The following is a 72,089-nucleotide window of genomic DNA, read 5'->3' on the forward strand; positions in this document are numbered from 1 at the left end:
ACCTATGTGGGATCCCAGCATTTGTAAGGAGCGTATACCCAATTCAGGTATTGTAACAGACCCATGAATCTGCCATTTAAATAAAAATAATTTTATAAAAAAGTAAAAAAAAAAAAAAGGAAACTGATTGGATTAGGACTAATGATAATACAAAAGCTTGTTTAATGATACATCATTGTAAAACGATAATTCTTATATAACTGTGATTAGACACTGTTACAAATTCTTTGAAAAATATTTTGAATTAATATGTATAAACATCTGCATGCTCTAGTTGCAACATTTATATTCCCAAGTGCATAATCTAATTTCCTATAAGTTCATGCCAAGTGGTCTGCATCAGATGATCTATTGCAACTTTTTTTATAGCGCCCCAAATTGAATATAATGTTTATATGCATATATATGAATATGATCTATGTACACATATACATGTATACATACACATACATGTGCATATATGATACGCTTATCAAGATTATAAAGTATAATTCATATATACATATAGATGTACATATATGCATATAAACATTTATATGTATAGAAAAAATATGTTTGAATTCTTATAAACATGACCCTGAATAAAAGGTAACAGAGACTGAAACACAAGATGAAAGACGTTCAGTACTAGTGTAACCAAGCTAGGCAGTATATGAGGGCTTACAAGAAAAAATAAACCGATGATGTTACAGTAGAAAGGTTACACAAGGGTGGAGCAGAGAGAAGCAGGGGAAGCTGGGATTTCTGTGATTTTGTCATAATTTGATTTTAAAATTGAATGTTGGCTACTTGGGTAGGATTATTGCTATGCTTTACTTAAAAAGTATATTTTACTTTTCTGTATGATTGATATATTATAGTACGAAAATGGAAAGACACATAAAATGTCAAGTAAATCCTCTTATTTTTGTATCATAGTGTCAAATAGCAGTAAAATAAACATGTTAAGATCCTTAATCTACTGCTATGTTTCACTGTAAAATCTACCTTTGTTAAAATTTGCTTCTGTTCAAATTTGTTGAGATCGCACGTAAAAGTATCCTAATATTACTTTGGCTGGTATTTTCTAATTACTGTATAATATTTTGGGAATGCAAATTTTATTTGAATGTCAATTACAGTTAAGCATGTGCCGTTTGTTTTTCTTGCTCAGGTTTTCTAATTTGATGGAATGTTTTTATTATAGTTTAATAAATGTTTGCTTTAAAAAAAAAGAAAAGACACATATAATGAAATATGAAGCAAAATACTAAAGGCTTTTATAAACCAGGAATACAGTTTAATTTGTAGTATAACATTTTTTTAAAAAGATTTATTTATTTTTATTACAAAGTCAGATACACAGAGCGAGGAGGAGAGACAGAGAAGATCTTCTGACCGATGATTCACTCCCCAAGTGAGCCTCAACAGCCGGTGCAGCGCCGATCCGATGCCGGGAACCAGGAACCTCTTGCAGGTCTCCCACGCGGGTGCAGGGTCCCAAAGTTTTGGGCTGTCCTCGACTGCTTTCCCAGGGCACTTTCAGGGAGCTGGATGGGAAGTGGAGCTGCCGGGATTAGAACCAGCGCCCCTATGGGATCCCGGGGCGTTCAAGGCGAGGACTTTAGCTGCTAGACCACGCGGCAAGGCCCAGTATAACATTTTCAACTATTGATTTGACAACACTATTAAAGCCAAGTTTTATAAAAATTTTATTCTCAACAATACTGACACACATACACATTTCATCTTCTTTCCGTTTTTATTTTATTTTATATTATTTTTATCTTAGCTCTAATATATAAGGGGGAATGTGTACCATTGTTCTTTTGCTATTCTATTTATTCCACTCAACATGAGCATGTTCAATTGCATACATTTTTATGCCAAAGGTATAATTTTGGCTCAGCATAATGACTCAATGGCTAAATCCTCACCTTGCAAAATCCCAGGATCCCATATGGGCACCAGTTCATATCCCAGCTTGTCTATTTCCAACCAAGCTCCCAGTTAATGGCCTGGGAAAGCAGTAACCCATGCCCAAAGCCTTGGGATCCTACACACATGTGGAATACCTTGAAGAAGCCCATGGCTCCTGGCTCCTGGCTCCTCATTGGCTCAACTCTGGCTTTTGGAGTCATTTGGAAAGTGAACCAGTGGACAAGTGAACTTTGTCTCTCCTCTCTGTAACTGATCAGCATTTTCAATAAACATAAACAAATCTTTTAAATGTATGATTTTATTTGTTTAAATGATTAATATTTCATTGTGTACATACATATTTCATTTTCTCTATGTCTCTATATTTATACCTATTAATATATATCTATTTCTATATCTGTATCTATTTATCTAATACTTGTTTTCCGTGTATATCATGTTTTCTGTGTTTATCTGATTAGAGACATTTTGGCCGATTCTAAATTCTGGGTATTGTGGTTGTGTAGGCATCTATCTGAGACCACTGTTCTTACATTTGGAGTATATCTTCAGTAGTTTAATTGTTGAATCATGTGTCAAGCCCATTTCAAGTTTTTATGAATTCTCTGTGTTTTTTCTATATGGCTATACTGAATGTATAGGCAAATAATCCCACTGACCTCTGGTTAGCATAACCAACATTATCACAATTTCAGAACTGAAGAATAATTCCCTCTCTTGCAGGAAATAATCTGAGAAGAGAATCCAATAAAACCAAATCTCAAATGAAAATCTAAGTGTGACAGGCTTAGTACGACTCTCATGATACTATGTGTTTATCTATTCTAAGGAAGAATGAATATCCCATATCCATATAATTGTGTGAATGAATATTAAAAGCCATGTTTATATTGATATTGTGAATAAAAAGAGATTTAAAATTTTAATTTTTTAATAATGAATTTCTATATTGAATATAGCCAGAGAAGGTTGCAATCACGTGTCGTGTAACCAAGATAAACATTCTATACACATTTTTATAGCCTGCTAAATGGAAAGGAATAAATCAAGACTTACATATCAAAGAAAATAAGCTCATAAAAAGGTTATGTTGGGTTTTATATTTAAGATACCTTCCATCTCTATTAATGTAAGCCATTAACATGCAACAAATGCAAGAACTCAGTAGGAGTCAATGCAGGATGGTGTTGTGATTCTGGTGTGAAGGAAAGGGTACATTTAATATGTAAAAAGTTAGCATTTCAACTGTAGAATATATATTTATTGTTTAATATGTTTGTCAAAATTTAGGCAATACATGTTGCTTGCTTGTTTCTTTATTTGGGATTTATTTATACTGCACTCAGAGAAAAAAAAGAGTTTATCTGTCTCTCGTAATACCAGAAAAAACAATTAGTTTTGGTAAAGCAATTTGAACAACTTTCTATTTCGAACGATTTGTTGCACTGTCGACAAAGATGCTGATGTATTACAGATAAAGCAGTGAAATTTGTCTTAGACTGCACTGATAAAGCAGCAGAAAATGACATTACTTTAAACTTGCTTCACTGGTTCCCATCAAAAGAGACTTAAGGGGATATGAGGTAACTCTCAATCTTCCCCTCCTCTTTCTGAAACTATCTGTCAGGACTCGGTATTGACTCAGATGCATGTTCCCTTCCGTAGGAAACTTCCCTGACTACTCAGTAATGCAAGTCCCAAGTGGAGTCATAAATCTGTAGGGTGATATTGGTGTCTGTACCAAATGGGATGTAAGTGCTTTGTTCCTTTGCACAGAAGCACTGTGTAATCACACTTGTTTCTTCTTCTTTTAATGGAACTTGTTAACACAAGATTACCTGGATACATGCAGTTTTCTTTGAGGGCAAAGAAAAACATCAGAGAACAACTGACTTCCCACATAATTATAATTAATAATATCTTCATTGTGCAACATAATTTAAGTCATGAAGCCTCAATTCAAAATGTTGATAAGAGTACACCTTAAGGTGGAAACTATGGTTGAATCGTTCTGACACAAAGGTCTCAACTGTAGGGAATTGGATCTTCCTCAAGGGATCCCAGAGTAAATTTTAGCCAATTTTTGCAACCATTAAATGACCACAGGCTTCCATGGAGAGTAATATGTCTTAGGAATGGCTGATCTTGGGAGCCGGATGATGATCCAATCTGCATGACATATAGAAACCACATGAACCTCAGCATACTACATAAAATACCTACTGTAATAATAACTTCACACTAGATGCTGCTGGAAATGCAGTATTTGTGCTCCAAACAGGCAGAAAATAATACCAGTGGGTAAATGTTGCCTAGGTTCATGTGGCATAATGTATAATACCCTAAACGTCGTGTTTGAATAAAAGCACTGGTTTTTGGTTCTCCTGAAAATCATGCATCCTAATAGCACAAGTTTGTGCTGCTCTAACAGTCAGGGTGGAATTGACATCAGGAGTTGTCTGACAGTACTGCTATTGCATTGTCTCTGGTCACCTCAGCACAACGTACTTGCTGTACTGAGTAACCAGTTTGAAAGTATGCAAATACTTTGTATGCAAACAATAAGTGTATGAAGCAACACCCATGTAGCACAGAACAGTAAGGTCAGAGTCTCAATTCAGAATTCAATATTCTTTTTCTTTTTTTAAAGATTTATTTTTATTGGAAAGGCAGATATACAGAAAGGAGGAGAGACAGAGAGGAATATCTTCTGTCCAACGATTCATTCCACAAGCCGCCACAATGGCTGGAGCTGAGCCGATCCAAAGGCAGGAGCCAGGAGCTTCTTCTAGATCTCCCATGCAGATTCAGGGTCTCAAGGTTTTGAGCAGTCCTTGACTGCTTTCCCAGGCCATAAGCAGGGAGCTGGATGGGAAGCGGGGTCACCCGAATTAGTAAGGGAGCTCATGTGGGATCCCGGCATGTTCCAGGTGAGGACTTCAGCCGCTACACAGTCACGCTGGTCCCCAGAATTCAATATTCTATAAACTGAGAATTATACTAAGTAATGCTTGGATTTTCGTAGTTTATAATGTGTCAGACAATGTTTTTCATCTGATTTTTATTTACTTTATTTGTAGCAGTATCTAAAAGTAGATGTCGTGCCCTTTACACATGTGAATAAAAAGTAATAATTTTAATATGATTTCACTTAGAATTTTACATTTGGAAACGACTAATGATTGGGTTTTGGAAACTAGTTGAAATCCCACTCATACAGCATGTTAATTAGTTATATAGGAAGTCAGTAACTGCATGTGAAACATATCATTCTACATAAGAAAATAGACTCATGGAAAAAAGGTTGTGCTGCCCTTTTGACTTTGCCTAATTATAAAACCAAAAGAAAATAATAACAAAAACTTTCGTAAAGTAAAATGATACTCTCCATTTTAACACAGTATTTGTTGCACTGGATTTTGAAATGTTTAAAGACTAGAAATAATAGCTTGGATCATTACTGTGGCAAAAGGATTAAGATATCACTGATAATACAATATCCCCCATGAGCCCTAGCTGGAGTCTTGGATACTGCACTTTTAATCCAGCTCCCTGTTAAGGTAAGGAGAAAGCGGTGGCAGATAGTTCAAGTCTTTGGTTCCTTTAAGTGACAAGCAGGAACCAGCTTACACTCTAGATTCCTGGCTCCTGGCTCCTAGCCTAAGCAAAGAATTGTCTACAATGAGGTATCCCTTGATTATCTATGGAAAAAAATGATCATTGACAAGACCTATGAAAAAATATCAAGAAAATGTATGATTTTTCCTAAAGTTAAATGCACCCAGATTTTATAGCAGCTGGAATATATCCGTTTTGTATGTCCCAGCTTGAGGTAAGAAATTTGCAACTCATTATCAGTGACTTGATTTTGGATAGTTGAAAGCAATATAGGAAAATCAAGACCTCCTAGTTATTTCTGTTTTTCTAGAACAATTATCTGGAGAAAGATGCATCTGATAATGTTCCAGAATAAAAATAACCAATACCTGCAACATGAGCAAACAGAGCTCTTAAAAGTATTTTGGGTGCATCACCCACTTTTTGCCCACTATATATGAATTCCAGTGTCACTGAACTTTGTTTTAATACACTGTAATTTGCTCTTGGGACTGGCAGTCAATAGTGTAATGCAGACCCAGATTATAGCTACGAATGCTACTACTTACACTGTGAAACTGCCATATCCAAGAAAGATAGTAAAAGAATACAATACTTTTGTTTTATAATTTCAAACAAGACGATTAATCATCTTGTATGCCCTTTTCATTACAAGTATAGAAATTAATCATACGGGTATATTTACAAAGGAATGAAAAACAAAGTACCACAATGTGACATGTTTAAGCACTTGCGTTGTTGCTCCTGACAATTTCCTCAAAACATCAAGTGTCAGACTTATACTTACCTGCAAATTCAAGTCTAGATCAAATGCACACACTGTTTTACATCTTTGTTAAGTTTTAAAAAACAGCTGTTTCGTGGAGTACAGCATCAATTTATAAACGATATATAAAAAGAAAACTCTCCGCTTCCCTGTAGTGCCGATTGATAATACATTGCATTGCCTCTGCTGCTGAGCAGCAACATTGCTTGCAATTGGGGACAGCTAGCACACTGGTGGGAAGGAAAGGGAAGTTTCCTTAGATGTAATCTCTCTCCAGGAAAGGAAGGGACCTTTGTTTCCTGTTCAACCTTTCCTCTTCTTTTCACTTTTGTATTTTTGTTCAAGAATTCATAACAGCAGTCACTCTACTACTACTGAAAGCATTAACAAGCTCAAGTGTTTGTGTGCTTTGTCAATACAATACTAATTTATTTAAACAAAAAACAGAAGTCCTCAGTGAAAACAAAGAAAAGAATATAATGAAAACATCTTTAACAATTTAACATTAAAATGATGTAATATCTAGGCAAATACAGTGTTTATCTCATTTTAAAAGATAATTCTTTGTTTCAGTCATACTTTTCTGGCTGGAAAAGCTCTAACTAATCATCTATTTTGATTTGTCTTTCAAAAATATTTTGAGAGAATCTTTTTTTTTTCTGAATCTCAGGCTAAAGCAAATAAAATTTACATTACACAGTTCGATAATCCATGACCAACACTGCACATTTCACTAGCACCTCACTTAAGGCTTTGCTATTATTTTTTATTTTGTTTGCATGGTTGCTTTCCAGTCATGTTTTTTGAGTCTTTGGACTCCTAAAGTCTAAAGTTCTATAAACAATTTGAGGGAGAATAGCAAAGCCAATTCGGATGCTAGAAATTCAATTATTAGGTTTGTCTAACTTAGAAAACGAAGGAATAATATCATCTCCAATATGGAACAAAGAATCCAAATTTCCAACAGAAGGTTACATCCTGGCACTATTGCAGAAGGGCAGGAGAAAGGGCAACAAATCAGTCTCTGGGAATAGGAGGTCAGTGGTTTTGCCCCTTCTCAACCTTTCAAAGAAATTTCACTTCAGGCCCTCCTTCAAATAGTGGTACAGATGATTCATAAGAGACTCTGCAGGTAGAGATCTAAGACAGCAACTCCTGGGTGACTACACCAGTGGTCTTTCCCTCTGGTTCTGTTTCCCTTTACCAACCTGTACCGGTAAGAAATGTGCAGAATGGGGACACAGTAACTGAGTCAAAGTAGCTGGTCTTACCAATGGGGTGGGGTTGGGGTGGGGTAGAGAACAAAACATTTGAGAAGCACAATTGTTAAAAAATAAGCAATAGAATCCAAACATGTTAAATGAAGAGAAAAAAAAGGTAGGTCACCAACAGTCACCAACATGCCACTTGAAATGACCATATCTTGCTTCTGAGTAAAGGGTTTCAATTCCCAGTTCCTCTTCTCAGCTTCCAGTTGCTACACATCTGGAGAAAACAGATGAGGATTCGTGTGTGGGAATGCCTGCCTCTTGGATGGAGCTTCTTGCTTCTGGTTTCCATGTGGCCCACTGCGATATTGTGGATGACTGGGTAATGAAGTACTGGAGCGAAGATCTCTGTCTCTCTCCTATCCCTCTCCCTCTCTCTCTCTTTTTCTGACTTAGAAATCAATTAGAAATCAATATTAGAAATCAATACTTATAATTAAAAAAAAACACCACAAAGGGACTTCAAGATTAAGTGGTTTACCAAGGATAACTATAATGAACATGATAAACATTAAAAGGGAAAAAGCAATTCTGAGAATATTATATTAAAGAGCACTTCAAAGAAGAAACAATGGAAATTAGGATTTGATATTCAACAACAATTACTGTCAATGTACATACAATCAACAGAGATGTGGGTTTTATTGAATAATTCATCAGTGTGGAGTACATAAAATAAAAACACACTATCTGAGTCAGAGGAGATAATGCAGTAGACTTATAGAATAATTGAAGTTACTGCTTAAGAATTCTTTAAAAGTAAATAAATAATGTAAAGTCTGCGAAGAGAAATTAACTATGGAGAAGAGGAAGAAATTTAAGCACATTATTTTTAAGTTGCAACGTAAGAACCAAAAACACATTTCTATCAGTTTCCATGAAGAATGCATGTGCACACTGTAAGATGTATACTAGCATCAAATTACAGCAGGTTCAAAGGTTAATAAAATGCTCTGTTCCCCTCAGAAGAGTGAATGAAAAGATCCTTACAACAGGTTTTATGCGTCCAATTTTTAAAGTAAAATTTATTTGAAAATTATTGAAAATTAAATCTCAACTATTCAAGTCTTAATGGATTTCACTAGCAATTTGTTCTCTGATACATTGATAAGGCTAGAAACACACAAAGAGAGAAAAAGCGAGAGAAATAGTCCACTTACCAATTCACTCCACAATGCTTGCAATAGGAAAGGCTAAATGCGCTCGAAGGAGATTCATCCTGAGTCTGCAATGTGGGTGACAGAAAGTCATTAAGAGCCATCGTCTGCTGCCTCTCAGGACTACATTAGCAGGAAGATGGAGTTGTGAGCTGGCAGAGGATATAACGCAATCACTCCCGTTTGGGTGTGGGCCTAAATGCAGTAGGCCAAATGTTCACCCCTAAGCAGTCATCTCTGTGACTATCCTCCAGGATTATAGCTGAGCCAGATAGCAATTCTTCTCATCCACTGACACACTTGTCTTTTTATTGAACTCCATTATGTTGCAAGACACTCTATTGCTATGACGTAACAGCTTACAACTTGCAGGTTCCTGTGTTAGGCTTTCAGTTTTCCATCCCGTAGCACAGCCTGTTAATACTTCTTTACAAATCTTGGATGATTTAGACACCACCTTAGGCATCCAAGCAACTTGGTAGCACAGTTTTCATGATTTAGCCATTGTTTCTGAAATGTCTTACACACTGGCTCCATGTTCCCACCATCAGCACCTTCAACAGAACTTCCGTATTTGTACATAGATTTAAAATCAGTCATTGAAGTTACTATAATCAGTAGCTGTTGTTCTGACTGAATGTTCACTGAAACAGCAAACAGCAGATCTTTGACAGGCAAAGAGGAATATTTAAGACAACGGGATAAAAAAAGACTAGAGACAACAATTTAATAATGAAAGGCACAAAAAGAATAGTGTTTAAAATATAAATAAACATATAATGTTTGGATCTAGAAAGTGAAGAATACTAGAAGGCAATATTTTTAAAGTTCTTAAAATATCTATACTTTCTAAGATACAACAATGATTTTCAATAACATAATTTCATAAATATAATTGAGTAACAAAGATCTTTGCATTAAAAAATCTTATTAACATATTTACATCAGGACCCAATTAAAAGGCTTGTTGAAAAGCGTATTGATAAATTTTCAGGGATACTATATATACATATTTACTATATTACATATAGTTTCAGAGAGAGAGAAACAGAAACCAGAGACACACAGACAGAACTTCTTTCCACTGGTTTATAACCCAGGAACTTCTTTCTGGGTCTCCCATGCGGGTGCAGGGTCCCAAGGCTTTGGGCCATCTTCCACTGCTTTCCCAGGCCACAAGCAGGGAGCTGGATGGGAAGTGCAGCTGTCGGGATTAGAACTGGCGCCCATATGGGATCCTGGCCCATTCAAGGCGAGGACTTTAGCCACTAGGCCACCGCGCCAGGCCCAAAATAAATAAATCTTAAAAAAATAAAATAAAATACTCATAGTTCATTAAAATTAATCTAGGTCATTCTCAATCATTTGCTCTATAAAGATATAAGACAACAATTGATCGGGATGATACTCTGCTGGCTCTGTCTTCAGACCAGAGAGTGTATACCTAAGAAGCCGTTGAACTTGACTGGACAATAAGATGCTGGACTCTATGTTTGGTATATGCTTGCAATGGGGAATCTCAACTGAACTTGAACTGTGGTTATGCAACAAGGTGGAGGAATCCACCATGGTGGGAGGGTTTGGGGAGGGGTGGGGAGAATCCCAGTACCTATGAAACTGTGTCACATAATACAATGTAATTAATGAATTTAAAATAAAATTTAAAAAAAAAAGTGTATTTGGAGCAATATTGAAACAGGTATTTTTTTTTTGATTCTATGTTTTTTTTTTTTAATTTTTCACTCCGTTATTAAGGGGTAAAATTCAGTGTTTGTATGTGTGTGGCTTATTCCACTCCACGTGATATGCTCCAGAGCATTCATTTGTTTGGAATAATTTTTTTGTTTGAAATAATTTGTTTGAATTAATGTTTCAAATGAGGCCTAAAATTGCAAGCCAGAGAGTAAAATCATGTGGACTTCAGACCATTCAACTTAATAATACGTACTTAATTTTAATCTTATTGATGATATTAATGTGCATATCATAAATCAGAAAACTACATATAATATACAATAAAAAATTGTAGTAGATAGATTTTGTTTTTTTACTGCTTCTGTCATTACTAGATTTCTCTTTTAACCTTCTTGGTTTTCTAACACTTCCATTGATCAGTGTGTTATAAATAAGCCAATGACTATTGGTTTACATTTTCCTTCTTCATTTGTTCTGACCTCTTTTGACTGACCTTAGTGCTTCTCACATCTAATTTCCTGATTATATTTTCATTTTCAATTGATAGCATAAACTCCTCTACTGTGCAGTAATTGTCTAAACAGGAGGTGTCTTTTCATCAGGCAGTATCACTAGAGGCAATATGTTGCCTAAACTTAAGCATAAGGAAAATCATGATCATTCATGTAATTGTTTAATCACCATTTAGAAATTAGCATGGCAAATTCTTGGTAATAAAAGTGAATCCAAAGAATACTAAAATAAAGTTCAAGCAAATTGAGTTAATGCTCTCATTTACAAATTAATGCTTGGGTACTATATGCCATGATACGGAGGAGCGATATCCACTTCTGATGATTATACCCATAAACAAGAAAGTATATTTAATTATGTCACATTGCACAAATGATTTGTATGCATGTTACACTCCAATAATTTGCTTAGATAATCTCTAATTGAAGAAAAATGAAATGATGTTGGAGTAAATTATTCATTCAATGTGTATAAGTATATAAAATTATGTTGATATGTCTTGGACATTTTCAAAATAATTATAATTTCATCTATATCATAAAATTGATGGTGAAAACATAAGTTTTCCGGAAAACAGAGCCATCTGTTCAGCTTATCATGGTTTTTCTCTATACAATAATTAAGTATGTTGGCAAAAGATAAATAACAGTTGGATTCCTTTAGGAGATTAACAGTGCAAACAGGACAGCAGAAAACAGCATTTCTCACAGACTCCAAGAATATTCCACCTTTGCAACCTTATAGCAGAGAAACCTGGGAGCCACCCACTCTCTCCTTCCTACAGCCAAATGGCCATAAAACCTTCAACGTATACAGCTCGCTTATTTTTTTTTTTCTTTTGAAAGGACATTTTTTAATGACTATCTTTTCCCTGTCATTTTCAGGTTACATAAGTTATAGCTTTGCATTTAGTTTTACATTCTTCATTTTTTTCTTATTCATTTTAATGTTGGCACGTACTTTTCATTATAAAAAAGTTGCACAGAATAACATCTTATGAAATCAAGCATACACCAGCACGGTTTTGTCCTGAAAGATTAGCTGATGAATCATTTGGGCTATATCTGGTCTACTTTTCTTTCTTTACATGCTACCTCATGCTTTTACATTTATATATATACAAAGTCACAAGTGACAGGATAGGTAAGCTGTGTTCAAAAATATAAGTAGCAGAAGCAAAGGAGCCAACTGACATGATTTTTGTAGATATCATATTTGTGTGATAGAAAACTGATAGAAGACGTAGGAAAATTCTTTATTATTTATATCATGTGATTCAAGGAAAAGTGGAGAAAATAGAAAGATAATTGGATTCCAGTAAAAAAGATATTTAAAAATATTCCAGCCCAACATTCATGACAAGAATGTTTCTTATCAAATGGCATGCTGAGTACAAAAACTCTTCATTAGTTTAATTATTATCTTGTAATTTTTCTCTCTTACCAAGACATGTCAGGATACTTTTTTTTTACTTTGCCTAGATATAAAGTTCTTAGGCTGCTTTTCATATTTTCTTATATTCTTATTAGGAATTTATTTCCAATTGGTAGGATACGGCATCTGTAGACTTCCTCCTTTGGGTTTTCTTTGCAGCATACATGAAAATAATAAATCGCATCAAATGAATTTTAACCATAGGTGTTAACAGTACTGTGTCAGGCGAATGTGATAACCACTACACTATGGAAACAACAGTACTGTGAATCAAAGAAATCTTAAACTGCAGGCTTCAGTAGCAAAGAAGGAAAAATGACTGGGGAAGATTTCTTTTACTCTTGTTCCAGATGCTTCCTCCTGCCTGTCAGGGTTCTTTCTTGTTGAACTGTAACATTGTCAGTCTGCTTTACTCCTTGTGCTTAACAGCAAGACACAACAAAAAGTTGGCCAAAGCATCATGTGGGTCAGGTCAAAGACAACATCACACTGAGTGTCATCGGTAAGCCGATGGACTGATTCTTCATTCATCCCTCTGGTTAGAGAAAGACAAAAAGTCCAAACTGACTTTAATTTTTCAGCCTGTAAAGTTTCACAAAGATTGTCCAAAAGTAAAATCTAAAAACAGATGTTTTCACAACAGGTAAGTACTTTAAATCTTGAGATACATATTTTTATGATAAAAAAGCAACACTTCATGTGTTATGTTTTGTTCATAGTTGAAGATACAGAACTCACCCCCACAAAGACTTATATGAGGTAGGGGTGTGTGTGTGTGTGTGTGTGTGTGTGTGTGTGTGTGTGATGGAGAGACAGAAGTAACAGCAGCAGTTGCCTCAGTAAATCAAAGGATGTAGTTATGCAGCAGCTGAGATGTTTTCTTTTGTAACACATAGTAACATGTCTCAGTTATCCATTTTAATGTATATTAGTTGAAACTGATCAGCAGTGAAACATGGATGAGATTTAGAACATTTGAAAAAATCTCTTTGTTGAGCATATATTACACAGAAATTCAAAACTTCATGATTTCTTCATCCCAACTAGTACTGATCAAAAATATTGCAGAATAAGTATCAAAGGAAGATTTTGAAATGTCTGTAATATTCCATATGCTTCGTCAAGCATGTATATCCACATGAGCTCCTCTTCTGAAGGCTTTCAGCGCCATAGACTCTTCTGAAAGTTGTAGTTTGTACAGGCCAGTATTGTGTGTTGCACAGTGGCCAGAATCCAATGTGGGCACTATTACAAATATTGGCTGCCCCTTGCTAATGTGCCTTGCAAAGCAACAGCAGATGTCTTGGGGGCTTGGCCACTTGCATGCATATGGAAAACCTGAATGGAGTTGTAGACATCTGACTTCTGCCTAGCCCTGTTCCAGCTCTTCTGATTATTTGATGGAATGAAGCAACAAATGGTTGTGTGTGCAAGAGTGTGTGTGTAATTTCCTCTCTTGGTAACTCTGCATAGTGGCATAGTGGTCTAATCTTCCAGCTGTGGTAACCAGCATCTCAAATGAGCATCCAGTTGTGCCCTGGATACTCCACTTCTAATCCACCTCTCTGCTTATGATCTGAGAAAGTTGCAGAAAATATCACAAGACCTTTGGCCCCTCAACCCTTGGGAGACCCAAAGAAAGCTGCAGCCTTCTGGCTTCAGATTGGCTCAGTTCTGGGTTGTTTGGGCCATTTGGGGGAATGAGCCAGCATATGGAAGCATTCTCTCTCCTCTCTCTCTCTCTCTCTCTTACACACACACACACACACACACACACACACTCCTCTCTCTTTTTATAAATCTGTCTTTCAAATAAAAATAAATGAATCTAATATATACACATATTACATATATACTTAATAATGATGTCATATATATGGATATATATATGTATGTGTGTGTGTATTTACCTGTGCAAAAGTCAATGTGAGTAATCTGAGCCAATACCAAAGTTGCTCATGTCAAATGAGAACGGAATATGCATATATCAGATTTATATAATTAACTGATACAAAATATCAATTATTTTGTCAGTGTTGCTTTATTCAAAGAGATTAAAAAAATCTGTTTTGTTTTACAGTTAGCTGAAAAGCTTCCCTATAAAGTCCAGGAACTGCTTGTATTTCTATTTTTCAGGCTCATTACAAACATTTTTTTTTTCAGGATGAGGATGGGTTGTTTTCTTTTTTGCTACATGTTTTCCAGACTTCAAAAAAATATAATTTCCATGCAAATTGCCCTCCTACAACATTCATTAAACCCTTTTTACTGAGAACCTAGCTGGTTCTCAAATGACTCTTCTATCTGTAAGGAATCTTGGAAAGATCAAACAGCAGAATGATGCTGCTCTGATTTAAAATAAAATAGGAAAAGCAAGCTACTGTTAAAAGTTGTATTTTTCATGTGGAAATAATACAAAGAAATACTAGTGATAAAAAGTTAATATTTATTGCAAATTCCACGTAATAATTTCTTTGATATCTTCTGCATCTGGACTTCAAAGGGGGGCATAATTATATATCATAAGTGAATGCTCTAGCAAGTGACAATTGTTCCATTTGTTGTAATTTTTGTATTTGCTGTGGCAGAAAAATATAGCGTGCATCAACACTAATTACCAAAATGCACATGAAAGAAAAACACTCACAAACATAATGCACAAATAACAATGTCTTGACAAGATAAAATCATCACATTTAGCTCAGATTTTGAAAACGGTTTTGACCTATAGTATTTCTCATGAAAGTGTTTAATTTCTTTTTTAAAGATGTGTTTATTTAATTATTCATTCATTCATTCATTCATTTTGGAAAGCCAGACTTAGAGAGAGAGAAGGAGAGACAGAAAAACTTTCCATCCACTGGTTCACTCGCCAAGCAGACACAATAGCCAGAACTGAACTGATCTAAAAGTAGGATCCAGGAGTTTCTTCAGGTACCCCACGTAGGTGCAGAGACTCAAGGCTTTGAACCATCCTGGGCAGCTTTCCCTGGCCACAAACAGGGAGCTGGAAGGGAAGTGGGGCAGCCGGAACACAACTGGCCACATGAGGGATCAAAGCACATGAGCAAGGCAAGGAATTTAGCAGATACGCTACTGTGCCAGGTACATAAAAATTTATAATTTCATGAGCAAGTTGCTTAAGTTTTTTGTTATTGAACAATATTTTAAAAATCACTAAGTATCACAGTAATTTTAACAGTATATTGTTAAATATTTTAATTATAAAATAATAAAATGTATTTAATTTATTTCCTTATATTCATGATATAGGAGACACATTATGTTTTAATTTTTAGCAAATAATACACATCTGAATAATTTAATTCATTGTTAAATAATTTTACCAGACAGATCAATGAATATTGCCTATTGCATTTCAGTGCTACTATGAGAAATACAAATTATATTCAGAACATACTATTTCTAATGCTAAAATGATATATTTTACTTGCATATTGTGTAGTTTCATAATTTCTGTATTTCTCCTTTAAAATTTTGAGATAAAATAAGGTGGTTCAAACTTGCATTCATAAAATTTCCCTGCAAATAGCTCACACTAGGTAAACATAGTCACTTTTCAAATAATATAGTGATAAGCTTTTTAATCATCATTTTGGTTTGACTTTTTAATGTTTGTTTTTTGATAAAAAAATACTTTTCTATGTAAAAATTGCTAATGAATTTTAGACAATAGTAAAACTACAAAGACATATGGGGGGAATCAGGAGTGATCCTGACAACCTCTTAACAGGAGGTCATACGCACAGAGCAGGGCGGGATCCCAGAGTGGAGCAGGTGGACAGGAGGAGGCTTATATCCCCACCCTGAAGACTCCCAGATCCTCACCAAGGACTATCAGTCACCAAGGACTACACCCAACTGCCAAGGAGACCATGGGGAATTGGAGTGCCTTGGGAGGCCGAGAACTCTGAGGTCACCCACCCCCATTTGGATCTCCCACATGGATGGAAGAAGCCCTAATCCTTCCTTGCAGGATCCAAGGTCATCAGAAAGACAGCCAGGAGCCCTAATTGATCGCAGAAGCAGAAGAGGAGTAAACTTTCTTCGGTACTAGGGAGAGGAGCTTTCTCTGGTCCTTACTTAGTTCCAACTTTGGATCCCCACCCTCTCTTGCAATGACCATCAGAATCGTTCCAGAACCCACTCAAAACAAACAAACAGTTGTTCTGATTCAGGATTTGCAGAAGAGCCCCACACACAATAGGAAACAAGAAATCATCAAAACAAGGGAGGAAATCAACCAGATAGAAAAAAAAAATACACAAAATCAATGAATCAAAAAGCTGGTTTTTTGAGAAGATAAACAAGATAGACACCCCACTGGCCCGACTGACAAAGAAAAAACAAGAGAAGGCAAGAATTAACAGCATCAAAGATGAAAAAGGCAACATAACAACAGACACCGCATCCATTAAGGCCATAATTAGAAATTACTACAAAGCACTGTACTCCAACAAATCAGAAGATCACCAAGAAATGGAAAACTTCTTAGACTTCTACCACCTGCCAAAACTTAGCCCAGAGGCAACAAACAACCTGAACAAACCCATAACTGAAGTAGAGATTGAACCAGTGATTAAAGACCTCCCAACAAAGAAAAGCCCAGGCCCAGATGGCTTCACTACAGAATTCTACAAAACATTCCGAACAGAACTGACCCCAATCCTCTACAAACTCTTCAAAACAATAGAAAAAGAGGCAACCCTTCCAAACTCATTCTATGAAGCCAACATTACCTTAATCCCAAAACCAGACAGAGAACTAACAGAGAAGGAAAACTACAGACCTATCTCTTTGATGAACATTGATGCTAAGATTCTCAACAAAATCCTAGCCAACAGAATTCAAAAACACATCAGACAGATCGTTCACCCAGATCAAGTAGGATTCATCCCTGGAATGCAGGGATGGTTCAACATTCGGAAATCCATAAATGTGATACACCACATCCAAAAACTGAAAAACAAGAATCACATGATAGTATCAATAGATGCAGAAAAAGCTTTCGACAAAATCCAACACCACTTCCTACTAAAAACCCTAACCAAGGTAGGCATAGATGGAAAAATCCACAACATAATTAAAGCCATATATGAAAAACCCAACGCCAGCATCATACTGAATGCAGAAAAGCTGGAACCCTTCCCACTGAGATCTGGAACAAGACAGGGATGTACACTTTCTCCACTACTATTCAACATAGTCCTAGAGGTACTCGCTGAGGCCATAAGACAAGAAAAAGAAATCAGAGGAATCCAAATGGGAAACGAAGAAGTCAAACTCTCACTATATGCAGATGATATGATTCTTTATGTAGAAGAGCCAAGAGACTCAATACAGAGACTGCTAGAACTTGTACGAGAGTTTGGTAGAGTGGCAGGGTACAAAATTAATGAACAAAAATCAACAGCCATAGTGTATGCGAGCTGCCCCAAGATGGAAAAAGACTTAACCAGCAAGATACCATTCAAAATAACAGAGAAAAGTATGAAATATCTGGGAATAAATCTAACCAAAAATGTAGGAGACTTATTCGAAGAAAACTACAAACTACTTAAAAAAGAAATTGAACAAGACCTCAAAAGATGGAGTAACATCCCATGCTCCTGGATAGGTAAAATCAGTATCATTAAAATGTCTATACTGCCAAAAGCAATATATACATTCAACGCAATCCCAATCAAATTGCCCAAAACATTCTTCATGGAACTGGAAACAATGATCCAAAGGTTCATCTGGAAGCACAAAAAACCACGGATAGCTAGAACTATCCTGAAGAACAGGAAGTTAGCAGGGGGAATCACAGTTCCGGACCTCTGGACATACTATAGGGCAGTGGTTATCAAAACAGCGTGGTACTGGCACAAAGATAGAGAGGAAGATCAATGGAGCAGAATAGAAACACCAGAAGGAAGCCCACACAGATACAGCCAAATAATCTTTGACAAAAAGACAAACGACAATGCAGTCAAATGGGAAGGTCTGTTCAATAAATGCTGTTGGGACAACTGGTTAATAGCCTGCAGAAACAAAAAAATAGATCCATATCTCTCACCATACACTAAGATCAGATCTAAATGGATAACAGATCTAAACCTACATCCAGAAACCTTCAAACTTTTGGAAGAAAATGTTGGAAACACACTGCAACACTTAGGAGTAGGCCCTCACTTCCTAAAAAAAACTCCAAATGCAGTAGAAATCAAGACCAAAATAAACAATTGGGACCTCATCAAACTAAGAAGCTTCTGTACAGCTAGAGAAACAATCAACAAAGTAAAAAGGCAACCCACAGAATGGGAGAAGATCTTCGCACACGACATAGGTGATAGAGGGCTGATCTCCAGAATATACAAAGAGCTACAAAACAACCAAAATGTCAAAACAAACAAGCCACTCAAGAAATGGGCACGGGAAATGGGCAGACACTTCACAAAGGAACAAACCCAAATGGCAAATAAACATATGAAAAAATGCTCAAGTTCCCTGGCAATAAGGGAAATCCAAATTAAAACATCAATGAGGTACCACCTGACGCCAGTAAGACTGGCCCACATGAATAAAAGCACCAACAACACTTGTTGGCGAGGTTGCGGGGAAAAGGGATCCCTACTCCACTGCTGGTGGGGCTGCAGGCTGGTATAGCCTCTATGGAAATCAGTATGGAGAATATTCAAACAACTCAAATTCAACATACCGTATGATCCAGCAATAGCACTCCTAGGAATATATCCAGAACAATTGTTTTATGAGAAACCAACATGCACGCCTATGCTCATAGCAGCACAATCAGTAATTGCAAAAACATGGAAGCAACCAAAATACCCATCAACAGAGGATTGGATAAGAAAGCTATGGTTCATCTACTCCATGGAATACTACTCAGCTATTAAAAAAAACAAAATGCAGTTCTTTGTGGCCAAATGGGCCAAACTGGAAACCATAATGCTAAGGGAAATGAGCCAATCCCAAAAGGTTAAATACCACATGTTTGCCTTAATTTAAGATGATATGATGTTATGTATAACATGTTATGTTATGAATGTTATATGTTGTGTATAAACTAAAATTGAAGTGTAGGTGAGGTGGTCACAGAAGGTGGCTGGGAACTCGCATTTACTTTTAACATATTGGTTACTCATTACTATGTCAATTAATTCCATAATGATGTAAATTTTTGCTGATGGTATGTTGGAGCTTTCAATTGACTGGGATGATACTCTGCTGGCTCTGTCTTCAGACCAGAGAGGATATACCTAACAAGCTGTTGAACTTGACTGGACAATAAGATGCTGGACTCTATGTTTGGTATACGCTTGCAATGGGGGAATCTCAACTGAACTTGAGCTGTGGTTATGCAACAAGGTGGAGGAATCCACCATGGTGGGAGGGTTTGGGGAGGGGTGGGGAGAACCCAAGTATCTATGTAACTGTGTCACATAATACAATGTAATTAATGAAGTTAAATAATAAATAATTAAAAACAAACAAACAAACAAACAAGCTAGAATAGATAGAGAGAGGACAACAAGAAAAGCTTAGAATCAGACAGGAATCGGTCAACATGGATTCGCATATACCTTACTAGGTAGGACACGAATGTTTAGTTACTCCTCACTAGGGTATTGAAGATTTCTCTACACACCCCTCCTAAAACTGTTATGCACCTAAACTGTTGACGTGTACCTTATTAGAGTTATAAGCCAGTTTAAACTACCCTAAAAACTGCCAGGTTCAGCAAAATTATACTTCAACACTATAAACTGCTAAATACTAAATTGAAAATAGACACGAGACAGCTGAATAGTACCCTATAGCCATTTTAAGGTGTATAGAAGCTGGTTGTATATAAACTAAAATTGAAATGTCAATGAAGTAGTCACAGGATGTGGTTAAGAACTTGCGTTTAAACATATTGGTTACTCAATACCATGCCAATTAATTCCATAATGTTGTAAATTGTTGTTGACGTTATGTTGGGGCTTTTAATTGACCAGGATGATATTCTGCCAGCTCTACCTTCAGACCAGAGATGGTCTTCCTAAGAAACCGATGAATTTATCTAGGCAATGAGATTCTGGACTCTATGCTTGGTATATGCTTGCAATGAAAGAATCTTGACTGGATTTGAATTGTACTACTGCAATAAGGTGGAGGAATCCACCATGGTGGGAGGGTACAAGGAGGGGTTGGGGGAATCCCAGAGCCTATGAAACTGTGTCACATAATGCAATGTAATTAATAATAAAAAAAGAAAAAAAGCAATATTTCTATGTCTTTTCATTTACATTTTGATACCAGGATTTCTCTTAACAAATTTTGCATTGATTTTTTTTATTCTTTAAGCTGTTTACTGATTTTTTAAAAATTTCATTTTATGACACAGTTTCATAGGCTCTGGGATTCCCCCAGACCATCCAAAAAGCCCTCCTCCCCATATTGGATTCCTCCATATTGTAACATCAGTACAGTTCATAGCCAGGCATGGTTCCTTAATTGCGGGCATGGACCATGCAGAAATGCATTAATTTTTTTAAGTAACTTCTAACCATGTAGTTTATTTTTGCATTATATGAATATTTTCTTTTGTTCATTCTTAACTCACTTGTTCCTTTTAAAATTTTATTCTAATTGAAATCTAAATACTATATTTCTATAGTATATAGTTTCGTTTTCTAATATGACTAAGTATTTATACATTGTTCAATGCATAAATCAAATCAATTTTCACATGCATTATTTCAGACGTGTGTGTGTGTGTGTGTGTGTGTGTGTAGTTAGAATGTACTATAATCTGCTTTGGCAGCAAAGCTTTTGAAAATGAACAGAGTTCCTTGTTTCCACAAAATTGGGAATGAAGCAATGGACATCTAACCTGTCTCTTACATGTAAAATACATTTTAAAATTTATTACATTAAGTTTTCAGAAATATATATTTATTTCATATAAAGATCAAATTTTAAGAGTGGGAGACAGACAGAAATGTCTCTCATCTTTGTCATTCCCTGCATGGCCAAAATGAGCAGTGCTAAGCTGGTCTGATATTGAGAGCCAGGAGCTTCTTCTGGGTGTTCCGTGTAAGTGCAGGGATACCACTTTTATTAACTTTCAATCATCAGGTTAAATAAAGGTTCTTTGGACTGTTTTCCACCTAACTGAAACTGCATAGTCAATTACCAACACTCATCTGGACCATTTTTCAATTTGCTATTTTACATTAAGACTTGCTTGGATGTTCTATTTTAACTGTTTCATTTATTAAAGTAACCTATCACTTCATATCCAAATATATTTCTTGATGTGACTTTAACAAACAACTTCAGTAGCTTTTAAAATATGAAACTGATGATAATATGGCATCATTCTACAAAATAACATTAATATAAAGAGTAAAAAAAAAATCAAAAATTGTCAGAGATGATATGGAGGCATAACAGGTTTTTCTTCTGCCCACGGTGCCAACATCTTTAATGAGTGATCCAGTTCCCTACTTACGATCTAGGGAAGTGATGCAGAATGACTCTAGTCTTGGGCCCCTGTATCCATGTGGGAGACCCAGAAAACCCCAGTCTCTGCCCCTGCATCCATTTGGGAATGAACCAGTGGATGGAATCTTTCTGTCTGCATCTCTCTTCTCCGTAAATCTGTCTTTCAAATAAAAACAAATTTTTTTAAAAATTAAAGACTGCAGAGATGCAGAAATGAGAACCAGTGGATTTAGTGAGTTTATTGGAAGAAATGAAGGCTTTATATTAGATGTGATAGTCAAGATTTATAGCACATCTTCCTTGGATTAGAATGAATGTTCAAAAATTGATTTATATGTTTTGATTACTCATGAATATCTAGAGAAAGTAAGGGTTTATAAATCATGTCTAAAGGAAGGTACAAAATGGTTTAGGTCCCTTAACGTCTGCCCACATTGCACTCATTCAATTTAATAAGTAATATCAATAAAATAATATGCCACATATGGAAAAAAGAAAAGAAGCTAACATTAAAAAATTAGTATTATTACTTTATTTTATGGAGGATGTATTTTATGACAATTTAAGCAACCAATAGAAATAAGGAAATGAAAATCATTCAGTGGTACAAATGAAATTATGCACAGCCGAAATAATGTGATAGAAGTAAAACAGACAGTTAAGTTTTAGGAAAATAGCCTTTATTTCTTCAACAAATTACTTTAATATATAGTCTAATGCTGCTTAGCCATTTGTGATACTATTTATTCCTCATGACTCCATAAAAATTAGTCGTCTGATTGTTACCATTAATGATATTATTTCAATCAGCAGCAAACAAATCTGAAGAATTGTAACTTTTGTAGATGAATTTAAATATTCATGGATCAAATATTTAATTTTTTATGATTTTTTCCTTTTCTTTCTGTTAAAAGCAGAGTGACAGTGAGAGGAAGAGAGACAATGACAAAGTGATGTTCCACCTATTGTTTCACTCCCCACACAGTCACAATGGCTGAGAGTCCTCTTCTCTGTTTATGTATGTTTAACACCCTATGTCATGACTTCCCGTTAACAATGTGCATTATCCTTCATGGACTCAAAATGAGTACATTTATTCTGCTTGACAATGGAAAATAAGCTGTCCTGCCAGAAATATTGTTTTGTTTGAAAACATATAAAATGTGAACATAAGCATATTTTCTTTAAAAAGTGGTAAAATCGATAATTTTCTCAAAATGAATAGTTATTCAACTGTCCACTAAAAAATAGAATGTAGTGTTTACCCCATGATTCATGATTCACCTGTGAGAAACTTTGTTGCTTTTCAAAATAGTCAAGTGACTGACTTGACTTAACTGTGACATAGTATCAACAGGGTTCTATACTTGTAACCCTTTTAGAAAATACTAGCAGGAACATTAGCAGATGCATTTCTTTTAAAATTAGCAAAATTGGCTCACAATTCATAATGTATTGTCCCATGTCACTTTTGGAATAGCCAAGTGGAATGACAAAGGTTAACACAACAATGAATCAACATGAGCATAAAAAAAAAAAAAAAAACAAAACAAGTCATTGTTTGGCCCTGCAGTTAAGACTGTAACTAAATTGGGTCAGGCAGCGTGGCCTAGCGGCTAAAAGTCCTCATCTTGAACGCCCTGGGATCCCATATGGGCGCTGATTCTAATCCAGGCAGCTCCACTTCCCATCCAGCTCTCTGCTTGTGGCCTGGGAAAGCAGTCGAGGACGGCCCAACGCATTGGGACCCTGCACCCGCGTGGGAGACCTGGAACAGGTTTCTGGTTTCCGGCTTCGGATCAGGGCGCACCGGCCGTTGTGGTCACTTGGGGAGTGAATCATCGGATGGAAGATCTTCCTCTCTGTCTGTCCTCCTCTGTGTATATCTGACTTTGTAATAAAAACAAATAAATATGTTATAAAAAAAAAAAGACTGTAACTAAATTGTCAGTGTCCTGGTCCACCTCCCTATAGGTTCCTGCTAATATGGACCCTGACAAGAGCAGGTGGTGAGAAATACTTGATCTATAGCACAAAGTGGGAGACCTGGCCCTCATTTTGAGAGTCAGTTCAGTCGGCTGCGAAGATTTGAAGAATGAGCCAGAAGATGAGGACTAATGCTCTCTCTCCTTCTCCTACTTTCCATCTTCTTTCATAAATAATATAAACAACATAAAATGGGATTATTCTTGAACGAAAACAAGCAAGACCCTCAGTCTTCTGATTTAGGTATGTGACAGCCCTATGAACAAACCCACATACTGTAGTGGTTTGGAGACTGTCATGTGGTGATCCAAAGGTAGTCCCAACTTTCTGTGCACCTTGAGAGCCTTTGCTGAACTCACAGAGCACATGACTACTGTACCATCTGGTGAGAGTCAATGGTGACGTAATCATGGAGAAAGCTATCACTGTTTCCTTTCTCCTTTTGATAATTCACAGTTGCCAAATGAATTCATGAAATAATTGAGACCTACTAAAATCAGTTTTACTCATATGTGTGAAATTTTGTACTTTTAAAAATGCAAATATATGTCTTCAATTTAGCTTATAATTTAACATCCCATAGCACCACTGTATTTTAAAAATTCTTGAAACAATGTGAAAATCCAAAATTTTGAAAAGCAAAGTATCATATCAATTCTACAACCTGATTCTTAAATAAGAAATAAAAGATGGTAAAATAAAGTTGCAATTCTGAAAGGTGAGTGAAAACTGAATAGAGATTTTAGTCAAAGTCCTTCTCTTTCACATCTGTATACATTCAAGGTCACCAACTAATCAATTTCATAGCAAATATGCATCTTTACAAGTAAGTTATCTAACTAGGAAAGATATCACTGCATTCAATTTTAGATAATCATTCTGTAATTAAAGTTCCAATGTATGTTCAAATGAGCACATCTCAACTTTCTTTTAACCTATGATCCATTTTGGTAAACATCAAACTCTTATGTTCTCCATTAATGTCATTTGAATTTCAAAATAAATTAGATATTGTCACCAAGAGCATGTCAAATCAGTGATAATATTAGAAAAAAGAATATTATAATGTGAAAGATAAGATCATTATGTGCTTAAGGTCTGCTTATTTGCCATAAAGTTCACTGGGACACCATGAAGCAAAGTTTAAACACAATATAGGTCATTTTCAATGTCACATTTGTTTTATTCTTTAGTTTCCAAGCTGAAGTTTTATTGTACAATATGTTTGACTTTCTACTTCCAGACAACTGGAATAAAAAATATTAGTCCTTTTGTTCAATTTTAGTTTGTCCTTGGAAACCACTATTTCTGTCTGCCAATTCAACTTTGTTGTATCCATCGAGGTAACTCTGTTATATATATCAAGGTTACATGTGCCTCAGGAAGTATATTTTTCTAACTCATCATAGGAAGAAAACAGAAATAAGCCGATGTAAAGGATACTGAAACCATGTATGTAGGCCCTGAGGAAGACATGCTACTGTTTCCAATAGATTTCATTTCACTTACTTTTTGGAATGTTTCATTGGTTAGATTTATAGTTAAGAAAGTGGGACTATTTTATACACACATGCTTTGACTCACATCATAATACATATATTCATTTCTCAAAAGAAAGAGGTTTGTTCAGTATTGAACATAAAATAATGCTAAGATTAATTATTCAGTAGACATAGAGTAACATAGCATTCCTCCAACCAGATAGCATCAAAATTGCTAGCATCAAAATTGAGTTATCAATAAATAGAATAGAATGAATGAGCCAGAAATTAGTCCACAAAAGTAAAATGAAGGGATTTTTGCTCAGAGCTCAAGATGTAATTAAAGCAGATAACTTCCTGGATAAGACTCCCAAAAGACCTAGGCAACAAGAGCAAAGCTAAACACATGGGAATGCATCAAATTCAGCTAAGGAATAATCCACAGAGTAAAGCTTCAGCAAAAAAGGAAAAACAATTTTGAATATCAACCGTCAGACAAAGACTCATTGTCCCTAATATAACAGCATCAACAAAAAGAAGAAAAAGAAAAAGAAAGAAAGTAAAATTTCACAACAAAGCAACAGAAAAATTCAGTAGAGAAATGAGCTAAGGATCTCAAGAGTCAGTTCTCAAAAGAAGAAATAGAAATGGCCAACAAATAAATAAAAAGCTGCTCAACATCACTAGCCATCAAGGAAATGCAAATCAAACCATAGGAAGGCAGGGGAGGATGGTCTAATTGCTTGGGCCCCTGAAACCAAGTGAGAGATCTAAAAGAAAGACCTGGCCCTTGGCTTTAGCTGGGGCCAATTCTAATTGCTATGGCTGTGTGGGGAATGAACCAAAGGATGGAAGATTTCTGTCTCTCTCACTTTCACTTTCACTTTCTCTTAAACCAACTCTGACATTCTCCCAAATAATCATTTTTTAAATTTTTTAAAAAAATTTTTTATTATTTTTGACAATCTTGACATAATTAGGGTAAAAAGATTCAAGCAATACAGGAAGATGGGTAAGACAATTAGTTCCATTTTGTTTCCTTAATATATCTGATGTAAAAGGAGATTTTAAGGGAGAAGCCCCACCCAGTCTCCCACCCACCCCAGGTCCCAGATGTGGGGCATGCTCCGAGGGTCTTGCTCAAGTGGTTCTGATAATTCAACAGGTGTGAATTGCTGCCACTCTCATAAAAGCTGTATAGAGGGACATCTTTAAAAAATTAACTGTAAGTAAGCATTGTTTGAGGGGTAATTTTTCTAAGAACGCTGTACTTTTCAACATCTTTTGCATTATTTTTCTTCCAATAGGAAAAACTGTTCATATTGCAAGCATAAGGAAGTCCTACTTGCATAATGGCTTCTTCCTATTTAAAGACACTTAGTTATTTTCACCACGAGCTTCCATGGCATTTTCACACCAGCTCATCAGCTAGCCAGTAAAGGATTAGGCACAGATCTGTAATTCCTTTTTTTAAAAATATTTCTGCAGTTTTTCCCTAATTATGCCAGGAGTCACAATTTTGTAATGTAGGTCTTGATTTATCCAACTGAAATCCAGATGTCTGTGATTTTTCCATAATTTCGTCAGTGTGTATCTATTTTTCCTTTGGGTCAGGAGCTTAGAAGCCATGAACTCTTGAATAAATTATAGCTTCAATGACAATCCTAATACTTCTTATAAGCCAAAGATGAAAATATTTGTATTCAGTATGTTTAAGTAAAATATAAAAAATTGAATATTTTGATAAAATATGTTTCAAAAACAATGTTTGTAAAACCCACTCTTCCCTCCTCTAAATACACAATGCTAATCAATGCATTAGTATTTTGTTGGTGGTTTGGAACAAACATATAACATATTTCCATCCCCAAAAGCATAAAAATAAAATAAGTTGAATAATATCAAGTAAAGAAAAAATAAGCATTTAACAAGAAATAAGGAAAAAATTAAAATGCAGCATATTAACGACAATGAAGATAGAAGTCTAAAGCTCAAAAATTCTGATAAAATATTCCTAAACACCAATCCAAATGTTGTCTGCAAAGAACATGAACAGAAAAATAACACATTTCTGATATTTTCTGGTATTTGTTTCCTTGGTGCATGAATCAATGGATGGAAAGTTTTTCTTTCCTAGCTCCCTTTTCTCTGTAAACCTGCCTTTCAAATTAAAATATATACATATATATATATATATATATATATATATATATAAAATCCTAAATCTCATTCTAAAAGAATAGGAAATCTACTTTTGCATTTTACAAGAATAAATCTTTTGCTTTGTTAAAAAAAAAAATCACACAAACCCAGGTCTAGATCATTTTCATTGATTTCACTGATGATTTTTAAAAAAAGAAACACCAGTTTTATGCAATATATCTAAGTTTTAGGCAAAAAATAATTTTGCAAAATCATCATACCCTCCATAAGTTGACAAGCACATCTCTAAACTAAGAAAATGTCCGACTATTAAAAATAAATTTTAAAAAGTCTTTAGACAAATATTAATAAATACATTCAAAAACATTAAGTATAGACTATGATATAGGAAATTTCATGTAAGAAATAAAATTGCAAATTATTGTTTATATCATTAATAGGAAAAACTAATCAGACACTGTTGTATCAACAAAAGAGGCCCTATTCCTGCCAGGGAAAGGGTTAATTACAGGGAAATTCAGATGAGATTGGGTGCGTTCAGGGTGGTATGGCCGTAGACTACTACAGGGAAATTCATATTACCTGAACAAGTGTATTGAAAGCAGAGGTACTGGCAATTTTCTCTTGCCATTGAAAACGATCATTATCAGCATTTCTATGTTTAAAAGAAATCCTAGGGTAGGAACTAAAACGACGAGATAAAACTAAAAGGCTTAAGGATCAGAAATAAATATGACACTTGTTTCTTTTTTGTTCTAGGAGTATTTATTTAGCATTTGGATTTTCTCATACTCATACACACTCTCTCCACAGCATTCTTTGTACTTATAGACCCGTCTTTAACGGTTATTTCAAAGCTACTAACAAAACATAACCTTATTTATCACAACAGAAGTTAGAAATGTGTATTAAGCTATTTTGTCTGTAAGCATTTTTAACAAAAACTAAAAATTACCAGTGGTGGGGTAGACATTTCCAGTTGACCCGGTTTTCACTATTAAGCATGTAGTATTCAAATTATTAATATTCATAAACATTCTGAAATGATTTTTTTATAAAGATATCACCCTACCTATGTGCAGACATATATATAAAGACTCATCTAGAGAAAGAATGTGCGAAAATATTCATACTCCCATAATCAGATTTCACAAAGCTTTTTAAAGAGATATTTATAATGCTTAGCTTTGGGTTACGCAGAAGTCCAGGAAAAACCAAACTTGTTTTACCTCATACCTTTTTCAAGCATTTCATTAAAGGTATTATGGTGTAATTTGTTGGTGGAGACATATGAGACATTTGTTGAACACTCAGATTTTATTCTACTGGAAAAGTAAAATGATTCAAGATTGATAAAAATTCAGTTTTATAATATAACACACTAGTGGTATATAATTTACTACTATTGATAAAGAATATTATTTTTGTATGTGTGAAATATGAAAAACACAGAAAATGCACAGGTAATGACTTCACTTTTGTCTTAGATTTTTGTCTTTTGTTTGTTTAGTCATGTCTGGCTAAACTGGAGTCGATGATAAATAAAGTTAATGAGGAAGTTCAGGACTGGAAAATTTTGGACTAATTCATTACCGAAATTTCATTCAGTCCCAAGGTATGTTTACTTGGGGGCTGGATAAGTTTTTCAAGGATTCCTTCAAACTCTGTTAATACAAAGAAGAGATCCAACTGAAATAACTAAATCACTATAAGGCAGATCTAAAACAACTATACAATAATACATCAATAATACCCTGGTCTACTGAATTTTGCTATTCAAATAATCATATAGACATTGCAATAAAAAAGATTGATTTTTGTGTGGCAATTGACAACTCTCATGGTTAGAATGATGGATTGCAAAAATTTAGCTTGACTTTTACTGCAATGGTTGAGAAGTCTGTGGCAGATGAAATATGTACTCAAATGGTGTTAACTAGTGTACTGAAACAATGTTTAACACAGAATCAGAATTTGTTAAACATTGGAGCTGAGCTTTGGGTCAAATAAAGCTATGTACTTAGGACTCAGTTATTATGAGCAAATATTGCTTCATTTCATTAATGTACTAATCTACGAACTTACTAATTATAATATATTAATATTATATTTAATAATTCTATGCTTGTGGAAGGTTGATCATTGTTAATATATACAATATATAGTATACTATAAATCTATTATATATAGATAGATCGATATGTGTTGGGTTATGTTTAAATGTAATATATTTTAGATAATGGAAACATTTATTATACGAATGGATTTAGCAGTATTGCTTAAGAAATAATGAATGTGCTCCCCAGCAGATAGGTGGTGCTATCTGGTGATATCTTTTGAGTTTCTACCATAAGCAAGTCAATAGAAACCAAAAGTATACAAGAACACTGTTGAGTTCCAAATACCAATGGTTAAAAGATAAGAAATCCTATAAATATTATCTATCAGATTTCTTTACCAGGTAGGTATTTCGGTTAAAGAAAACATTACATAAAGTCCCCATTTGTTCGTCAATGATTTTATTTTTAGATTTTATCAGCATCAACTAAGGAATGGAAGAAGCATAAAATTTCAAATAAACATTAAATTTCTAGAAGAACTTAGAAAAAGAGCATTAACTAAATGTTAGCACATTTTGGCTGACATAGCAAAACATCAAGGCAGAGTGGCTGGTTATGTAGAATAAGAACTACAAGATGTTTACATCATTCAAAGCAGGAACTAAAAGTGTGTTATAATGGAGCTTCCACTGTGGTTTATCAGAGAAGCTGCAACCTGGGATGCCAACATCCCAAAAGACATGTGTTCAAGTTCCAGCTGCTCCACTTCTGATTCATCTCCCTGTGAGAACACGACCCACATGCTTAGGTTTTGGCACTTGTATGGCAAACCAAAATAAGCTTGGGCTCCTGGTTTTGATCTAAACATCTCTGGTCATTGTGGCTTTTTTGGGGAGTGAAACAGAGGATGGAACATCTCTCTCTCTCTCTCTTTCTCTCTGTGTCTTAGTGTTGGGGTGGAAGTCTGTGGGTCTGTGGGTGTGTTTGTCTCTTTACCTTTGCCTGTCAAGTAAATAAAATAAACATTTAAATCTGTATCTAGACCTAACTATATACCTATATCTATCTCTATATCTACATCAACATCAGTATGTATATCTAGATAGATAGATCGATAGATAATATGTAACTGTTACAATATCCACTAAATGAGTCTTACAGTGAACTTAATGGAAAATGTTAGACAGGGGAAAATCATTACTTTGGCTGTAATAAAGAGTATGAAGAACTGATGACGTTGAAAAAATGGAAGAAAGCTGTATTAAGGAGGAAAAAAAAGTAGAGTTACATATTGTGATATGTGAAATTCATAAGGAAATACGTCATCAAAACCTCAGGTGCCAGTGCTGGTGCTGTGCTATGTAGAGACATTGGCAGAGAATACCATCCCACACAGGCACCAGTTCAAGTCCTGGCTGCTCTACCTCTGATGCAGCTTCTTGGACAATAGGAGATTGTCCAGGCTCTTGGGCTATGGCAAATACATGGGAGTCCCAACGGGCAATCCTAGCTCCTGGCTTCAGACTGACCCAGATTTGGGAGATGTGAACATTTTGAGAGAGCGACAGCACATAGAAGATCTCTCTCCTTCTCTAGCTCTCCTCTCAAAACAACCTTTCAAACAAATAAATAAATCTCTTTTTTCAAAGCAATTAGGTTCCAAAAACTCATAAGCCTGCAGGTTCTAGGGTTTTCTCTCACTATCAAATGGGCCAGCCATGTTTTCTGGATTTGATATGTCATGCAAACATCCGGATCATACACAAAGACTGATGAGTTAAGCGATACAATATTGATGAAGAGTTGGTCAAAAATTATGATGATAATCTTAGATGGTATCTCCCTTACTTTATATCTAATATTATTGAAACTGAGCCAAGATGCTACTGTTTTGCTTATTCAGGCTGAATGGATTTAGGCAGTTCTGAAAGGTTGGAAAGTCAAAGAGAAGACACGGTCAGATTTAAATCAGGCGAATGTTTTCTTTCTCCATGGTAGGTGGCCTCCTGTTACTAGGTCCTCACATGGCAGGAGAGGGGAGGGGAAGGAGTTAAAACAAGTCTATAGAACCCAAACAATCTAACTGTTTCCCATACCCACTTTTCATATAATCATATTCTGTATTCAAGTCAAGCAATAAATTGGGAAGGGAAAGACATTCAGAGCATTATTGATCTTTGGTGACACTGCTTGTCAGAAAATTTTAAGGTTTGACTATTGAATTGAGTGGCAAGGTGCAAGACTGCTTAATTCATTAGAAGATTAGAGGCCACTGATTCAGAGTTGAAGTATATTTTTTTCAGCTAAAACATTTTCCAAATGAAGTGGATATGGATGCAGAAAACAGATTAAGCTTCATTTCATATTCCTAATAATTGGTAATGATGCATTTGCCCATTATTTCTTTTCTGTTTCCAAAGGTCCTTTGGGGGTTCTATTTACAAGAATTAAGTACTGAGCTATTATATACGAAGGTTGTTGTTCATAGTGACCTGGCCTATATTTCTTCTCTGTCATCACCTCTGAAAAAGAATGTTGAAACTAGCAAACATTTAATAAATGTTTTTCATGTTAGGGAAATTCTGGTAACAGCCAATTCAAGGAAGGAAAAACTCATCAGGATAGGAAAACAGGTGCAAGGCCACACTAAATAAAATTATGGAGATTATTTCATCTGATTATAATCATGATGGCTAATGTTTAGTTATATCCACATAATTTCAGTAAATGGAGTTGATCACCATATGGCAGAATTTGACTTACAGTCTGTGAGAGAACATACGCACAGAAATGCTCCTTTGACTATCATAAAGATGCGCCCTTGTGAAAGACGTGTGTCTACATTTATAGATATTCAAATATAGCTCAATATACATGAAGACTGGAAACTGTAAATTAGCTGATGTGATTGCTTCCATGGAAAAAAATTATATTCTTATCCTCACATAGTACAAGATAAATTTATCACTCAATACATCTAAACTTTATTACATTTAATTTTGCACAATTCATTAACTTCTTGCCCAGTGAAAGTAGGGTTAATAATAACTAATAATTAAGAACCATTATGAACAAAGATAAACTTACAAAATGTATGTTGCCTTTAAATTATAGGGATTTTATTAACAAAAATATAGTATATACATAAATATGTACTTTACATAAGTATATGCATGCAGGTATACTCAATAATAAAATAAAATATTATACTCAATAATAAAATAAAATTTTAATAAAATTTTAATAAAATAATAATAATAAAATAATAATAAAAAAAATAATAATAATAATAAAATAATAAAATTTTATTTTATTTGTTTAGCCCTTAGTGTTGAAATTATTTAAAATGAAAAAGAAAATGACTTTTGCACATTATCTTTCATTTATTTTCTGTCCTCATATGGTTATCTGTTACAGGATAATGTAACAACTCAAAAGTTAAATTTTATCTCCAATGAAGATGAGGTTCATCTTTGTAAGAACATACAAATTTTCTGTAATCATTCACAAGTATAACTTGAGAAGATAAACTGTTTCTCTTATTTTGACAGCCATTATCCATATATTATACAGAATCTAATCCACCTGTAGTTCTCAAATTGAGATTTTTTTTCAAATTGAGATTTATACAAATGAGAAACAAACTTATACAAAATTTTTGAAAAAATGTTTTATAAATTTTATAAAAACAGAAGTCTACAATATATTTATTAATACATATTCTTAGTTTATCCCTCTGTTAAATTGAATGTCTTTATTCATATATTTTAATAAGTACCATTTTTAAAGACAATCATTTCTTTGCATTTGTATGCCTTCTACTAATCTAAAGGAGTAAAAGTAATATTTAATACTACAGACAAGATTCAGTGTTACAAAAGGCACACTTTTTGAAAGATTTACTTATTGGAAAGACTGAGCTGGGAAAGAGAAGCAAAGGAGAGAGACACCTTCCATCTATTGAGTTGTTCCCCTAACAGCCACATTGGCCAGGTATAGGCTCAGTTGAATTCAGAAGCCAGCAGCTTCATCCAGATTTGCCATGTGTCTGCAGGAGCCCAGTAATGTGGGCCATCTTACACTGCTATCCCAGGGTCACTAGTGAGACAATGGTCAGAAGGAAGTAGCCAGGTTTCAAACCCACACCCATACAGGCTGACAACATATTAGGTCATGGCTTTTACTCACTGAGCCAGAATGCCATTCCCAATAAGACAAAACTTAAATATAGGAAAAGCATAGGACTGCAAAACAGCAGCTTTGCTTTTGCATCTTTTGTTTCAATCCTGGAAATGGTTCAGCTCTTCCTCATACTACCACTTTGATAAGAAAGGATCAGCATTTGGAGAAAGGCAAATATGAAAAGTTAACTCTGATCATTAAAGACAGGTTAGCTTTCCTCATCTACTCCATTGCCATGTTTGTTCTTGAACGTACAATCTCAAAAACGTGACAACTATATTTTAAGTTAGCTTCAAATAGACACATCAGTAAGAAATGATCTTGATGGGGCAGCTGAAAGAATTTTTGTGATTTACAGATGCAAGGTTGTTCAGGTTTGTCCTCAATCTCAAAGTGATTGCATTTTCTTTTCTATGATACCACGTTCTAACTGGAAAGTCCTAGTTCCAGCAACACATGCTATCAATGAAAGCAGTCTGGCTAGTACTTGTGAGTGAGGCATTTAAACAGAGATGGCCTTTAGCCAACAGCAAAGCATACTTCTTTTAATCCTTGTTATGAAAGTTTGCCAGCATTTCTCATGAGCTTCTGTAGAAAGGTGAATTTTTATGTTTCAATTAGGTATCTTAACAACAGGGAATTGAAAATGGCTTCTGTAGATGGTAGCAAGTATTTAGTCTAATATTTACAATATCCACATTTCATATTGGAATTCTTCGATTCAATTCTCGACCATGGTTACAGATTATAGCTTCCTGCCTACACAGATCCTGGGAAACAACAGTAATGGTCCAAGAAAATGGATTATAACATCTCACATAGGAGATGTGGACTGTTATTGTAGTTACTGGTATTGTCTCAAGCTTAGTCACATCTAATGTGGTCATTTAGGGGATAATCAGGGAGGGGGTGGACGTGCATCTCTCACTGCCTCTCAAATAAGTAAACATTTTCAAATATAATTTCTATAAGACGTAAATGAACTTACATCTATCGGTGTTGTATGATGTGAAAATCATGATTGAAGAACTGAGATTTTTAGTAAAGATAAGACAATTTAGAAAAGTCCTAAAAAAGACTACATCTTTAGTATTTTATACAGATCATAATTACCTTCGCATCTCATGGAAAAGAGAAATAATCATATTTATTTCACTGCCTAAGTCTTACCTCGGAGCCCCAGTGAACATCATTTGTTACCTGAGGGCTTGGGTCATAAGATTTCTTATTTGCCAAAGCATCCTCACAGGATGAATCCTTACAACAAGTGTCACTCCATTCTCCTGGGGTGAAGCAAAGGCCTAAAACAAGATAATCTTAAGAATTTTCTTGTGACACATGCACATTGACACTCATAGACCAGAGGTTAATAGGAGGCAAACTGGGCTGTGTCATGGACGCTACCTCCAACTACACAGAAAGCTTTGAATCAGATGGAAGACACTGCTACCAACTGCACAATCGTCTTGGCCTTCACGCGAGAGACCATAGCTCTGAATTGCATTCCCAACTTCAAAGTGGTCCTGAAAGACAATATCAAGATTTATTTATAAGAAAAGTGAACTGCTTCATGTTAAATTAGGTGCTAGTAGGATGCCATTTTCTCTGTAGATCCTCTGGCCAATACCATTATTCTTATTTTACAAACTTGGGCTCAGAATGCTTGGAGGTACACCTCAGGTCACGGAGGAATTCAAAGGTTTGCCATGAAAGCAAGTGGGAAGTGGTTTGCCTCCAGTCATGCAGCACTGCCACTCACTCCCAAGTGCAAAGCCATTTGGACAGTGACACAGAAGGCTGCAAACAAGAATCTAAACGGAGAATGAAGAAGAAATCTGGAATTTCTCTTAGGTTTTAGTAAGAGAAGTTACTGTGATTTTTTTCTAAATTCTAAAAACATTTATGATAAAGCAAGAAGAAAAATCATAAATTATTTAAGCTTCTGTAACTCCAATTCAATTACAATCCATTTATCTTTTTTCTTAACCTGGGCCATTCGTCTTACATGACAAACAATCTCATGTTTATCAATAAAATTTGAATAGCCTAATTGTTTCCTCTTAAACCTACATCTAAGCATAACCATGTTCTTTTTGATACATTTCATATAGGAAAGACACCTTTGCACAAATCATAGACACACAGATACATTTGTATGCGAAGTTAAAACCAACCATTAGAGAGATTGATAAAGCTGGCCTTAACCTATGTTAAAATGTAAATTCAAACCTCTCTCATTTACATAGTTTTCTTTTCCTAGCAGGACAGCTGCATGCCAAATGATTGCAAGAGAGGGTGGGGAGCCAAAGTTGGAACTAAGTAAGGACCAGAGTAAGCTCCTCTCCTTAGTCCCGAAGGAAGTTTACTGTTTCCCATCAACTAATTTTTCTGTTCAGTCACTGGAATTCTTCTTCATTTCTATTATTTCTTTTAATAATGAGTTTCCTGTCTAAATACTTTATTTCTAATGTAAATTCCAATAATTCCTATCTAATTAAAAATTTGCTGTCCTTACACCATTTTTAACGTAAATCATTTCAATCAAGGAGTTGGCAGTATGTCATATAAGGCTAATCCTCTGTCTATCACACAACATCCCAAATGGGCACCTGCTCAAGTCCTTGTATTACACCTTGAATCTATTTCTTATGGACTGGGAAAGCAGCAGAAGATGGTGTAAGTCATTGGGCCCTTGTACATAAGTGAGAAACCTGAAGGAAAGTTTGCCTCCTGGCTTTGTATTGGCTCTTCTCTGGCCATTGTAGTCATTTGGAGAGTGAACCAGCAGTTAGAAGTTTTCTCTTTCTCTCTCTCTCTCTCTCTCTCTCTCTCTCTCTCTCTCTCTCCTCTCTCTCCTTTCTGTAAGTTCACTTTTCAAATCAAAATAAAATAAATCTTATAAAAATTCATTCATATCGAAAGTTTATTTTCTGCTTTTAGTAGTTATGTGTAGTCATTGGGAAATGGATCTTGATTTCATTTTGAAACAGATACAATTTCCAGAATTATTTTTTGGGGGGGCTAAAAACATTTTTTGTATTTACTAGGTTAATTTTTAAATTATTGTTAAATTGTTTAAATTGTTAAATTTTTGGGGTCAGCACGATAACGTAGCAGTTAAGGTCCTCTCCTTGAACGCGCTGGGATCCCATTGGGCGCCGATTCTAATCCCAGTGGCCCCACTTCCCATCCAGCTCCCTGCCTGTCTCCTGGGAATGCAGTCTAGGAAGGCCCAAGACTTTGGGATCCTATACCCGCGTGGGTGACCTGGAAGAACTCCTGGCTCCTGGCTTCGGATGGGCTCAGCTCCAGGCATAGTGGCAACTTGGGGAGTGAACCATCGGACAGAAGATCTTCCTCCCTGTCTCTCCTCTCTGTATATCTGACTTTGTAATAAAAATAAATAAATCTTAAAAAAAAAAATTGTCATCTTTAAAATTTAACAATTTAACACTGCCGGGATTAGAACTGGCGCCCATATGGGATCCTGGCGCTTTCAAGGCGAGGACTTTTAGCCGCTAGGTCACGCTGCTGGGCCCAGACAATTGTTTTTATAATGTGATCTGACTCCAACTAAGAATGTCACATACTTTCCATTTGCTCAGTTGTAATTTAATGTATTCACAAGTTGTTAAAGGATTTCTTAGAGTTGGTTTGTTGTGTTCCTTGGTGAATGATTACATTTAGTTGATTTTTAAAAATTCTTATTTTATTGTTATCATTTCATTAAATTCTCACAGTTCTGTCACATAGTTTTTATCCCTACTTAGACTTTTCACTTGTCCTTGTAGTTTATTAATGCTACTCCTACCTTAAGTTGATTTTATAGGATTGGAGTCTGCGACACTGTGATTTTTCCTGCCACACGAGAATCCTAAATCCTATTTCTAAGTGCCTGAGAGTGTGTTTTTCCCTCACTTCAAATGCTGCTAATCCAACCGGTAATTAGCACAAGTACTTGATACTTACAGTCGATATAGATGATATAGATGCCTGGATGCAGTTCCTGGCTTCCTGCTTTGGCATGACCCCACCCAGATTGGGTCAGGGATTTGGGGAATGAGCCAATGATAGGGCATTCATGTCTTTTTCTCTCTGTCACTGTGCTTTTCAAGTGAATATATCTATAACAGCTAATTTCATAAGATAATATTTTACTGGAATGTTCTACTGGTTTAGACAACTATGTTTTCTTTTGGAATTTTCCAATATTAGGGCATCTTATGTTCGTAAGAGGTAATTTTTCCATTACTTTAGAATTCCTGTTCTCCTCACTGCTTTTAATTATTTCATAACATTATTAATGATGTACCTTAATGTTAAATGAATGTTGGACATCTTAAGCATCTTCATCACGCTTCTGCTTTTCAGAATGGATCCCAGGTGTCCTTGTGCACACAGAATAAGTAGCAGGTACTGGATCATGAATATGCATGTGGGCATATTATATACAACATGTGCATATATGCACCCCAACCATATATATATATATATATATATATATATATATATATATAAAATACACATTCTTAGAGCCAGTTTTCTATTTTTATCTATACATTATTTTATGATATTATAGGCAACCAAACATAAAAATGTGAGCAAAATAAAATACAATACTGCAATAAGTTTAGGGAGAGAACTTCTCCTCTAGTGTTAAAGGTGCCAATGAACATATGTGTGCCTGAATTTGCTTCCCAGCTCTGAACCCTCCCTGTAACTTGCTATCATTTCAGACTCTAGGAAACACAAGGGGGGCTCAAGCAATTGGGTGTCTGTCACCCATGTGGGAGACATGAATTGTTTTCTCAGATTTGAACATGGAACATGGGATAGGACTGACTATTGTACACATTTAGGGAGTAAGTCACAGGGCCCAGCAAAGTCAGTATAGGGGCGTTCAGTTTGTATATGAGTTTGTGTGTCTCTGTCTCTGAAATAAATGAATGTAAAAAAAATTGAACATGATTAATCTATTCCTAATTGTATACTATACTCAGATAAGAGAAAGCGAGATTTTAGCTTTTATCAGAAAATGTATGATTCCAACCTTTGCTGTTCTATTATTACAAGAACGTGAGACGTTAGAATGTTCTTTAAATATGAGACGCTATATATATATTAAAAAGCAAAATAATCATGTTCTTAATGTAGCAAATATTATGCTTTTCACAATATTGTGATGGTAAAATGATAACTTAGTTAAAGTCGAGTCACGATTTTGCATTCTCAGGGCCTCTGTGAAGGACTGGGATCCACTGTCATCTATCAGAAGGCAAAGTTCAGGAGAGGAACAAGGGAAAAGGAAACGGAGTACATAACTGACTTTCAGAATAAAACATTTTGTATAATTTATTTTACCTGATTTCTCCTTCCCTTTTCCCCATTCCAATTAACTCTCCTACTCAACTCTTATTACGGGGATCAGCCACTGGCAAAGTGGCATATCGGAATGATTCCTCAGAGGCGGCAGCTCAGGATCATCCTTGGATTGTGTGCTGACACGCTAAATTTTGTGGCTCGAATTCCCAGAGAATATCACCCTTACAATAGCAGCTGGTGATGCCAAATTGATAAGAAGAAACAAAGAGTCCCAGTTGCTTAATGCAGCTTTGCTTGCCCAAGGTTAGAATAACTCAGTAATCTCTTTGGAAATCACAAACGAGGAAGTGGATTCGTTTTCTTCTTCCTTGTGAATGAAACTGAAATTTCAAATGTTTTCTAAAACGATGACAGTATATTCATAAAAATAAGTCATTGCTATGGTAGCAGCGTCTTTCATCTTAATATTAGAATGAGTATTGCTAAGATTATAAAGTTCAGATAAATGATCCTTTCTCTTGCTTGAGTAAAAGATACTTAAGAAAGCTAACTTTGCGAGTTTAGCCACTGCCTGGGATTCTTTCACCTATATGGACTCTTGTTAGTATCCCAGTTATTCCACCCTGAATCAGCTCCATACCACCGGATTGGGGAAAGCAGCAGAGGATGGTCCAGGGGGTTGTGCCCCTTCATCCATGTGTGAAGCCCAAATAAAGCTTCTATTTCCTGGTTTTCGCCTGACTAGCAAATGGAAGGTATTCTCTCCTAAGACTGACTTTTAAGATATCTGTCCACGCTTTGGTAAGTGTCTGGTGTTTGGCTCTCTTTCCTTGTAAACATCCAAATCGAGTAGAGTTGTGAAAAGCAGACAAAGTACAACTTAGAAAAGTAGCCCACGGGGATGTCATCTTTCTACAGATCATTCATAAAAATCTCATATTTTAATTATAAATTTTATCGTCAGCAAAAGCAACAACAAAAACAGGGACTGTCCAATGAATAAAAAAGTCTGCTAAAGTGCTTGTAAAGCTTTCATATTCATTCTGTTTTTGAGGTGCAGATTATTGATATTTTTAGGATTGATATTAAAAATCAGAAATAGATAACGTTGGAGTTCTTGACCCCCTAAGACACATCCTTACCACGTGTTTTGTGACTCCAAAAATTGATGAGACAGTAATAAATGCTTTCATACTTTCACTGAGACTTGTATTTTACATGCATTCAGTTAATTTTCCAAAATGAAGGCGTTTTCTATTTTTTAAAATTATTTACTTATTTTAATGATAAGGAATATGGTATTTGTAATGTTATATAATTATCTTGAGATTCCCACTGACAAAAAAAAATCATAATTAATTATGTAAATCGCAGTGTTTTGTCACATTAAAGTTTAGTGTCTCTCCAAAACAAAACCATGATTGTCATTGTTTTATAAAGAACCCAAATGTATGGGTAAGTTGTGAACTATAATAATGAGGAAGTTTAGATATTATATTTCCAGGGTGGAAATTTCTAACCATTCAGTAACAGTATGATTTTAAAAATCATCCACTAAGAAAATAAAATGTTAGATGTGAATGAAAATGTATGCATTATTAATGTAATTTATCTCATGAAAATAAAGGAAGAATGAGAACCACATTAAAAGTATATTCAAGCATAAAGAGAAATATGCCCAAAAGAATAGACAATTTAGAATATATATTCTTACACATTCATTTTAATTTAGTGCTTTTGTATATTATCATTTGGCTAGTACATTATTTCACAACAAAAATCTTATTATTGAATTAATTCATGTCTTGCACTATAGTTTACTGCACCCAGACTAATCCAGAAATTTAATAAGTAGAATGAAGTGATTCATTAAGCAGATATACTTCAAAAGTATGTATGAGAGCTCAGGTTTTTATCACTTCCTTTTTTCCAGGACATTTATGATTATTGTGAGAAATACTTGCTAGAATGGAAATAGTTTTATTTAAATTATTAGATATGTTGCATTGGGGGAAAACCCATTTTGCATCTCTCTGAAGTCATGATATTGCCATTTATAAGCACAGAGAACAACTTTCAATAAGTTACTGCATCTTATTTTTATGTTTTGACTTGAGTGCTGTGCTGGCAGATGGTTTCTAATAGTTTTAAATCCTTTAAAAATCAGTTGCATGATAGTGGCTTCATAATGAATGCAAATGAACTTAGGTGATTCATTTACCATGCTAGATAGTAGTATCTTATCAAATCTGCATTTTAATCCAATTGGAAATATTTCAGCTGATTAGTTTTAGGATTATCTGATTTTAGTCCCTACGTTCCCTCTATATCTTAGCCTCTGAAAATGTTCTCTTAGTTTAATACACCATCATGTTTTCAAGATCAATCTCCTCTTCAAACCTAACTGGTTAACTATGTGAGCTCTTGTAAGATACACAAATTCCCATCAAAAAGTTCTTAGTAAGCACTTAAATTGTTATTGCCATAGAATGTAGTTTTCCTAAAATAGGAGATTTCACAAACTTTCACATATTTTAAAATACTTTACATATTCAATATATTGTCCTATGAAACCAACTAACAAAATGATTCTCATTATCACCTTAAGTTTTGAGATATTTGAATACTGTAATCCGATTACATATAAATGGTCAACAAAAGAAATTAGTTGAAATCTGAACATCCATTACTTGACTTAATAATATACAGTTTTGATGTTGTAACAGGCTTGAGTCAATGAGTCATATTTTGAAAAATAAAAGCTTAAAACAGACATACTAATGTATCATCCTCTTTGTTTCCTGCAAGGTTTAAAACTTCAAACATGCAGAAAAGAGATAGCCGTAATGATATCTAAAAGATTGCTCTGACATAAAACTGAGCATTAACGTTTGTTAAGAGGACAGAAGAACAATGTGTTATCACACACCTGGCCTCTTCATTTGGCCTGTTTCCCTCAACATGCTTGTTCCACTCCAAGGGTTAATCTTCTGAGTCGGAGACCTAGCAGGATAAACTATTTTCTGTGTAAGGCTTAGAAGTCAGTCATAAGGAGTTATAATTCCATCAGTCTGCAATTTAAGCCAAGGGGTGGGAATGTGGGGAGAGATGGAATCCCAGACTCCACAGGATTGAATTGTAGCATAAAATTCAAAAAGAAGAAGGAGGAGGAGAAGGAGGGGTAGAGGGAAGGGGATGGGGAGGGGAGGGGGGGAGAAGGACGAGAAGACAGCAATAGCAACAGTAGCAGTAAGACAGGCAGTATCATTCCAGTCCTATTTGTTGTGGGGCAGCACTGTAACTTGCTACTTTGTGCTACTTTGGCGTCTGCATTCCCTCTCAGTATTAGTTGCAGTCGGGTCTGCTCTACTTCAAATCAAGACTCATGTTATTATGCTCGGGCTACAATGTAGTTTGCTTAAGCCCATACTACACGTGGCGTTCTTGGATGGAAGGGCTGGTTCCTGGCTTCCACCTGGCCGGGCGCTGTTTTCCAAGGTTTTTGAGGAGTGAATTATCAGATGGAAAATCTCTCTCCCTAACCATCCTCTCTAATGATATGACACTTACATATAGAAGAGAGCCCAATGGAGTAGCATAGTGGCTAAAGCCCTCATCTTGCATGCGCCGAGATCCCATACAGATGCCAGAATCACCCTGTAAGAAAGTTATGTAAGATACAATACAGTTGTGTATGAGACCACAACATTTTACAAGATGGCATTTATTCTTCCACAAAAATCCTAATGTTTCTTACCATTGTATTTTCAGCTCACCGCATAGAATTTCATTATATAAATGATTCGTTTGTAGATACAAAGTTCCTACTATAGTTCCTGGAATGGAGCTCTTGAAGCTAAAAGTGAATACACTTCCCATATCCAATATACAACAGTTAGGCGAGACATGGGACAACGCCGACAGACACTCATACTTGATGAAGGAGAAAACTGAAGGCATGCAGAAGTCGTTAGTCCACAGAAATTACGAAATTCAACTGAGCACATGATGCTTGCTGATTACTTGATTAGGATTCAGGCGTATTTCCTGGGAACGATTTCCCACAGCTGTTTGATACATGCTCTGGGTTTTTGGATGATTTCTGAGTCACCCATCCTTGTAGGAAATGACTGATTTTGCATCCTCAGTGGTTTTTTTTTTTTTTTTGTCTGCTCTTGGTTGTTTGCATGTCTAAGACCCTTTGTAGTTTACAATTATGTCCTGTTTTGAGTCTCATTTGGTTGTGCTTTTGCCGAACATCTTTAAAATGTGAATTTTCTATAGAACCCCACAGATAGGTTTTGTTAGAAAAAAAAAGTTGCACATAAATCTGGATATACTATACACTTTTACAACTTTAGTTGCCATAGGATAGCAAGGTTAGGATTCCAAGAGGCATTAATATGTTAAGCACCAACCTATACTAGTGTGAAATCTGAATAAAGGCTTTATAACCACATCCTCACCTCATAAATGGTATCTATAATAGTATGTCAGAAGGTAAGTCATCAATTTAACCCATAAACACTTTTGTTCATTCTTTAACTTATTTTTCCATTTCACTGAATGTGTTTAGGACAAACAAGCCAGCAGCTTCCAACATTGCCTGAAAATCTGTTAGCTGCATCATCCAGGTTCATAAAACACATTTTCTTGACCGTCTCTTTTTCATTCTCCTCCTCTCCTTCTTTCTCCTACTCTTCCCCTTCCTCCTCCTCCTCCCATTTTTACCCCCCTATTTCCAATTCCCTAATGTCTTCCTCCTCTTTCTCTTCTGTCATTACTCTACTTTCTCTTTTTCTCACAGGCTACCATTTGGTGAAATTTTCTGCCACTGCCTAACAGCACACATAGTATCCTCAAATGTCATCAGGTTTGCTAATATTCTCATCCATGATCATTTGAACTTCATCCTCGAAGCCTCAAAATGCATTGACTAAGATTATAATAGTGTGTGGGTCTGTGTGGCTGTATATGAGAACCATACTTTTGAGATGTGTAACAATGAATAATCATCATTGTTTATCAACAAAGAGCCCATTAAACCTAACTTTAGTTAATTAAAATATAATCTCCCTCAAAATCTTATCAGATAGGAATTCAGAAAACATAGCAAACTTGCTTTCATTTGCTTTGCAATTCCTAAGAAATAATTTAGACTACTTGAAATTCCTGAAGCTTAATCAACCAGAAATTTGGATATGGATGTTTGGTTTTAATTGAGAAACTAGACAGAGCTATTGGAGTATGTATTCATCGGTTCTTGAAGTGAGCAGTGTTTTTTAAGCTTCATGTGAGCAAGTATACTTAAAGAGATATGTAGGGGCCTGGTGCGGTAGCCTAGCACCTAAAGTCCTCGCCTTGCACCAGCTGGGATTCCATATGGGCACCAGTTCTAATCCCTATAGCCCTGCTTCCCATCCAGCTCCCTGCTTGTTGCCTGGGAAAGCAGTCAAGGACAGCCAAAAGCCTTGGGACCCTACACCCGTGTGGAAGACCCAGAAGAGGCTTCTGGCTCCTGGCTTCAAATTGCCTCAGTTTCAGCCCTAGTGGCTGCTTGGAGAGTGAATCATCTAACAGAAGTTCTTCTTCACTGTCTCTTTTTCTCTCTGCATATCTGATTTTTCAATAAAAATAAATAAATCTAACATATATGTGTGTGGACATTGTATTGAGTTTTATAAACTATTAAATTTAGCTTTGTACTAAAATCATTCATTAATTGTGATTAGGCAGTGATCAGAAGAAAACTGACACGTTCTCCTTCAAATACCTTGATAGAAATATTTTTGTTATCAATATAGATTGGCATTATTTACCTCATTCTCTGCCTGCGAAATGTATGCATAACTGGAGTCACAGTATTTAAAGAAACTTAACTATAATTTAATTATAATTATAATTGCTTAGGTCCTAAGATTTTATATTCTTATTGTAAGTGTAGGTTTCAGTATAATCTCTCATGATGTCCATATACTTAGGTACATAAACACAAAAACAAAGCACACCGCAAATATGATAGTAACGAATAAAGGCAACGCATTGACATGCTTCCTGATTCACACGCAAAAAGTGTTCTCTGAGTGAAAAAGCCTCATTTTTCTCTCAAGAAGCTTCCACAATACCTAGCATTTATTGCATCTTTGGTGCTTAGGCTAGGTAAGTGGCAGGCAGAACAAAACTCAAGTAGCCATTATCATTATCCTCGTTCGATTCATCATCAGGATACCATTGCTTTGTGGATATGTTGAACAAAAAAAAAGAAATCTGCCAGTCAGTGTGGATTGAAGGATAATTTTAACTACCTCACAGCTTTCCAGTGAGTGACCTTGTAGAAGATTAGAATTCAGCATAATGTCTGTCATTAGTTTAATCAGTAAAATTCCATTACATTTCCTGCTTATTTGTCAAATATGTTCCAACTGAAAGCTGGGAGAAGAAAAACGGAAGACTCGTGTGCTTTGTCTTACAGAAGCCATGCACTTTGTCTCAATAAGCAATCACTGCATCACAAATGTCAGGCCAGTGGGGAAGGAAACGATATATTTGTGATCAATGCACCATTTGGTGTTCTTCCAGAAGTGTGAGCCGAGAATTAATAGAATCCTTCGTTTTTTTCCCCTAGAGTATTGCTAAAATTTTCACAAATTTAATTATATACAATCATTTTCACGATGTATGTCTGAAAGAAAGAACAGATTACGTTGTTTTAAACTATTTGTTTCCTATCTACTGACTTCCTATGGTGCTCAACATACCTTTGTCTAATTGTCTTGATCCCATGTAGATGTGCAAATGAGAACTGTGAGTGAGTGCAGCTTGCTTGAGACCTCTCGTGTGCTTAGGTACACATGCTTGTATTAAAGTCCAGCCTTAATGAAGACTCGACTCTGTGTCCTGTTAATGACAGTTCTGTAGCCTTCACAATAAGTTCCAGGAACGAAAGCCCCAGGAATGAGGAGGAAGAATGCCGCTGACTTTGAACTGATAACATTAAGATTTCAAACTAAACACTTCGTGGGAACACTTATATTCAAGTGACAATAAAATGGCATATTAAAGATTTTTCTGCTGGCATTTTCTCCTCATTGGTTAATATTACCCTCCTGGTGTTGCAGCATTTACTAATTGTAGGGTATTCATGCAGATGTGGCATCTTTTGAGAGTAATTTTGATAAAGAATCAAAAACTTAAAAAAATCGATCATCCTTAATTCATTCCCCCTGAGAATAAAAGAGGAAGATAGAGATATTGAGGAGACTAGTAATGTAATGAAAATTCAGTGAATTATGATTTCAAGTTTAAATATTTTCCAAAATAAATGTCATAGACAGATTATTTTATAAAAATATTTGTGATTATGAATATATAGGAAAAATATTAGTCCTTGTTTCCATGAAGCATACTCTATGCATATAGATATTTATTAAGACTTATTTTTTTTTATTGGAAAGTCGGATATACAGAGAGGAGGAGAGACAGAGAGGAAGATCATCTGGTGATTCACTCTCCAAGTGGTCACAATGGCCAGAGATGAGCTGATTCGAGCCAGGAGACTGGAGCCTCTTCCCGGTCTCCCACATGGGTGCAGGATCCCAAGGATGTGGGACTTCCTTGACTGCTTTCGTAGGCCACAACCAGTGAGCTGAGTGGGAGCAGGGTGCCGGAGATTAGAACTGGTGTGCAAATGGGATCCCAGGCATACAAGGTGAGGAATGTAGCCACTAGGCTACCATGCCGGGCCCAACGATTATTATATTATTAATATAGTCAGATGAATATGTAAGAATAAAAGACACTGGTAATTAGTGATGAGCCTAGGGATTAGTAACTAGAATGGAATGCTTTACTATCTGCTACATACAATCACGAAATAAATGAAAATAGCTTACTTTTAAAGACATTTCAAATAGATGCTACTTCATGAAATACTTCCATGTCATATTTGCCAGAACAAAAAGGACATTTGCTAATAAAACATGAAAGTTAACCCATTTATGCACATGAAGAGTGATTATATCCTCACTGTAGTGTGTGGGCTATTTTCCCTTACTCGGCTCTTGTATATTCAGTGTGATTTTTATTGTAATCAGTGAGAATATCACCCTAGGAAGCACTGCATGGCTCCACAGAACGATAGGCAAAAACTTACTCTTAGATAGTTCACTCTTTATATTGTCTTTATGAAATAATTGGTTGTTTCTTACAATTGTCACTCATTTCCCTGTATTTTAAAATTTTCTTCATTTGTCTATGAATATCTTCTCTATTTTCCACAGTCTGGACAAGCTATAAGCTCATGAATCTGCTATTATAATTGATTGACAAACAACAGATTTTGAGGTCATATAAGGTATATATTTTAATACAGTCATCCAAGACATTGAAAATGAGGGAGAAACTACCATGAACCAATACTTTTCATTTTTGTTCCTAAAATAGTGACCAAGCCTATGTCAAATTATTTTTAAGAAAATAATCATAGTATATTAAAAAATTAAGAATATTGATAATGTTGCAGTAGATGGAAAATGAAAGTCAATTGAAATTGAATGTCATGCAGGATGCTGAACAAATATCATTAGTGATTGCAAGTCTTTTAGTCCACAGTTTCTTTTGCTTACAGCTTTGCAATTGAACTTACCATATTATCATATTATGTTTTTAAATTTAATGTGACCTTTGTGGAATATGACTTCTGGTGCATTGAGCTGCACCAGAAACATCTGAAAATGGGTGCTGAATATTGCTACTTTCCTACCTGAAAGAAATTTTTTCTTTTTTTTTTTTGTGACACAACTCTATTTTTCTCCTGAGAGCAATGTAAACAGTCTATATAAACATGTTTCTACTCTTTCTATGATCTTTTTACTGCATTTATTATAGATCAATTTACCTTAGATTTTTACCTATATTGAACACATCATATTAAATGCATGTATCAAATAAATCCATACGCACATAAACACACCATTATAATTACTGCTTTTGAGAAGTAAGATATTCATCTGAATTTTAAAATGATAACACCTAATCACAACTTATTCACTTTCAATCATTCCTAAGTTTGAACCTAACAAATTTAAAATGATAATTAGCTACCTAGGCTGTTCATCTAGTTAACCATCTCAATTTAAAAATGACATTTAATCAAGTAAAATGTGAAGAAAACAGCATTTGAATATATCACTTTCCACTGCTCATTATCTTGCATAATAAAGGATTTAAGGTACTTCATACATGAATTACTTCACTCATTTTTTTTTTTTTGCCAAGATTTAGTTGATAAATATTTCTGCCTGAGACTCATTCAGTGATTTCATCTGTTTAAATTAGACTTGGTACCATCTTTTCCTTCTAACTAGCTCAGCTTTCATTTCCATAGTTTTCTGTTCATTACTGCATTTGTAAAACCCTGTACCAAGCCCTACACATTAGGTTATTGACTTAAATTCTCATTTGGAAAGTGCCAGGATTCCATAGGCCTGTAAGTTCTAATCCTGGCAGCCCTGCTTTCCATCCAGCTCCCTGCTTGTGGCCCAGGAAAACAGTTGAGGACTGTCCCAAACCTTAGGATTCTGCACCTGTGTGGGAGACCCAGAAGAAACTCCACGCCTGGCTTCAGATCAGTGCAGCTCCAGCTGTTGAGGCTGCTTGGAGACTGAATCACCGGTCAGAAGATCTTCCTCTCTGTATCTCCTCCTCTCTGTATATCTGACTATCCAATAAAAATAAATAAAATAAATCTTAAAAAAAACTACACTAAGACAAAATTAAAGATCACTTATTTTTATTATGTAAATAAAATTTGATCATCGTATTGTTCAACTACTTTTCATCAAATTTTCATACCCTTTATTACCACAGCAGGTCACAGGTCTCTTATTGCTCTGTAAAATTTGATACTATTGAGTATGTACTGCATTACTGATCTATAGCTGTGTATTGTATGAAGATAAAACTTCTCTGACTTAAAGGAATGCCACTAAATCTGCCACTTGTTTGTCATTACTTGCAAGCACATATTGTAATTAGGTAAAATTGTCTCTGGGACTTCGGTGTGGATTTCTTTAATTTTCTCTCCCCTAATACAAGGGAATGCTGTTGAACATTCTGGCTTAGATCTTCACACAGTTTCTCTTGTCTTGGCAGTAATGACCTCAGATATTCATCTTCATAAGTATTTTTTTCTAGACACTTTTTAATCTCAGAATATACTTTTTGTTGTCTTCAGTCAAATTGTATAGCTTCCAGACAGTTACTTTATTCTTAAAAAAATTCATGTAAGAGCCTGATAACTCCATAAATGAATTAAATTTGTGAGTTGTATGAGAATCTCAATTAAAAATAAATTGTCTATGAATGCCTGTAGATTGCTTTATAATGCTCTTCTAAAGCTTTTTTTTAAATTATTAAATATGTAAGTCCTTGTTTAGAAGAGAATGGCAGAGGCAGTAAAGGAAAATGTAACCATGCTACTTAACAAGAAATAAATGGTTATTAAGGTCTTGCACGTATAATAAGAGGTAGTTTTATTCCACAGAATTCTAAGTAATATTTATTAATATCTATTAAATCCTTGCATTGATGTTTGGACATAAAAGCACCATAATTCCATATTTACAAAGGAATAATTAAACTAGAGATATAATGGCTTGTTGTGGGTCACTACCCTTGTAAACAGCAGTTCAGAAATATAAACACATCTATCAGTCTTGGAAACCTGTCTGGTTCCTGAAATGAATCTTTGATTTCTCACCAGTTATGAGACAAGCTTTGGTTTTAGAATAAGAGAAAGCATTTGAAAATCAAGTTGAAGTATTTTTTCTCCAATTACTCATGGTTGGTGTAATTTTAAATCCTAAAAAAGAGGAATGTAAGATATTCCATATTTTTAAATAACAACTGGATTTAAGAGGGAAAATTTTTCTGTTTTACTTGAAAGCTTTCAAAGCACTGAATTTCTCCAGTCTCTTATTTCTGGGAGCAATAATGAAGCATATTAAGCAAAATTTGTGAACACAGCAGCATCTTGCTTGAAAAACAGTAATATGTAATTACTTTTTAAAATATGAACTCCCAAATCATTTTTTTAGTGTAGAATTTAAAGATAATGCTGAAAATAGGATCAAACATAATTAACTTGTTTTGTGGCTAATATGTTGATTACACTCACAAAGTCAATCAGAAATTAACAAGATAACCTTTATGCAATTAACTCAGTACAAATACCAAGACTAATCAATTCTTCTCTTCACAGACAGCCTTGTTTGTTAAAAGAAATGCTACATGCTCTCATTTATGTGTAGAATGTGGAAAGGTGCCCATATGGAATCCCGGCGTGTTCAAGGCGAGGACTTTAGCTACTAGGCCACGGCACCGGGCCCTCCAGTTACATCTTGATACTAATGAACACTATAGGTGCATCTGGCATCAGGTTCTTTAACATTCACATTGTTGGGTCCAGTGCGATAGCGCAGTGGTTAAAGTCCTCTCCTTGCATGTCCGGAATCCCATATAGGTGTCGGTTTGAATCCTGGCTGCCCCACTTCCCATCCAGCTCCCTGCTAGTGGCTTGGGAAAGCACTTAAGGATGGCCCAAAGCCTCAGGACCCTGCACCCATGTGGGAGGCCCAGAGGAGGCTCCTGGTTCCTGGCTTCAAAGCACCTCAGCTCAAGCCGTTGCAGTCACTTGGGGAGTGAACCATTAGGCAGAAGATCTTCCTCTCTGTCTCTCCTCCTCTCTGTATGTCTGCCTTTCCAATAAAAATAAATCTTTAAAAAATACATTGCTTGAGCTCCCAGTTCTTGGCTTCAGGCTAAATTTTCCCTGATTGTTGTAGCCATTTAGAGAATGAACTGGCAAATGAGCACTCTATCTATCTATCTATCTCCAGGTAGATATGGGTATAGATATAGACAAATATAGATACAGACATAGGTATAGATATAGATAATCTTTGGCACTCAAATTTTCAGCAATGTAGATGACTGCTTCATAAAGAAACAAATTTTATGAAAAACATTATTTGATGAGTTAAATGCAATTCAATCCAATCTTCAAAAGTAAATCTCAACTGACAGGGTCCAGAGTGATAACTCAGTGTCTAAATTCTCACTTTGGACACACCAGGAGACCATATGGGTGCCAGTTCATATTCCAGCTTCTTCACTTCCCATTTGCTCTCTGCTTGTGGCCTGGGAAAGCACTCAAGGATGGCCTGAAGCCTTGGGACCCTGCGCCTATATGGGAGACTCAGAAGAAACTCCTGGCTCCTGGCTTTCGATTGGCTCAGCTCCAGTCATTGCAGCCACTGGGGGACTGAACCAGTTTATGGAAGATTTTTCTTTCTATCCTTCTCTCTTCACATTTGTCATTCCAATAAAAATGAATCATTAAAAAAACCTCAATAGACAAAGAACTACAGAAACTTGTAGAAATATCTGGTTTTCAATATCGTTCATCTTAATTTTGAGAACTGAGACTTTTCTTAAAGTTATTTAAACTGAATTAATTTAGTCAGTTCTACACTAAATTAATTTTAATCTTTTGTATTCAAAACACATTTAGGGATTCCCAGGCCATCTGGGAATACAGAAGTATATATCAAACAACAAATTAAAATTAAATAGTGTGGCCAGTGCTACTGGATTATTTATTGCCTTAAATCAGTACTGCCTAATTCATTTCACTTTGTTTTTTTCCTAACCTCACACTATGTTCCTTAGCTATATTCTGCCATGATTAGGAGAGATAAATCTTTAGTCTATAGATGCACTATAGGAAAGATTTTTTTTGGAGTCTAAAGTGAAAGATATTATTGAATATTCCAGCAACATGTATATGCATAACTAACAGTCAAGTCCTGAAGGTGATACCTTTTTTCTGAGTGTATTATAGTAAAAAATATTTAGGATAGTAAAGAACAATCTGTTAATGTTTTGCAACACGAAGTGTTACTTTTATGAAATCACTAATATTTAATACTTCATCAAATTACCTTATTATTAGTTTGTTATTAATACATTTTAGATCAGTTTTGTCTTAAAAAAAAAGTCTGGTCTGGAAGACATAAATGTATTGACTGAACTTTTCTCAATATTACAAATCACTGTGATTTCTAAACTGATCCCCACTTTTTTTTTTTTTAGCTTTCAAAAAATGTGTTGACTTCAAAAACCATGTATTTATTTTAAAAGCATAGTGACCATGAGGGAGAGAGAAAAATATTTTCCATCCACTAGTTCACTTATCAAATTACTGTAACAGTTGAGTTTGGACCAGAATAAAGACAGAAGCTCATCTCGGTGTCCCACATGGATAGCAGGACTCATGTAATTTGACCATAATTTATTAGTTCCCAGGGAGCTTCATCTGAAATAAGGTTACTTGGATTTGAATTGATGCTTCTATTTGGGTTACAATTATCAAATTGCAGCTTAATTTGTGCTCAAGTTTGTAAGATATTATTTTGTTAGAGAATGAAACATGATAAATCACAATAATGCCAAAAAGTTTTACTTATAACTTTTATTTGAAAGAAGAGACTCAAATAGAGAGAGAGCCCATTCATTGATTCACAGCTTCCCATTCCATATTCCTGCAGCAGTTGGGCCTGGACTAGGCCAAAGGCTGGAGATAGGAACTCAGTTCAAGTTTCTCATACAGATGCTAGACACCCAAACATTTGAACATCCACTCCTGCCTTCTGTAAAGTACATTATCAATAAGTTTTATTTAGGAGTCTATCTGGTGCTGCTACCCAGGCATATGTGATATGATGTCCAAGTGCCATTATGATTATTATACCAAACTCAGTCTCCCAAGAGAATATTTTGCCTAGCGTTTAATACCATATATATTTGATATGGCAAAGCTATGAATTACCTGAGGCTACATAGTCGTATGTAACTCCCTTCCAAATAGAAATGGAAAGTTTTGTTAAATATTCTACTAACAAGCACATATTCTTAATCGATAAAATTATAATATTAAAACTAACGATATGTTTAACTTCTAATACTATCAGGACTAATACTCTCATTTTTGTCAATATATATCATTTGATTGTCCAGAGATGAAACAGCTAAGAAATAACTCATAGAGACTGAGTCAACACACACTTCTTTCACTGTATGTAATGCAAATACATATGTATTTATCTTTTAATTGGAGTCAAGAATTCAAAGAAGCATGCTCTCCATTCTGCCTGTATGTATTCCTTCACTGGGGATCTCTTTGCCTTGACACATAAGGAAATAGAGGGTAAAATTATTTTCAAGTATACTAACAGTATAGAAATATTAGGCTGAGCAGAGCAGGATGCTGGTCTGAGGCAGAGTGAGTCTATTGATGAATGTCCCTGGCCTTATGCCCTCAGCAATGCCTGGCATGCCCTACGGAAACCACCCAGAACTCATCTCAGTCCACCAGAAACTCAAGTACCACACTTGCATGAATGAACAAAGGAGCTGCTGCCTTCTTCCATTTCTTGCACACAAACATGTATAATACTGCAGTGCCTATACCCTAGGTAACCATTTTTCTCATGCAGTCACCCTGCCATGGGAAGTAGTCCCACGCCATCTCCCACCAAAGAGCAGTTCATCAGACTTGTTCCTCTACTAAAAAAATCCTTTGCCTGAACTAAAATCTGCCCCTTCCCTTTCTCAAGTACCTCCAATCCTAATAGAAATAGACTCATAAGCTACAGTTTGTTTTAATACCTAAAAAAGAAGCAAAATAAATCTTGCACAATGTAAACACCTTTTTTCAATGTAGTAAACCTTAGCAATCAGTATGCTTGAGTAGACATTACAAAGTGAAGCTTCATAAGTAATTTTATACTGTCAAACAGAATAAAACACACTATAACATAAGGTTAAACTAATTTATATTAAATACTTAGCCTTTGTTCTATTTAGTACTAATAACCTTGTATCTATTCTTGTCTCATTTTTGTGAAACATGGGGGAAACTGTGTAGAATCTAGGTATTTGAAGTCAGTTCTAAAATTATCAGATTTCTATTCCACAGACTTTAAAATAACAAAGAAACGAAAGTATTCCAAGGGCATAGCATTCCCCACAGGAGATTTAATTAGTTGCTTGTGGTCATCCTGAGTATGCTACAGAATACATCTGTCCTCCTACATGTCCAATATCCCTCCATCTGCTTTATCAGCTATATTTTTAAAGGTACCATATGAAGCACTAGACTCAGCAAATTAAAAGTTTGGGCTTTAAATAGAAAATTCAGAGAACAGAATGACACAGGAATAAATGATGAGAAAGACTTCTAATCAATGAAGAATCACAAGAATATAAGATAATCACCAAAAAATGAAAACATTCAAAAGGCTACAAAATAAAATGTGTTCAATTAATATAATTTTCTGAGAGGCTTCGAGTGTGGGAAGGTGGATGAATTATCATACTTTATTTTTTAAAGCAACAACAAAAAATACACTAGAACAGTTTATAGGTCATTCGATTTGATGACTAAAACCCTAGTTGTGCTGTTTTCATTTCATTAAGAATTAAATTCTGCTTCACTTTTACAATCTATTGGTAATGCATAAAAGAAAAAAATGTATTATGCCAAAATCTAGATTTATATATGAAATCTGTTTTCTCACAGAAATCATCCTGCCAGCAAAACACTCAGTCCAAATCAATAAGTAAATAAGTCCAGGAAAATATAGTTGGAGATGAATCGAAATAGCGACAGTACTAGGGAAAAACCAAATCCTTCACAATGCTGAGAACTCTGTCTTTTCAGTTATGAAGTACACCTACGTATAACTTACTTAGATTATAACATTTGTGAGCTCTAGGTTTTACACAGGAGAGATGCTAATTAGAACTGATTGTTTTTCATCTTATTTTATTCACATTCTAATTGTTTCATTAAAGAAATACATTGGAAGGGATTCAATTGCCTGTACTTATAAAATTATTCAGCAATCAATCAACATTGCAGAATGTTTGTAGTGTAGAAATTAGAAAATGAGGTGAAGACTGAGACCTTGAGTTTTGAGAAGCATCTTGAAAGAATGAATAATTTTTTGAAATCCTATCATACAATCGGAAGTCTTAATCTATGATTTATAGCCATGTACAGATTGATATATTCATCTGTTGAGGAAACACTGAGTCAGATGGATTAGTGTTAGGTTGTGTGTTGGGGGGAGAGTAGCAAGATGGGCAAAAATAACATGATATCACAAATAAGGATATGAAAAACTTTCCTTAGTGAAAAACTGCATTTAGTGGTGGTGCTATTATAAGCCAATTAAGAAAGGTTGGAATAAATGGTAAATATCTACAAAGAAAATAAATAAAACAATTAAGTAGAACATAAAATTGTGAATAGATTTGAACATAATTATATCACTGACAAGTTCTCAACTATCATTCTTTGCATGGTGATATAATCATAATTCAGAACACCAAACAGGCTATTATACAGAAAATTAGGCCAAATTAGAATATATTGATGAAAACTATAACTCTAAATAGTGAACTTGATATTGCTCGGTTCTGTTCTTGCCGTCATCAGCCTCACTTGACAAGAACTGCTTCTTAGCATCTTAGCAGATATGGTCTGCGTGGTAGTAAAATAGACTCCCACGTTCTGCAGCTTGGAGGATTACGAACCTATTTCTACTTTGCCTCTAGTCGTAGTATGTAAGTCTAGTGGTAAAATTTCGAGTGCTGCCTTCTGAATCTAATTCCCCAAATGGCATGTTTCTGACTCCAAACAGGTATTTAGTTAATTATGAACTTCTCATTTCTTATTAAATTCAATTGTTTCAGGTTATGCTTATGATCTACAAAGGGGGTAGAGAATTGTCCAAAGTCTTGGGTCTCAGAATCACTATAGAAGTCCCAGAAGGGCCCCCTGGCCCCTGACTTCGTAGTGGCTCAACCCCAACATCGTGTGCAGTTGGAGAGTGATCCATAGAATCATTGCATTTTTCTCTACCTCTCCTTTTCTTTGTAGCTCTTCTTTAACAATAAAAATAAAGTAAATCTTGGGCCCGGCGCGGTGGCCTAGCAGCCAAACTGCTCACCTTGAGCACACCAGGATCCCATATGGGCACCAGATCCAATCCTGGCAGCACCACTTCCAACCCAGCTCTCTGCTTGCAGGCTGGGAAAGCAGTTGAGAATAGCCCAAAGTCTTGGGATCCTGCACTCACTTGGGGGACCTCGTAGAAATTCATAGCTCCTGGCTTTGGATCTGCACAGCTCCAGCCATTGCAGCTTCTTGGGGAGTAAATCACTGGACAAAAGATCTTCCTCCTCCTCTCTGTATATCTGACTTTGTAATTAAAATGAATAAATCTTTAAAATAAAATAAATATTTAAAGAATAGTGATCTTTTCCATTTCAATACCAAGTTATGAAAGACAATATTTTCAGGTTCAACTTGTTATTAGTATGATGATAATATTTTGTATTTGGCAAATGATGGACCTCACAGGGTTTACAACAATTTCACACTCAGATCCAATCATAACTATAAATGTTTATTTCTGACAAACATTTTATGTCCACCTTTAAGTCTTTTGAAAAACAAAGAAACAAACAAAAAAAGTGGGCCTGTTGCAATGGCTCAATTGGTTAATCCTCCCCATTCAAGCGCTGGGATCCCAAATGGAAACTGGTCCATGTCCCAGCTGTTCCACTTCCCATCCAGCTCCCGGCATGTGGCTTGGGAAAGCAGCAGAGGATGGCCCAAAGCCTTGGGACCTTGCACTGACATGGTAGAGTAGGAAGAAATTCCAGGCTCCTGACTTGGGATTGATTCAGCTCTGGCCATTGCAACCACTTCGGGAGTAAACCAACAGATAGATCTTCTTCTCTTTCTCTCCTTCTCTCTGTAATCATCATTTGCAATAAAAATAAATAATTCTTTAAAAATAATAAAAAATAATAAAAACTTAAACATAAATAATCACAAAGGATCTCCTGGAGCGCACATATCCAATTCCATGGTGCTTTGCTTCAAATCTCTTTTCTGATTCCATTTTCTGATTAATGTACACTGCGGATGCCAGTAGGTAACAGGTTAAATATCTGTGCTCTGCCACATACATGGGAGTACTGGATGGAGATCTTGGCTCCTGGCTTGTGGCTTGTACACACACAGATGTTATAGACAGGGAGAATAACAGCATGAGCAAGATGTTTCTTTTTCTTTCCCCCTCTGCCTCTCTGTGTCTTTCCATCTGTTTTACAAAGAAGTGAAAGAGAGAGAGAGAGAGAAACAATTAAAAGCCATGGATGAACATACTAACTTCCATTTTAACGCTGCATGCAAAATGATAGCAAGTGATATTTGTATGCAAATTCCTAGTATAATATAAATATGCTTGTCCCTATTAAAATGTATGTCAGAATGTGATTCTTTTCATGGTAGAGTTGTGAGATTGAGTCTTTTTCTTTAACAGTTATTTATTTATTTATTTTATTAATGGCAGGTTTACAGAGAGAAGAAAATAGAGAGAAAGACGGTCTGTGTGCTGGATCACTCCACAAGTGACTGCAACAGCCAGAGCTGAGCTAAGAAGTCAGCAGCCAGGAGCCAGAAACCAGGAACCTCCTCTAGGTCTCCCACACAGGTGCACTCTACTGGTTTCCCAGGTCACAGCCAGAAAACTGGATGGGAAGTAATCAGGCAAGCCATGACAAGGGGAGAATTTAGCCACTCGGCTCTTGTACTGGGCACAGTAAGATGGGTTCTTGAAGAGCTTACCTATTCAGTAAGACGAGTTAGTGCCTTTCTCTCTCAGTATTAAGTTTTTTTTTGTTTCATGGGATTAGATCATTTATCACAAAGAGGTAATTAATTGTAACTGAATCTACTTCTCAAATTATGCCTTTTATACACACACACACACACACACACACACTCACACACTCTTTGCCTTGCAGAGGTCCTACTATAGTTGTAATGGGAATTTCCCAGACTTCAGAAGTTTGATCTAAATGTAAGTTTTTCCTTAATGAATTATTCAGTTTTGTGTGTTATACTGTAGTAAATTGGGCTATGTATGGCTATTCCTTTTACACAATACTGATGAGTTAGTATTTTGACAGACTTATTGTCCAAACTTCCAATGAGTTGACCCAAGCCTAGTATATTCACTGATCATATGAAATGTGTACTTTGGAAAGATACAGATGGTTAATTTGTAATGTAAATAAGCCTGTGTGTGTGTGTGTGTGTGTGTGTGTGTGTGTTTGTGTGTGTGTGTGTAGTGGCATTCAGACTTTATAATTTGTTTGAGGGCGTATGTCTGAATAAATGTTTATTAAAGGTAAACTACTTCAAATGACACTTGTTTGCTTAAGTCGTTCCTTTGGGGTTAGGTGCTTAAAGTCTCCTTCAGGGATATTGCTTTGCATAAGCTGTTTGCATTTAGAGTCCCTTTAGGAAATGTTAATTGCATGAGCTGTCATTAAAGTGTGGAGATTTAGATCCCGTTAAAGCAATACCTTGGAGTGTGTCTGAGTGGAGTTGCTGAGATGAATTTGAATAAGTTTGAATTCTGAAGGTTTGTTCTGGGAAGAGAATTGTGTCTTTCTACATCTGGACAACAAGCTTCCTGCAACCAGAACTCTCGGATTTCTGATTTCTCTCCATAGTCTGTGAAATATGCTGAGCATATGGATAGCATGTAATGATCTGATGGACAATTGAATGTGTGGAATGATCTTTAGCAAGATCTATGCATCTGCTTTCCACTTACAAAACAACATTTTATACTTCAAGCTGTCTTTCTACTCTGAAGGGCAGTTCACAGTAAAATCTGCTGTGACACAAACATCCATATTTTTGCTTTAGTTTCTTTTTCTCTGCCATATTCCTTCCTTTGCCGATTAATTCCATTGCTCAGCCTCACCCGTTCATGTTACTTGGCTCTTGGTCTGACAATTCAGATGTGCTCAGATGTTCTAGAATTAACATTTCAATAAGTAAATGTTAAGTATACCATATTACTCATCATAATGTGAGTAGGCCTCCTCTGATGAGTTAAAATATCAACAAAAATAGATGTCCCTTGAAAAGAACCCTGCCTTTAGACTGGTTTTGTAATGAAAACTGTACATCAGCTCCTGTAGAGTTATCTGCCAGTCAACCTACCCTGCTCATTTCAAACTTTTCTACCCCAACATGCAGAGCACCTTGTCTCTCCAGCTCTCTTACTCCTTCCCCTTTCCTCTCAGTTTTACATCCCTTTCTCCAATGAACTTGTTTCCATTAAGTGTCCTGTATAAAACATTTACATTAAGTGAAGTTTCAGAAGTTGGATATCCCCATGTGTTACAACTAAGGACCCTAAAATGTTTTGTCATTATTTTTGTTCTAAAATATTAATAACTTAATATGTGTTGACATAAGTTGTAGTTTTGGTTATGTTTTTGTTACTGTTGTTTACATATTTTGTTTATGTTTCGTTTTTTTGATCTACCAGTAATGTGTGGAAGCTGAAGGTTTTTGATTCCCAAATCTCTTTTCCTTTACAATGAGGAAAGCTATGGCTGTGCCATCAAGGGAAGCACAACGGAGTTTCCCCCAGATTTACAGGCTTTGGCAGTTCCTGCGATCACCCTGATTTTTCCTAATGAAGCAGTCCAACTGCTGAGAGCATTGCTCTGAGGTTGGGGCAGAGGAAAACCTTCTCTCCTGAGAATTCACACCCAAACCAGTCTTCCCTGCATTCCAAGGTCCTAAGCAGCGAGGTGCATGCGAAGTGGAGCAGCTGTACACAAACCAGTGCCCACATGGGATCCCAGTGCTTGAAGATGGAGGGTTTGTCAATTGAGTCATTGCACCAGGCCTAATATGAGCAAGCTTTATTGCCTGATTGCTGCAATCTGAACAAGATTTATCTGTCTTGACTACTTGAACCATAAAGTCAATGTCATTTGCTAGGCAGGGCCAGATAACATCAAAATAAACTAATTGGTAATTCCTTGAGCTCTGGACCTAGTTAGTATGTAATTGAATGATGCAGTATACAGGGAACATCTGATGGAGGGTTCCTTCATCTTACAGCTAAACTATGCTTCTGTATTACACACCTCTAGGGACACCATTAGGCAAATGGGAAGAATATTCTGACTTCTTTGCCAATTCCTCACCCAGTTTAAAGTGAATAGCATTTTTATGGGATGTAGTATGATGTTTCCTGAAAGTATAGATTGCAGAGGTCTTTTTGCCAAAAGAGATTTTAAAACAGATAAAGTATTACAGTCCACTTTTACCTTGTAATGTAGTGACATATTGAACACTAAATATGTTTCTTTTTGTATTTAAGAACCTATCAATGCTTCAACATTTTAGTCATTAAATTCCAACACTAAAAATGTCTTTTAAACTACATTATGTCTTGTATTCCACTACCATTACTGACCTGTAACTCTTATTAAGATACAATTTACTCATCATCAGTTGTCCTGGGACCTGTAAGCCATTAGCAAAGACCTCAACACTGATATTCATCTCTAGTATTAATCTTCTGCTGGTGGTTCTCTTTCCCATGTTTCAGGATTTTGTCTTATATTCATCACAGGAAAATACACCAGTATTTCTCATTGATACTTACTTGACCTAAACTCTTTTTTCTTGTCTATAAAATACCATATATGTTAATGAAATTTTAATACCAGTGATTTTGATTTTATGAATTGTTTATAGTGAGGTATTTCAACAATGTGACCTCTAATGCTTACATTTTGTGCAAACATGTTAAAAAACAAGACATGACTCATCAAGAATACAAAGTGATCAAAATCTGTTAGAAAGGAATGTTTAGTATATTTTTGTATTTTTTATAATTCAAATATTGGAACATGGTATCTTGGAAATTTGTAATCAAAAGATTTCTTAATTTTTTAAAATGCAAATACCAGGGCCCGGCACGGTAGCCTAGTGGCTAAAGTCCTCACCTTGCATGCACCAGAATCTCATATGGGTGCCAGTTTTTGTCCCTGTGGCCCACTTTTCAACCAGCTCCCTGCTTGTGACCTGGGAAAGCAGTAGAGGATGGTCCTAGGCCTTGGGACGCTGCACTCATTTGTGGGAGACCCGGAGGAAGCTCCTGGCTTCTAGTTACAGGTGGGTTTGGCTCAGCTGTTGCAGCTACTTGGGGAGTGAATCAACTCAGGGAAAATCTTTCAATTTCTCCTCCTTTGTATATATCTGAGTTTCCAGTACCAAAAAGTATACATCTAGTGATAACATCTTTCCATCTCTATAGAATATTATAAATAATACATTAAAGCTGTTATTTCTTAAGGAAGCTAGGGAAATTAACTTTCTTCAAAATTACACTTTACATTGTTTGAAATGCTTGTGATTTCCCAAGCCCCGAATTTAGAGCTTCATGCTAATTCTCTGCATTATTTTAAAAACAATATTTTTATATACATAACTAAAATAATGAATAGAACTAAAATTAAAAACTAAAAATAGTTTAATGCCCATCTGGGGTCACATAAATTAATAGAATGCTAGGCTTTGAGTTTGAACTGTGTCTGGGCTCTGTGTGAACCACTAAAACATGAAAAATATCTTATTGAAGAACAGAACAGAATGAATAAATGAAACATTTTCAAAAATTTTCTAAAGAAGTCACTTAGTGGTTTTGTTGACTATTCGATAAATGTACATGTTTTGTAAAATAGATTAGCTTACAGAATAAATAAATATACATATGTGGTTGGCAAAATAAGATTCTAGGAAAGCATTTGGCTTGTTTGTTTTTATACGTGAAATTTTATTGCAGCATAGCCACAATCATTGCTTTAGGTATCATCTTTGGCTACACTTTCACTGCAAAAGCTGATACAATAGTTGTATCAGAGACCAAGTGCACCATGAGATCCAAACCATTTACTACCTGGCCCTTTGTGGAACAAGGGCCATCCATTCACTCCATAGATGCTCTGCTGTCTCTGCTCCTCATCTCTGATTTTAAAGAAGCTCCTTAGCTATTTTTAGTAAGTTGTGAATTTGAAAGACATCATTCTAAACTACTAATGATATATAAATTTTGAAAACATTTCAAAAGGAGTGAATTACCTTCTTGCTTTCCCATAGAAAATGATTATGAAATAAGAGCTAAAAGAGGATGTGGTCAGGATGTATCATACGGAAGGATTCAGACGTCTGTCTTCAGAAGGTGTGCCTCTCAGATTTGTGCTCTTTGTGGAATTTTTACCCACCTTAGTATTATTTAGACTCCATGAAACTATGTTCTGTTGTCCTATCTTTATTGTGTCAGTTGGCATATAAAGGATTCTGACATACTTTTAATGTCTTAAATTTTATAATATCAAACTTTAAGATCAATAAAAGAAGTAAATGTAGGTAAGATTACACATTATCAATGTATTTAATATAAAATACCCTAAAGGAGTAAAGATTAAAAAATATTATCAATGCAGTACATGATTTAACATACATATGTGCCATTAGAACATTTGAAGAAAAAAGAAATCTGCATAAAGAGGATTGTTTGAATAATAGATTAGATAAAGACAAATGTAAGACAAAAGCAAGAACAAAACCGGCGAAGAAAACCCCATGGATTAAACAGTTCATCTGAAATTCAAGAACAAAGTTATATTTGTGTTTTCCCTATGGAACGTAAATATTGTGCTGTTATTCAAGGGGTTCGCAGATAATGATGAATGAGTATGTTTGCAAAAGCAAAAAAAAAAAAAAATTACAAGAGTTACAAAAGGATCATTGAATGATCCGGAATTAAAGATAAAGCAAATCCTAAAAGTCCTTATCTAGCTAAGCTTGCACCATGGGTATACATATGCATGTGCTCATTTGCATGGGGAAGTAAACTAATTTAAAACTTAGAAGCAGAATGCTGAATCATAGGCTCATATTGGTAGCATGAGTAAGCTTTATTTTAATGTAAGAAATACAGGAGCGCAATCTAATAACTGCTTTCACTTTTTTTATTTTTACGATTTTTAAACTTTGTAATAGACATGCAGAATTGTGACCAAAAGGTCACAATGGCTGGAGCTGAGCCAGTCAGTAACCCGGTCTCCCACATGGGTGCAGAAGCCCAAAACTTGGCCATCCTCCACTGATTTCAAAGGCCATAAGCAGGGAGGTGGGTCGGAAGTGGAGCAGCTGGGACAGGAACTGGCACACGCTTAGGGTGCGGGGCTGCACGTGGAGACAGCCTACTATGTCAGGATACCAGTCCCTTGGTCACTCTCCACTTTGCTTTGGTTGTGAGTAATGTTTTTTTTAAGTTTTTATTTAGTTTTTATGTGTGAATTCTACTAGGTTAATATTCTCTTCCTTCTTCTTTGTGTCCCTCGCACCATTCTTGTTGGTCCTTTCTTCTCTCTTGCTTTCATTTTTTTTTTAAAAAGACTTATTTATTTTTTTACTTGAAAGGCAGATATATAAAGAGAGGGAAAGACTGAGAGGAAGATCTTCTGTCTGAGTGTTTACTCCCAAAGTGACCACAATGGCTGGAACTGAGCCAATCCGAAGCCAGGAGCCAGGAGCTTCTTCTAGGTCTCCCATGCTGGTTCAGGTTTCCAAGACTTTGGGCCATCCTTGACTGCTTTCCCAGGCCACAAGCAGGGAGCTGGGTGGAAAGCCGCATCCCATATGGGATCCCGGCACAGTTCAAGGTGAGGACTTTAGCTGCTAGGCCACCGCGCCCGGGCCTATTGTTTCCATTTTAGAGGAAACAGATTTTGAGTTTACATTGCAGTAAAAAGGTAAGAATAAAAATTACTGCAATCATACTGGAAAACATGGAAATTTCTTAAAGAAAGTATCTTTAACACCACAGAATCTCAAAAACGTCTTTTGTATTTTAGGAGCGATTCTGAGATAAATGTTTCAGCTTTCGTCTGGACACTCACTTATCTAAAATTTGCTAAAATGGTCCTGTTATAGATATAAAATATAATCACATCTTGTCGATTATGGAAAGGTTAGAAAACCTGAGGGAACATTTGGAGGTGTTACTTTCATATTATAGAAAAAAGAAAATGGACAAGATAGATTTTAAATAGAACACCTGTGCTATCGATTTGTTTTAAATGGAGGTCACAAAAAGACAAAGCCCACTACAGAACTGAAAAATAGTATCATAAGCTTAAAACAAAACATAAACCTTTGCTTGAAAAAGAGTAAATCCAAGGACAATTGTATTTTTTCTCTAAGATTTATTTATTTTTATTGAAAATCAGATATACAGATGGGAGGAGAGACAGAGAGGAAGATCTTCTATCCGATGATTCACTCCCCAAGTGGCTGCAACAGCTGGAGCTGAGCCAATCTGAAGTCAGGAACCAGAAGCTCTTCCCGTTCTCCCATGCGGGTGCAGTGTCCCAAGGCTTTGGGACGTCCTTGACTGCTTTCCCAGGCCACAGGCAGGGAGCTGGATGGGAAGTGGAGCTCCTGGGATTAGAACCGGTGCCCATATGGGATCCTGGCGCTTTCAAGGCGAGGACTTTAACCACTAGGCCACCACACCGGGCCCAAAATAATGTATTTTCCTTGTAGTGAAAAATATATATGGTGAAATATGTGTATATATTTGTATGTATATATAATGCAAAAAATGCAAAATAAAAGTTGGGAGTTCAATGAACCTGTTTCTAGTATGTATAGAGAAAAGTTTATGACAAAATACAATTGTCTGGCCCGGCGCCCATATGGGATCCCCGGCATGCAAGGTGAGGACTTCAAACACTACGCTGTCACGCCGGGCCAGACAATTGTATTTTGTCATAAACTTTTCTCTATACATACTAGATACAGGGTCATTGAACTCCCAACTTTTATTTTGCATTTTTTGCATTATATATACATATTTCACCATATATTTTTTCTCTCCCAACTTTTATTTTGCATTATATATATATGTATACAAATATATGCACATATTTCACCATATATATTTTTCACTACAAGGAAAATACATTATTTTGGGCCCGGTGTGGTGGCCTAGTGGTTAAAGTCCTCGCCTTGAAAGCGCCAGGATCCCATATGGGCACCGGTTCTAATCCCAGCATGGGGCCTCATGTTTGCCTTTTTGATATTGGTTTATTTCACTAAGCTTAATGATTTTCAGTTGTGTCCATTTTGATGCAAAATACAGGATATCTGTGTGTGTTTCTGTGCATGTGTGTGTGTGTCTCTCGTGTTTTCCTATTCAGTCATCCGTTGATGAACATGTGAATTTAATATTAAGACTTCCTAGCTCTCTCATCTTTATTTCTCTTCTTACAACTTCAACTTTCATGACAATATTGTATATATTTCATATTTTTATTGATTCTTACCTTTTTTATCTAGACTTAAATCTGCATGGTTGCAGGAAAATGTGTCCCTCTGCTCTCGTGTTGCTGTTATAGCACTTCAGTGATTATACCAGTACAATGTATTATCTTTTGTTTTCTATTGAATAATTGAAACATGGATCATAATCTTGTTGTATGACAACCTCAATGGATGCATCATTGCCTGTACAAATACCACCTACTCTCTTGATTGTCCAGACAACCATCACTTGATTTCTGTTCCTAATTGAAGAGCTTTTACTTTTCAGCGCCCTTTGCTTAATTCTTGTATGTGTAGGGTTTAGAACTACAACTCAGATTAAGTCAGGTACAATTTCTTTCAATGTGTTTTCTCTGTTAGCAATCTTATCCATATTGTATTTTAAATGGTAAAAGAATAGCAATTATTGTAAACTTATGTTCCTATCCCAAACTTCTAGGATCTCCAGAATGATCCAACTCTCCACCTACCTTTCAACCAAATGTGTTCTTTATGGGTATCTAAAGCTCAGCATAATCGTGATATAAATTCTGTATCCTTTTATATACTGTTCATCATTTTACATTCTGTACTAAAATAAATCATATCACCCTTCAGCTGGAGGAAAAAGCCAGAAACAGGGCAGTCTTCTGTGCTTATCCATACTTCCATGATCCGCTTGTTCCTTTTTCTAAAACGCATAGGTGATAAGTGATTATAAGTAAAACATTAAACTTCTATACTTCTATACTAAACGTGTTCCGAATGCATTGATTTCTATCCTGTCAACTCAATACTATAAGCTACATCACTTTTATTCCTAAAAACTTTAATCATTTTATCACTGTTCCCTTTGCCTATACTGTCCATTCTTCACTCAGCAAATAAAATATATTCTAAAAATGAAAAGCAAACAATGCAAATTCCATGTGATCACTACATTTAAACATGTTTCTCCGAAATCGATTTTTAAAATAATGTTCTTAACAAAGGTTTGCAAAGACTTTCTTAATCTGGTTTATGCATTCTTTGTTTTGTTGTATTTAGTTCAAAGATACTGTTTTTCTTAAAAGAGATACTTTTATGCTTTAAATAACTTGAAACATAAAAAGTTGCTCTTACCATATGCTTGTACATTTTGTCCTTTACATTTACACATATCAATTTATTTTACAAATCCAGGATAAATATAATCTTCCATAAGAATCACTACCTAATAAATCTATTCAGACATAAACTTTTTATTATTGTCCTGTAGTAATGACATGTTTACTTACTGGCATATAAAAGCATTTTTATTTCTACTTTGATGTTACTGTCACTCCATCTTGCCTTGACCAGGCCTATCCCAGTCACACTGATTCCCAGCATTTAATCGTTATGTGAATATAGAAACAGATCACTAAATAGTTGCTAAATTAAGGAGGCTGTTTATTGCAACAGTCACTTTTGATAGTTTTTGTCATAACATATAGATATCATTTGATAAATTTTCCTCAGGCAATTCATCTTTATTAATCATGTTAGCATTTCTAGAGTTCTCTTTGTCCAATCATATTCTCATATAATGTAACTATGTCACACTGAGACATGGAAAGTGAAAACTAAGAAAGTGTTCCAGACACTATCAAAATTGAAAGGATTATGTTTTATTACATGACAATAAGTTCAGTTTCAAATTTCGATCATATCGGCACAATATCACTGAAAGAATTTTGCCTCACATCTCCATTCTTTTTTATATTTTGAGAAAAAACAACTATTCTACATGAATTGATAAAGTTGACATGCAAAAATATTATAAATGTTAAAATGCTAAGCTATAATAATGTTAGACCTAAAATGCTGCCTATTGATTTTATATATATATATATAAAATCAGTCTGATATATATATATATACATATATATATATATATATATGTATTCTGTACATACTTAGTCTCCTGTAACTTCATTATACAGCATGCTACATAAAGTTGAAATTGTTTGGAAAATTTCACAGATGAAAGAGGAGACGGAGTGCAGATTAATAGCCAAATTAAACTGATCTGAGTTAAATTTAAGAGGTAGCCAGTTACCTGGTAGACAGAAGCACCTGCTAGAGGTATTTTATGTATTTTCTTTTCCAGCAGACTGAGCCTTATATAATTTTAGGATCTGGAGATGTTCTGAGTAATATGTGAGTTTAGGGAAATGGGGAAATGGGTGGAGGCTTAACAAGATATTTTTGGGGCACATAATTTGGTCACTTTAAAAAAATATTTGTAATATTTCTTATAAAGTTTAGAGTGATGCATGCTCACATGGGCCTGTGATTGCAGTGGGGAAGGTCAGGTATGGAGCAAGATGAGTGGACCATATGTTTCAGTTGTTTTTGATTATTTGGTTTTTTCCTCCTATGTACACAAGGAAAGAGAAGGAGTGGGTTGCTCCTTGCAGTCGAGTCAAACTACATAAGAATCCAGGGATGGGGGACAGTCCTTTGATGTGGGGAAGTGGGTCCAAAGGATAGTAACTTGAATGACTTCACTAGGGCTGGAGCTGTTGGTTCACTGTTGTAGAGTTGAGAAAAATTTTCCAAGGTATATTTTATCAAAGTAAGGTTGACAAAGTCCACCTTAGTGAACCACAGGCCCAGCACTATGCTCCAAGGCTTGGCTGGAAGACTCTTCCAAACCTCACTGTTTTCCATCCTCTGATGTAGCATTTGATATCCCTTGATAGCCAAGATGAGAGAGCTGTCATAAATTCCATGTGCATCGAGATATGCTGTGCACTGCATAGCATCAACCACCGAGGAGGCCCAGTCCCAACACATACACTCTAAGGTCAGAACATACATCTTATGATGTTTCTCTGTGGCCAGAGAATAAGTACAGTGGGTTATCCGGGGAGTTCCCCAAGAAATCATGCCTGGGGTGACCTCACATTTGACTCTTGTGTGTACCAGTTGGTGCAGGGTCAGATGCAGTCTGTCACCTGCATACAGGTGGATGCAGCTGCCAGGGCAGATTGTAGTTCGGTCTGATATGACTCACACCCAGTCCTGGCACTTGCCAGCTGGTGCTGTGACCTGGACACTTTTAAACTTGATAGGTTTTGCCCACGGTAAGGTGAAAGGACATGCAGGAAGGCTAGGAGGGTCTGACTCAAATGTAAAAGTTCTTGCAGAGGCTGTATTTGCTCACTGTTTTTGGGAAGTCCTGTGGCGTCCCAGACAAATGCAAAAGGCTAGACTGGTGGAATTGAAATGCAGTGCAGTGTCATGGAGGGAGCTGCATTTGTTAATTCTAACAGCTGTAGGAGCCAGACTTGTGTCCTTGCCCCATCAGAAATAGTAATTAATCCAGTTTCCTTGTTAAAAATTGAAGTTTAGTAGTGTTTCTGTAAAGTTTTCTTTTGTAAAATATACTACAATGTGAATGTAGAAGCTGCTGTTTTCAAAAGTGTAAATCAATCATTTTACACAGTGCTAATATATTTCAAATATACATCACTTCTATTTCTCAACATGTAAGACATTACTATTCCTTAAATAATGCTATGTAAAAATAATATTTTTATCTTAAAAGCTTCATAAGAGTCACATTTATAACAAATCTGCACTATAACATATCATAGGAATTTCTGTAAAACCACAAATACGTCAAAATAGGTAATTTTTGTTTGTCCCAATGCCCAGTAAATATCAACCATTGAAACAACCTGACAAGTAATCTTTTCAGTCCACTGATATTTTAAAGTTGAAGAGTTATAAAATTATAACTGCAATCGATGTACTATAATTTGCTGGATAGGTGACCACATAAGGCATGCGCATTGTATCATTTAATCTTCCTAGCATTCTAACAAGATAAATGTGATTAATTTTATTTTGTGCATTAAGAAGTTCATTTCTTAATATATTTTCATATGTGGTTAATCAATTCTCTATGTGCTGTATTTCAAAACGTTTTAAAATAATACAAAATATCATAGCACAGTGCCTACAGGGAAGGTATCCTAGATATGTCATAATGGCAGTATGATTAATTGTGTTCTTGGTGATTACAGACTTTTTTTATATCATTAATGAGATTTTTTATTTTACAAACCTAGATCTCAGGAAAAAAATTGGAAGACATTAATGATATCAGCTATAAGATGCAAGAAAAATCACTTCTTTTCTTCTCCCTCTATAAATAGAGGAATATAGAAAGTGAAGGAATTTAAAGCTATATAAAAGCTGATTTCAACAACAATTGATAATTAACGATTAATGAAGCAATGAAATAAACAGACAGCCTAATCTATGGGTCAGAGGAACTGGGGCAGAAACAACATCATCATGCCTGCTTAATCTCACATCATCCTGGGTCTTGGAAACTATCCATGCATAGAGGCAGGTGTGTGGAATCAGGAGTGAAAGTACACTTGATAACACACCACACAGAGACAGGAAATGTACTTTGCTCAATTATGTGTACTGCCTAACAGGGTGGGTTGAGTTCAGTGCAATAGCATAGTGGCTAAAGTCTTCGCCTTGCACGCGCCAGGATCTCACATGAGCACTGGTTCTAATCCTGAAAGCTCTGCTTCCCATCCAGCTCCCTGCTTGTGGCTTGGGAATGTAGTCGAGGACAGCCCAAAGCCTTGGGACCCTGAACCTGCGTGGGAGACCTGGAAGAGCTCCTGGCTCCTGGCTTCGGATTGGCTCAGTTCCAGCTGTTGCAGTCTCTTGGGGAGTGAACCATCAGACGGAGGATCTTTCTCTCTGTCTCTCTTCCTCTCTGTATTTCTGACTTTGTAATAAAAATAAATAAATCTTTAAAAAAAATAAGCAGGGTGGGTTAAAAAAGAGGCAGCTAAGTTATAAAATAACAACACAACAACAACAATAATAATAATTCATTAGGAATACTTGAGTTTCTAACATTCTAGAACAAAAACTCTGATATTCAGAAATCTGGGCTGCCTAAGCTGCTTAAATTTAATTGTTGGTTCCTAGTCTTTTAACCCCAAAGGAAAAAGCCTTTCAGTCGTAAGGTTGCAAAGTTCAGCCCCATGACTTAGATTCCTGAACAGCTTTCTAAGTAACTCAATTAATGCAAATGAAAATGTAAATCCACCAGAGAGGGGGAAATTCCACTTAAGTTTCTGAGCCAACAAACTTTTTTAAAAAAGGAAAAGATCCATAAGATTCACATTAAAAAAAGTTCAAAATCCAAGATTCTGTGATTTTATTGGTTTCAATACTGGTGAAGGCAGCTAATACTTATGATGGTAAAATATGTTGGAGCAGATGGCTAAAGCTTTAGGAAAAGAACAATGGAGAAGGTCAGTGATCAAATGGAGGCTCTTAAATTTGTAATTTCATAAAAGAAGAACTTTTGAGGGAGCACTTCAATACTGTAAGAATCTCCCTGGGTCCCCCTCCCCTAAAGGTTTCTATCACCTCCACAGAGGGCACAGTGAAAACCTTTCAAAATGAGGCTTGGAGCCCAATGTGAAGGATTGACTAATCCTCCCAGATGCTCCACTTGCCATCCAGCTCCCTGCTTGTGTTCGTGGATATCAGGAGAGCATGGCCCAAAGCCCTGGGACCCTGCATCAGCATGGGCCACCCAGAAGTTCCTGGCAGCTGGCATCAGATCTTATTAGCTCTGTCCCTTGCAGCCACTTGGAGAGTGAACTAGAAATGAAAGTTTTTCTCTCTGTCTCTCCCCTGTAAATCTGCCTTTCCAACAAAAAATAAATTAATCTTAAAAAACAAACAAAAAACCCAGCAAATATGAGGTACAACATTAAAACTGCAGCACCACATATTTCAATAAGTCCATGACAATCCTTATTCCTTCACCTAATTAAGAGAGATGTGATCCCCTGTTTTTGACAAACCAAGGGAAATCTGAGAAGGTAATAGTGATTGTCCTACCATGACAGCACAGCTCTTACAATCTGCAGCACTCTTTCCATGTTTAACCTTATCTGCACCTCAGGCACTGGCAGAATATAGACATAAGCCCATAATCATCATGCCACTTCCTGAAACAATTAAATAGACAGGCTTCTGTGAATCTACAGGGTTCTTTCACATCTGAATTCTTGGATATGGGATAGGAGCCCATCATTTGTATCATCTAATTAAAATCCATCCATCAATCAAACAAACAAGCAAAAACCCAAGTAACAGAGGTCCTTATTTTGATATGAGGCCAAGCAAACGTTTGTCTTGCTTAAAAAGGCCTCATTCAAGTCACTGGTTTTAAACCTATTGATTAGCAAAACCTTCCATGTACTTGCAATATAAATAAATGATGACGTTGGGAGTATTGAGGTAACTAAAAGACCCAATCCAGCAGCTTGTAGGATGTCTTAACGAAGAGCTCGAGATGGTGAACAAAGCATGGTGACAGATATTGCCTCCTAATCTCTGAAGCTAAAAGACTGATTCTGGCAACAGTTGCGATAATGTACACACTCTTATCATGTGGCATGGCTTCTAGTCTCAGCGCAAGCCTCCAATTAACAATCACATTTTAAAATATGAGCCATCTCTCTCGAGAAACTTACAATTCAGTTCAAGTTGTTCTCTCCTATCCCTGCCACTCCTCTTCAGTGGTGATGGAGAGCCCAGAACTTAACTGGACATTTAATTCTGCAGATTTATGCAGCCAGAAAAGATCTGAAGGAAACTATGC

Source organism: Ochotona princeps, chromosome 12 (assembly GCF_030435755.1).
Source record: "Ochotona princeps isolate mOchPri1 chromosome 12, mOchPri1.hap1, whole genome shotgun sequence".
NCBI classification, from domain to species: domain Eukaryota; kingdom Metazoa; phylum Chordata; class Mammalia; order Lagomorpha; family Ochotonidae; genus Ochotona; species Ochotona princeps.